General features: G+C 33.1%; 1 protein-coding gene and 1 non-coding gene across 2 annotated transcripts; both read right to left on the bottom strand.

The window, feature by feature from the left end:
• Positions 1-49,583: 49,583 nt before the first annotated feature.
• Positions 49,584-49,665, bottom strand: Trnas-uga (transfer RNA serine (anticodon UGA)). Its single transcript has one exon. It is a non-coding gene; the product is annotated as a tRNA-Ser (tRNA).
• A 10,011-nt stretch (positions 49,666-59,676) lies between these two features.
• Positions 59,677-60,909, bottom strand: LOC127872184 (G-protein coupled receptor daf-37-like). The gene has a single exon (XM_052415516.1). It carries the CDS (start codon positions 60,886-60,888, stop codon positions 59,677-59,679), a length of 1,212 nt encoding a protein of 403 aa, XP_052271476.1. The 5' UTR covers positions 60,889-60,909.
• Between the last annotated feature and the right edge of the window lie 11,180 nt (positions 60,910-72,089).

Genomic DNA, 72,089 nt, shown 5'->3' with positions numbered 1-72,089 from the left:
AAATATGCTGTAAAGTTCTTCTTTTTCATAACTTGTATATCATGCCACATGCAAAATGTCTTACTTGATTATGTATGTAATAGCATCAACATTGGCTTGATTAACAGCCTGTAGTAATGATAGTTTACTCCATATGAATAATACTAATTGACCCATTATAAAATATTTTGACTAAAATAAGTAAATTGAGAATGTTCGTATATAATTAAACGCTATTAAATTGTAATGATAATTATAATTTAAGATGTCATGTACATGGCGAAGAGAAGGCATTCATGTGTATCAAGTGCTGTAAGCCATTTCCTACAAATGCTGACCTGCAGAAGCACATGCGGCGGGAAAATGGGCAGACAATTTGTAGAAGTGCGGTTTATACAGTTTAAAAAAATAAATAAAATTATTGCTCAAAACGTAGATCACTTGTTGATAGTCACTTAGTGGCATATATATTTCAATCATTATACAAAGTAGTCCATGGGATATTTTAGCGACTGTGGCAACATTGTAGTAGCTTATAGTAATATAATGTACATGGCAATACCTCCAAGCACACTGTAGATACCGGACTTGTAAATTTGCTTATTGTATACTTCGATGTGATGCTATCAGATTCCATAAGACGTGAGTTTTAATCAAACAGAGGACGTGTTGGTTAAACAATATTTCAGCTATTATATTTATTAACTATTCCATCAACATAGTATTGCTTTTTGTGGTATATACCATACAATCATTGTATTTTATATATGTATATATAGAAAGGTAAACCATCGATATGTTCATTTATTGAGAGAAATGCTCCATGAAACTAGGCGACTAATTCGAATATCTACGTCTAACACCTTATCATTGTGTGTGATCAATGTAGTCGGAACACAATTTTGACCTAGTGACCTGCAAATCAATAGGGGTCATCTGCCAGTCATGGTCAATGTTCCTATGAAGTTTCATGATCCTAGGCCTAAGCGTTCTTGCGTTATCATCCGGAAACCATCTGGTGGACGGACCGACCGACCGACCGACATGTGCAAAACAATATGCCCCCACTTCTTCGAAGGGGGGCATAAATATACTGATTGAGCTTATAATAAATATACTGATTGAGCTTATAATAATCTGAGAACTATAGCCAGATCAATTAAGGACTTAAAATAAAAAAAAATGTCCTGATATCTTGAAGACTTGACCGCGCATGTCCTAAGAATTCAGTTTCGAGGCCCTGGTCTGACACATTGGTAACACTAACGTTAAACTGTTACCAGGCTTTTGAAATTAGTTTTTAGAGTGAGCGTTACAGAGCAAATTTTGCAAATCAGTATGCGCCCAACTGCTTAACTACGCTATGGAAAGACAACCACTGCCTGTTGCAGACGACAAAAGCTATAATCGTCTGATAGGAAAGATAACCACCACATGCAGTGGGTGTATACAGGGTCCCTGGTGTATATGACTTATGGTGTTTAACAGCTTGTAAGACGACATTGGCCAGTCTAGTGTTTATCATTGAAATCTGTACATATTGGCTGCTTTCAGGGAAAACGGGACTTAATGCATGTCAAATAAGATTAGCCTGTGCACACTGAATAGCCTGTGCAATGCGCACATGCTAATCAGGGACGACATTTCTGATTTTACAATGTTTTTCGTTTAATGAGAGTCTGTGGTACTGGGATGACAATTAATGCATATGCAATAAGCCCTTTTTTCCCAAAATGTATCTTAAATTATTTTTTTATATTAAAGATTAAAAAAAACGCATATTGACCTGTGCTTTTAGACACACTCTTTATAAATTTGAATGGGTTGTGTTCATTTTAAACTTGCAAAATAAAAAGCTATAACATATTTTTTTTAAACTGAGTTGCGTCTAAACTTATACAACAGCGAACACCTACAGTGTCTTCAGCATTTTGATTATTGAACTATGTAAGGACATCTAAATCAGGCACTGATTATCCTAGTTTTAAGACAGTCATAGATCAGTTGTGGCCTCTCGCTAATGACCATTTTTTGCTTACTTGTCACACCCTTAAAGTGTCCAAACTTCTATAATAGCAAATCTGGATTTAGGTGATCTTCAATGGTACATATAAACTTTAGCTCTGTTACAAGACTGCTGGTAAAGTCACGTCACATATTTAAATCTAGGCCATGTCAAAATCAAAGTGTTAAAGACAAATGAAAGATGCGTCCATTAATTATTGTCCAATTGTTTACTACTGCTGTGAGTTTTTATATCATATAACTGATGACCATCATGTGAGAGAAAATTCACATTATCTTAGTATATCAGGTTTAGCAGCCTTTTAGATAACAAAGTTGGCTAGTTTTCAATGTCGCTTCTGGGGATCAAACCCGCATCGCAACCTCCTGCATTCAAAGTCGACGCTATGCCACTAGGCTTTCAGGAAGATTCTGAAATTTGTCGATCCATCGAGAGCAACCAAACCAAAAATTAAGTCAAATATTGCCGACTCGGTTTTATTGAGTAGGTTAATGATAGATAATGGAGCTCGATTGGTCATTGTCGGCTCGGGTAATACTTACATGTACCGCGGGTACTCTTAAGTATACTTACATGTACCCCGGGTACGGTAAATATACGTAATCGTACTCGGTCGATATAAGACTGTTCACGAGTTGTATTTCTGCCAAAATTCCGATGTCGTAAAACGCGCAAACGATTATCTTAAACAAACTTCTCTTTAAAAAAAATTGCATCAACAATGCTTTTTGAGTTTATGTTCCGATCATATAGAGGCCATTTTACAGGAAATTGACATACATGTGAATATATAATTAATAAAAAAATAGCCGACAACGACCGATTTAGCGTTAAATTTCCCGGGTACGTTTTAGTATATTTACCGTACCCGGGGTACATGTAAGTATACTTAAGAGTACCCGGTGTACATGTTAGTAGTACCCGAGCCGACAATGAACAATCGAGCTATAATTGAAGGTGCAACATTTCCCACTCTCCCTAACATCGCCTAAAGCAGTATTCAATTATCAACAGGAAAGTGCTGGAGTCATTGATCCCGAGGGACAAGAAAAAAAAAAGATTAACGTTCGAAATATATCAAATGATAAATGAAAATTCGTTTATTTGAGCCATGTCACAGGAAAAGCGCAGTCCAATCAGTATCCAATTAAACTATTTGTTATTGTCAGAAAACTGCTTTCTAGCAAACAGCTTTCAAGCGACCGCAGGCTGATCTGGATCCATACTGGCCACAATCGCCTTAATGTCTCTTTTACTGTGACACAGTTCATTTAACTTTAAAATGATATAAAGTACTAAAATAGAAAGAAGAGAAAGTGCAATTTACAAACCAGTAAAGAGTTTGTAATCAATGTTGAATTTCAGGACAGCTTGGTGATCTGCAAATCCCCTATGATATGTTGATATCGGGTATCATAGTCATTCAATAAGTCGCACAATGCTCGAATACAATTTATAAAGCAAAATGTGACTTAAATTGATAACTAAAAATACCAGTATGCCAGTTTTGCCGTGTCAAGCTGTCAAGATCCAGAAAGTCCTTAACTCACATCGAATATATCCTTCGAATTCCATCCATTGTTGTTATAAGCGGATATTTATTGAATAAATAACTAAAATATCCTAAATGACAGTTTCTAAATAGCCAAACAAGTTAATTATTGCTGTAAGAAAGTTTTGACACGAATGTCAACATTCTCTCATGGGCGCGGCCATTTTTGTATGTTAGGGCACGAACGACAACTCTGCTAGGAGAGAATGTTATCAATTATAATCTGCGAGATTACGTCACGTGATATAGGTGTGAGTGGTCGCAAAATTTTAGCGGGATAAAAAGTTATAGTTTTTAGCAAATTACAGTGTTGAATTAATATTTTGATTTGGATTTTATGTGAAAAATGTGATTATATTGGGTTAGTTATGTGTTAGTATGAATCATAATGCCGAAATCGAAAAGAAACCAAAGAAACAGTAGTGACAATGACCATAACGCTAGCATGCTACATAAACAAAGAGGCCCGTCCGCGGATGCCGAAATCGGTAATGTGCATGTTAATGACATAATAAATACGGCAAACTCTGTGTTATATGGTGTGGACAATCTAGAAAACAGTGTATTTGTTCAGAGTCCAAGTTGCATTGGAAGTAGCGGCGGAAGTTTAATAAGTGAAATCGGTAGTGCAGGTGATAACAACAAGATGGCGGTAAGCAGTGATGAGCCGACAATCCGTGATGTGATGGTGCTACTCAAGGCCGTCTCGTGTCGTTTAGAATGTCTGGAGACGAAAATGAGTATAATGGACTCCATCGAGAAGCGAATGGAGAGTTTTGAAAAGGATATGAGACGGCAGTGGCTGGTACACGATGAGAGGGCTAAGAAAGTAGACGAGCGGGTATCACGCCTGGAGGATAAATTGGAAGGTTCCGATATTCATGTTGCAGGGCTCGCGGAGAAGATTCAGGGGTTAGTGAAGGAGCGTGATACCCTGCGTGAGGATGTTAGCTATCTCCAATCGCAGTCAATGCGCAACAACCTGATCTTCACATCAGTACCGGAGGCCATCGAAAACGGAGTCGAGACGCCGGAGAAGACGGAGGAGAAGCTACGCCAGCATTTGGTAAGCGCTTTTAAGCTCTCACAAGATATGGTAACCTCTATCAGGTTCGAACGAGTTCATCGGTCCCCGGGGTCGCCAACACATGGAAAGATCAGAAATATTGTAGCCAAGTTCACATACTTCAAAGACAGAGAAATGGTTAGAAAATTGTGGAAGGAACTTGACGGCACGGCGTTCAACGTTTTCGAACAATTTCCACCGGATGTTATCATGAAAAGGCGTCAATTGGTGCCGTAAATGAAGGAGGCGAGGCGGCTAGGTAAACGGGCTTACCTAGCCTACGATACGCTCTATATCGACGGCACCCCGGTGCGCGCTTAGGATCACGGCGGTGGTGAAGTCTCAATCCTGTCGTGTAACATTAATGGACTTACCGATAGTAAGAAGTCATCGTCCAATTTTGTTAATATTTTAAGTTCATATGATATATGTTTTTTATATGAATCTTGGGCGAAAAGTAGTAGTGTCATTAATTTAAGTGGTAATTTGTCATTTAATTTCTTCAGAAAATTTCAGAATAGAAAAGCACGCAGAAATAGCGGTGGAATTGTTGTCCTTATTAAAGAAGAATTAAATAATGGTATTGAGATTGTAAGAAATCATTATGATTCTATTATCTGGTTGACACTCGATCACACATTTTTTTAATATTTCAGAAGATTTTTATATCTGTGCAACTTATATATGGCCTAATGAGTCCCCAGCATATAACACATTTAATATTGACCTGTATGAAATTTTAGAAAACGATATTACTTATTTTTCTGAATTTTGTAAGATTTTTGTAACTGGTGATCTCAATAGTAGAGTTGGAAATAAATGCGATTTTATTGTACAGGATAGTATTAATACTGAATATGACGACCCTGATTACTCTCCAGATAACACCTCTGTCAGGGCCTCTGTTGATTGTTTATTAAATAGTCACGGTGTAAAATTATTAGACCTATGTAAATCAACGTGTTTACGCATTGTTAATGGTAGAGTTGGAAATAGCTGTAAACATACTTTTTATTCTTATAACGGTTCGTCTGTAATTGACTATTTGTTAGCAAACGAATACAGCTTTCCAATTATATCGGATTTTACCGTGCATGATTTTAACGAATTTAGCGATCACGCCCCGTTACATTTTTCACTACTATGTAATAATGTCCCCTCTGATTACCAACCATACACCGATGTCAAGTATAAATGGGACGATGCATTACGTGGGCAATTTCGCTCAGGAATTATTTCTTTGTTACCTGTATTTAATTCCATTGTACAACATATAGATTATTCAAGTAGAACATCAATTTATAACATGTTAAATAGTTTTACTGAAACCATTCGCAGTGTTGCTGATCCGTTATTTTCCAAAACATGTGTTTATAAAACAAACCCTAGTTTCAATGTAAATAGTTGCATAAAGAATGCACAATGGTTTGATAACGAGTGCAATAACACACGAAATTTATACCACGAAGCTCTACGTACTTTTAACTCGTGCAAAACAGATATTAACAGAGAACGTTTATGTACAAGTAAAAAGCATTATAAGGACTTAATCCGTAAGAAGAAAGCATATTGTTATAGGCAAAAAATGTTAGAGATTGAAAATTTAAGAAAACGCAAACCAAGGGACTTCTGGCGATTTTTCAAATCGAAAAATAACGTTATTAAAAACAAAATTCCCTTAGAAGAATTTACAAAGTTTTTCGAAAACATTAGTAACACTATGTCTGATTTTTGCAATACTGAAGCAGAAGATTTTTGTTTAAACAATGACTTTAATTTAGAAAATTCTGCATTTCCAGAACTTGATGTACCTATATCTGTTGAGGAAGTTAATTCTGCAATTAAACATTTAAAACGACATAAATCATCGGGAAGTGATTGTATTTTGAACGAATATTTTATTGAATGCAGTGATATTTTATCAAATCATTTGTGTGATGTGTTTAACGGTATTTTTGTATCGGGATTTTTCCCCGATAAGTGGACAGAAGGGGTAATAATCCCTTTGCATAAAAAGGTGCTATTAGTGATGTTAATAATTATAGAGGGATTACTTTAGTTAGTTGCTTTTTAAAATTATTTACCACGATTTTAAACAAGCGCATTGAAACGTTCTGCAATGAAAACACTATTACTTCGGATGCGCAGTTCGGATTTAGGAAAGGTTATTCAACTGTTGATGCCATTTATATATTGATGTCGATTGTACAAAATTATTTAAATGAAAATAAACGCCTGTATGTTGTATATGTCGATATGTTTTGATAGTATATACCGCAATGCATTATATTTGAAAATGTTAAAGTCTGGTATACAAGGAAAATTGCTTAGAATAGTTAAGGATATGTATGCAAATGTTAAGTCACGTGTTAAATCATGTTCTTCTTATTCAGATTATTTTAGTTATGCGGTTGGACTGAGGCAAGGGGAGGTAATGTCGCCAATTTTGTTTTCTTTATTTGTTGAGGATCTTGAACTTAGCCTACAAGACAACATTAAGTCTGGTTTGCATATAGATGATATTGTGTTGATGGTACTATTATTTGCTGATGACATGGCTATTTTAGGCAAGTCACTGGCTGAAGTCCAATCACATTTAGACAACTTATATGTATATTGCAATTCTTGGGGGCTAAATGTTAACACTGCAAAAACGAAGATTATGGTATTTCGGAAGAGGGGAGGGTTAAAAGATAACGAAAAATGGACATACAATGGTAATGAAATTGAAGTGGTTGATAACTTTAACTACTTAGGAACGGTTTTGAATTATACAGGAAATTTTAAATTAAACCAGGAACATTTGGTTGGTAAGGCCCAAAAGGCAATGAATGCATTATTGTTTAAATGCAATGATTATGACAAAAAACCGAAAATATTCTGTCAGTTGTTTGACTCTTTTGTTGGCTCCATATTAAGTTATGCTTCAGAAGTATGGGGATTCACAAAGTCAGATGACATTGAACGCATACATTTAAAATTTTGTAAACGATTGTTACAGGTTAAAATTAATACATGTAATGTAGCTGTTTATGGAGAATTAGGGAGATATCCATGGTATGTAAACAGGTTCGTTAAAATTATCAAACACTGGTTTAAAATTATTAACAATGAAAATATCATAATGCAAACAAGCTATAAATGATTGTAATAAAGGTTATACAAATTGGGTCTCAAATGTCAAGAACATGTTAAATAATTTTGGATTTGGTTATGTATTTGAAAATCCAAACGTTGTTAACGTTAATAGTTTTATTAGCGAGTTCAAATGTAGACTTGTTGATAATTTTAAACAGGAGTGGTATGGTAAAATGAATAACAGTTCTGTATTAGATATATATAAAGTCTTTAAAACCTCTTTTGAATATGAACAATATTTGGTCTTACTTCCTAGACGTTTGCGCCTATTTTTTGTTAGATTAAGAGTGTCTGCAAACCCGTTGCGAATCCAAACTGGCAGATACGCTCAGAATAACATACCACGAAACGAACGTTATTGTTTATGTTGTAATGAATCTGATTTAGAAGATGAATACCATTTTATATGTATATGCCGCTGCTTCACTGATTTAAGAAAAAGATATATAAGCCGTATATTTTATATCAACCCATCTGTGTATAAATTCCACAGTTTATTATTTTCTTGTGACAAAACAGTTATTTCTAATGTATGTAAATATATCAAAGAAGCTTTTGTTTTAAGAAATACCTTGCTTAATAATGTTGTTTAATAAATTTCAGTACCGCCTTGACAGAACCTTAGCGTTCTTTCGATTGATTGTGTTTATTTGTATTTGTATTCTTACATGACTATTTCTATGTTTTGTAATGTTATGTTGTTACACCTATTTACGTGACAGAAAGCATGTGTATATATAAGTATGAAGACGATGTACTTTTGTATAAGTCTGAATAAACTGTCTGTCTGTCTGTCTGTCTATGCCGATTAGAAAAATCGGGCTATCTCAATCGGACTGGCTCGGTCTTTTACATAGGTCGTCATTGTGAAGATTTTTTTTTCATCGTATGATAACTTAGACGAGCTGCTGAAGCAGCATCGTCAAAAAGTCTCCCGCCTCGACCACTCGACCATCCATGCTCATGCTTACAGCGGATGTATTTTTTACATATATAAGTAATCCTCGTAGTATCCCAAAATAAAACGACAACAACAGAACTTTCCAAATTATTCAATCGTTTCGCGTCGCACGACGCTTTATAATTTTCAGGTTTTCAAAAGATGCATATAATAGATATTTAAGACCATGGTAAATAACTATTTCCTCAAAAATATCATAGCTAAAACGAAAATTTACGAATCTGAAACAACTTTTTAATTTTGTCATTTTACCAAAACGTTGGACGGTCCCTTTAAATCAATACGCCCTTTGGGCTCTTTTGATTTTATGCTTGTCTTTTGTTGTTTTTTGTTTCAAGGTCGCAAACGTCGAAATAAAAAAAAAATTTTGAAAGAAGCCCATTCACAATTTACTTGACCTTCGAGATTTGGTATACATGGATATGATTTTATCTGATATGTAACCATATTTTTGCATTTCTGCATTAAAGTATAAAAAAAATCACGATTATTTTAATTTCCCGACGTTTGTTTTATCTTTAATAATTAACATATTGAATATATAGTGCTTTAATCCCCCTTTATGGAATTGACTTTGTTTAAGCACATTTTGTGATCTAACTTTCAAACGACAAAAACTGCTCATACTTATGTTAGATGGTTTGACACGAAATAACTGTTGTGAAAGAATTCCGCTTTTATACGATTGTATTGGAGATCATTTTGTAATAAAAAGTTAAAAGAGATAACTTTTTTTATTGCGTTGCAGTTTACGCAGTATGTAATATTTGATGAATTGTCTGTTTTAAGTCATTAGCACTAAGGTGACATACCCTGATGCGATTGTTTCCTCACATATTTAACACTAACATCTGGTATGCGTAATGTAAAGCATTTGACGGTATCATTTACACATTGTAATTTGTACATGTGTATTTAAAATACGTATCAACATACTTATGTTAGAATATGCCTAAAACGGAATAATATGCATTATATTTCCAGGTAACACACCGATAGTTAAAGGTTAAAAAGAAAGCGTTACTAAGTGAGTGCCGCTCTAGAATGCGAAAGGTACATGAAAATCCACCTATCAAACAAAATATAAAACAACGTTTAAAGGGGCCTTTTCACAGATTTTGGCATTTTTTAACTTATTCATTAAATGCTTTATATTGATAAATGTAAACATTGGATCGTAAAAGCTCCAGTAAAAAATCAAGAATAAAATTAAAAAAAGGAAAAGAACATTGCCCGGAGCAGGTTTCGAACCAGTGACCCCTGGAGTCCTGCCAGAGTCCTGAAGTAAAAACGCTTTAGCCTACTGAGCTATTCCGCCAAGTACACATGCTTAGCGTATTTTATACGTTATATAAGCAATCTTCGTAGTTTCACAAAATTTAACGACAAAAACAGAACTCTCCAAATTATTTAATCGTTTCGCGTTGCAACGCTTTATAATTTTTAGGTTTTCAAATCGTCAAAAGATGCATATAATGGCTATATAAGAGCATGGTAAATGTTCAGTATTACTGTTTCCTCACAAATATCATACCTAAAACGAAAATTTGCGAATCTGAAACAACTTTTTTCAATTTTGTCAATTTACCAAAGCGTGAAAAGATCCCTTTAAGTGCCAACGCCAGTTTAAACACAATACAATCAAGTTGACGTGCACTATAAGTGGAATGAAAAACTAAAAATTGTTAAGCCATTTCAATTCTATTACAAGGTTCATGAGACAAAAATACGGTATCGTCCCAATTGTCCCCCATTTAGAAATCCAATACGCCGTTCGTGTAGGTGTGAAGAGGGCTAAGAAGGAAAAGTTTTAGGTCGGTTCATGCAGAAGCTTGATGCCGGCCTTCCGGAAAGCACGTGCTGATGGCAAGAAGGCATGGTTAAGCTACGACAAACTGTACATAGATGGTGTTCCGGTGCGTCCTGACAGTTCCACAAGCAACAACAGCAGCGGTAGCAGAAAGTAGGGACTTCCGGAGGCTGAAATAAAAGTTCTCTCTTGGAACGTTCAAGGACTTTCAAATGTAAAAATTAACGATGAAGACTTCTTAAACTACATTCGTAAATTTGATATTATTTTGTTCTATGAAACATGGGCTAATAACTCAGCTTGTTATGACATTGATGGCTATAAATGTTACCTTTTTAACAGGAAAATTCAGAACAAAAAATCAAAACTCTCTAGTGGCGGAATAGCAATTTATATTAAGCAATCTATTGCGAAGGGAATTTCTATTGTTAAAAATCATCAGGATGCAATTGTGTGGCTTAAATTAGATAAGCTTTATTTTAATCTAACGGAAGACTTTTTTCTGGCTAGTGTTTATATCTGGCCTGAGAATTCCCCTATGTATAATATTTTGAATGTTAATTTATTTGATATCTTACAAAATGAAATTAATCATTTTCAAACAAATGGTAAAGTTTTTTTAGCTGGTGATTTGAACGCTCGAGTAGGAAATAAGCGAGACTTTATTGTATGTGATCGCACAGTTAATCTGTTAAATGACAAATCTTACATAAGTGATTCTCAACTTCCACGAAATTCAATGGATTCGCAAAGTAACTGTTTTGGTACGAAGCTTCTTGACATGTGCAAATCGCTCTCATTGAGAATAGCTAACGGTAGACTTAGCCATGATAGTTTCGGCGCTTTTACGTTCATGAATTCACGTGGTTCAAGTGTTATTGATTACTTGTTACTACGCGAAGAAAATTTTAAGCTTATAAAATATTTTAATGTTGAATCTCACTCAGAATGGTCAGATCATTGCCCGTTGGCATTCAATATCATGTGTAATACTTTAATATCGAGAGGTAATAATGAATCGACTACAACACGTCTTATCTGGTTAGATCAGCATCGAGACGAATTTCGACAAAAATTAATCGCAAATGCACATGTATTTAACAGTATTAGCGATGATCTTGATTGTAATAACGTTGACAGTATTGATTATTGCGTGGACAGATTTTCGAAAATATTAAGTGAAGCTGGTGAGGCTTTATTTTCTAAGACTTTAAAAAGTGAGAAATCTTACTCTAAAAATACACTATTTAAGAAAGCAGAGTGGTTCGATAACGACTGCCGTCTAGCAAAATCTGCATATTTCAAAGCTCTAATGGAATACAATAAAAGCAGATCAGATATCGATAGAGCGCTTATGATAAATAACAAATCATTGTACAAACGTACTGTTAAATCGAAACGTCAGCAACATAAAAGCAAAAAATTAAAAGAAATCGTTAGTCTTAGACACTCAAAGCCTAGAAATTTTTTGGAAGCTTTTTAGTAAAAATAAAACTAGCATAAGTGATTCTTTGTCCATTGATGATTTTTATAATTATTTTTACTCTCTCCAGAACGATTTAAAACACGTAGATCATACCCAAGCAGAACAATTTTGCAGTTCTTATAATTTTAACATTAATAACGGCAGATTTGAAGAATTAGATGGTCCAATTACCACTGACGAAATCGATAAGGCAGTTAATCGGCTTAAACGTAATAAATCGTGTGGCTGTGACTATTTGTTAAACGAATATTTCATCGAAAGTTTAGATATATTATCACCACATCTATTAAAGATATTTAATGCTATACTGAATTCAGGTCATTTTCCTCCAGAATGGTCAAAGGGGTTCATTGTGCCTGTTTTTAAAAAGAATGACCATGACGATGTACGTAATTATAGGGGGATTACTCTGGTAAGCTGCATGTCCAAACTTTTTACGAGCATTCTAAACAGTCGTTTAAATAACTGGATTGAAAATAATAACATTTTAAGTGACGCTCAATTCGGCTTCCGAAAGGGCCGATCGACTACTGACGCTATTTTTGTACTTAATGCTATTATTCAAAATGTCGTGAATTCTAACGGACGTTTGTACTGTTGTTTTATCGATATGAAACGTGCATTTGATTCGGTCTATTTAATGGACTATGGTATAAGCTTTACAACGCAGGTATTAATGGTAACTTACTAACGCTCATCAAAGACATGTATCATCAAGTTAAATGCTGTGTAAAAAAGTGTAATTCATACTCGGATTTCTTTAATTGTGCGATTGGACTCAAACAGGGAGAGGTACTCTCGCCGGTGCTGTTTTCTCTATTCTTAGATGACCTTGAACTATTTTTAGAAAAAGACGTCAATTCTGGACTTTCATATGATGATTTGATATTTATACTTATGCTTTTTGCTGATGATACGGTAATATTCGGCAAGTCTGTAACTGACCTCCAACAAAGTATTAACAACCTTAGCGAATATTGCGATCTTTGGGGTCTAGAAGTTAATATTAGCAAAACTAAGGTAATGGTATTTAGAAAAAGGTGACCGACTTTTCACAATGAAAAATGGTCCTTTAAATGTGAAAAGTTAGATATAGTTGATGACTTCAATTACTTAGGAACAGTTTTTAATTACACGGGTTCGTTTTTACTAAACGCTGAATCTCTTTCTGGGAAAGGACTTAAAGCCCTAAATGTTTTAATGATTAATTAAAAAAACCTTGATATCAAAACTAGTATTGCTTTTCAACTTTTTGACGCATTCGTGGGTGCGACTTTAAATTATGGTTGCGAGATATGGGGATTTGATAAGTTTAGCGAAATAGAACGTATACATCTTAAGTTTTGTAAAAGGCTCCTAGGTATCAAAGCATCTAGCAGCAGCATGGGAGTATATGGGGAACTAGGAAGGTATCCACTTTGCATTAACAGAAATGTTCGTATAATAAAATACTGGTGTAAACTTATCCATTCAAATAACATAATCATATCAAAATTGTATGAACGCTTCAAAAGTATGAAACTATGTAAAGGCAATTGGGCTTTAAATGTGAAGAAGTTATTGGATACCTACGGATTTTCATACGTATGGGACAATCCCTCTTCGGTCAATCTCGATACCTTCCATATTGTATTTAAGTCAACTGTTTTAGACGTTTTTAAGCAATCCTGGTACAATTCGATTAATAATAGCAACTCATTTATGACATATAAATTATTTAAATGCACCTTTGAGTTTGAACCATATCTTGATTATTTGCCAAACAAATTGCGTATATGTGTTTCCAAATTACGATTATCGTCGCTCAAACTAGCAATTGAAACAGGTAGACATAACAATATAGAGAGATCACAGCGAGTATGCGCAAAATGTCAAGTCAGAGATATTGAAGACGAGTACCATTTTATCAGGATATGCCCAGCCTTCAATTCACTTAGAAAAGAACTAATCAAAGCCTACTATTATAAAAGACCAAGTATGTTTAAATTTGTTGAATTAATGGGTACTTCAAACAAAACACAAGTAAGGAACCTGAGCAAGTTCATATGTAGAGCCATAATGCAGCCCCACCCAGCTAACTAACCCTGGCTATTCAAATATTAACTAATAAATTTCCCTTTATCTAGTAGTTGGGTAAATTAACTCGTCTTTTTAATGTTTGATGGTCGTACTATGTTCATCCTCAACATTCGTCTGTACAAGTTCTTAGTACATTCACCTTATTCATCATCTGAATATGTTAGCCTAGCACAACTTAAATATTATTGTTGCATATTTTGTAAAACGTACAAAAAGTAATCAAATTTTGTACAATTACCTTTTGTTTTTAAACTATATATGTTGTACAGTTTAGTATATTTCAAATACTTCACTTATAGCCTTAACGCATGATCAAATTTTACTTATCTTGAACAAATTTGTTAAAATACTAACTAACTAATTTTTCTTCATTTTTTTCGTATCAAGTTGTCTTGTATAACGTTTAAATAATTGAACTATATTTATGGTTTTCATCCTCCAATATTTCTATGAAAGTTAATAACAAATAATTGTTTTCATCATCTGTATATGTTAATCTAGAGAAACACGAATACTATTTTATTGTTTTTTTTTTGTTTCTTATTAGTATTTAAAACAAATCTTTATTATATACAACTTATTAATTAAAATCATGTATGTATGAATATGATCTTTACGCGATCAATATGATATTTAAATATTCTTATTTGTTATCACGTTGACATAATGCTTTGTATACATTTAACTATTTTGTAAATGACAAAAAACTGTAAAGTTTACGTCAATAAAACATTCTGTCTGTCTGTCTGTCATGAATCCCATTCCACAAGTATTGGACAAACTTGAATGCGTTATAAACATATTTACAAAGATCATAACTGGGCTTTATTTTGATTACCTTCGATCAAAGTATAAAGCGATAATTATCTATTATTTGTTTGTTACATAAATACAATATTTTTTTTTAAATCAAAAGAAAAAAACTGTTATTTTATTTAAATAAAGGTCGAAAATCGCAAGCACTAAAGAATTGTCAAGCATAAATATGTTAATATACAAGTATGTCCATATATGATTGATGCATGGAATCGAGATATTAGGATTAAATGGAGATTTCCGTATTTCCACAAATGGGAGAAAATAAAAATAAAATATTAATCGAGAAGCACGTTTGTGTTAATGTTATGTTAATTTAAATAAATAAATGCACGAAATAAATACACGAAACAATTAGAGAAAAACTCCGCAGTTAACCCCTTTTCGATCGAGACCGACTAAAGGTTACAGTATACTAAATACTTTTGGTGTGCTATACCCTCTAAAACATTGACATCATTTATTTGAAGACACGATTCTCTGTAGGGTCACTTGCCATGACTTTATTTTAGAATATTTATGTGTGCATGTGGTAGGGAAAACATTGTTGTTTAGTAGAAATTCACTCTTGCTTGAAGGTTCGAGACTACATAAGACTTTGACAGATGGCGGTTAACCCTCATCAACTGGAGAGAAGCCGGTAAATAGATGGCCGTAAAACACGTACCTTTGATTCGCGTCGAGTTCTTTCTTAAATATCGCGTGACCTATCTTTTTTATTGTTCAAATCAATTCGGCTTGGAATGCTGTTCGAGAAAAGGAATGGTTATGAGGGTCTCTATGCGCAAAAGTTTGTCTTTATTTTGTATTAAAGTTATTGCTTTTACATTGAATTTGTTAATGAAATCTTTTAGTATATTGTGAACTTTACTATGTATTGAAGAACGTGCACAACAATTTGAACCTAACTATAGCTGGATTTTAGCCCCAGGCATGCGACTTACCTGCATTTTTCGATAACGATTTTTATCCTTAAAATAAAAATATGGGACAATCGGGAGAAAAACCAAAAATACTACCATTATTGCGATTCGGAATTAGTTAAGCGATTCGGAATTTCTGACGGCCCCGAGAAGCATATCAGAGGATATGGTGTTAATTGTAGACTAACATATTATCTGTTTGTTGAATATACATGTAATGAAATGTAACTCGTTTTACATGTATGTAACTTCGATGTGACACATTTTGGAAGGCATTCTTTTAAACCAGTTCGGTAGTTGGTGAAAGTAGACTTGTAGTGGATATAAATATTTGTGCAAATGCAATACATGAGATGATTTTAAAAGAAGTGATTAATATATAAATGTATTTAATTTCTCTTTTATACTTATGTAAAAACATATTATTTGAGACTGTTGTTGTGACAAAATAACATATCAGTTAATCCAAACATTAGTTGTTCCAAACAGTACAGGCTTATCTTAGTATATTGCAAGTGCCGAACGAATTCTTTCCGAAATGATTTTTTTTATCATGTATGATAATACTGAGTACATTGTTTATGTATGCAGACGCATCGTGGTAAGAAATTACGTAACACTGATAATGTTTTATTTTAATATTTAAAAATAAACTTAAGAAACTTGCACCATGAATATAGACGGAAAATTGTCAGACTTTTCTATGTAGAGTTAATAAAAAACTACGAACATCAGCTGTACATATTTGTGTTTGGTTTATGTATCTTTATGCCTTTTTTAGTCCGTCTATGTAGAGATTTTTTCGGGCATATTCTACATTAAAACTCAAGAGGTCAATAAATGGTGAATTGTTTCTCAGTCGTTCTCTACTTTTCAATTCTTTATTACATAAACTGCAGAGAAAAGGTGCATTTATTATCGCCCTCTGAGACCTGCGTCAACTGAAAAGACGGTTAAAAGAAGAATTGGAAAACAAATGTTCATATCAGAATAAGATCGGCATGTCATAAAATGTCATAAATTTATTGAAATATAACTGACAAGATCTGAAAAGCCTTGTTTTATCTCGCACATCCATCCCCAAAAAAAACAAAAAACAAAAAACATTCTTCTAAACATATGTCAATTGATTCAGTTGGACGGCGAATTTTGGTACAGCTTTATTATACTTATAAGGTAAGCAACTTGATGAAGAAAACACTTATATTGCACCCTATACTATGCTATAAAACTATAAAATTGACATACACTCAATTAAAGATGGGTAGGTATTTCGTGTAAAAGACATAGGACAACTTGAGTAATCTCATACAGCATGCTTCCGACAAATTTCTCCCAGATTTTACGAGGATCGATGGGCATTTTGGACATGTCAGGCTGCAAACAAATGTATTACATGAGTGTGAAGCGACACACAATTCATAACATTTATGTCATATCTTAGAAATATTAGTTGAAATATCCAATAGCAAAATGCATTTATTTCAATCAGGCTACTCAAATAAAAAAAGTTTGTCGACAAGTGGATCAGAAAATTTCAAAAAAATAATTTGATTTAAAATACAAATTCATTCACTCTGGTTTAATGCGGAACACTTTATACATGCCAACTATTTTAAAATGGTGTTCCGTCGTCATAAAACGCAGCATAATGATTAGTTTTTAACCATAGATGTCAATTTATATTTAAAATAGCTAGTCCATCTTACAAAATATCAACATGCATCAGGTATTTTTTGTTCATATTTGTTATTTACCCCATCAACTTTTCTTGTATTATATATCAAAATTATTGATCATATTCACATGAAATATTATATATATTTTATTTGTAAGTCCCGTAGGTATGTATAAATGTAGTATGGACAATTATTGTATCTAAACTGCTTTTCATGTACAAATTGAAACATGTCATAACCAACATAAACAATTTTCTTTGGTACCCTTTTTTCATATTTCAATATATCATATATCAATTTCCTTAATTATAAAGCTAACACAAGTCGTAAGCGGCCAGCTTGGATTAAGACCCCGTGGGCATAAACTTGTTCTTAGAAACACAATTTTTATTTTACCCAAGACGATGTTTAACATCATCAGCATATTAAATAAAAGGCTCCAATCATGCACCGTTGACCTCCGTTCTTACTAGATTTGCAAGCTTGCTATTGACGACATTGTTTGAAAAATGACGAACCTACAATACAAACAAAAGAAAGTAGCAATCAACAAAATTATTTCTAAGTTTAAAACGAAACCGGACTCCGAAAACAAAGAAAACAATGAAGACAACTGTTACGAATGCACAAAACGTTAATCACCACACAATTTAACAACGCCTGGACAAAATAAGTGATACATTATATTACGTCCTGAAAAAAAGCACCTAAACATTCATACTATAAATTATTAAATAAACCGTGGAACGCTCAAAGACAAAACTTCTAGACAATGTCGTTCGCCGCATTGTATCATTGAAAGTGACGCTTTTTTTAGCAAAAACTTGAAATTTAAAGTCTTAAAAGGGAATATGCTTTCAAAAGTAAAATACTCGTGGATCTGAATTACAAAATGTTGCATTAGAACATAGAAAGGGCAGTGAGTGTTTAAACCACGACGAGATTGTGAACAACAACGATCAGTATAACCGACGGAATAACCAAGACCAGCAGGTGATCCAGAAGACAAGGACCGTCAATCCTCGGTGTTGGTGACAAAACAAATTGAAAAACTTGTAAATACGCGCATGGGCATCTCAATATTGCCGTATGATATAGACATTGCTGCTAACAGGATCGGAACATTCAAACCGAATTCGTCAACTTGTTATTGTACTTTTTAAGACGACAAACTGAAATTGACATTTTGCGCAGAGGGAAGTTATGTAAGTAATCAGTAATTTACATGATCGAGGACCTTACAAAACTGAATGAAGAGTTGCTGGCGTCCTTGCGCCTTTAGCAACCTAGCACTGTCGAAAAGTCGTCGTATTTGGAAGGAAACTTTGTGCGTTATTAAAGGGAAACCAACATGATACGCACAAAAACCCCTCAAAAATCACACTCGTTCAAGAAAAGATTTGACCGAATAAATCATATTCCAAATGTGTCGAGAATCCCACCGGTGCAAGAAGAAGAGCATCGCCTCACAAGTAACGCATAATATGTAAGAACGGTTTATCGACAAACATTGTTTATCATTTAACAAGCATTAACTGCATTATTGTATTGAGCAGGTATTTATACAAACTATGTGTGTATTGGGCATCCTATGTGTGATCCTCTGCCTACTATCCAAAGTAACCTTCCTAATGTATTACTGTTAAAATTAATATATATACTAATATACATATCATTACAAGCTAGACAACCGCATAGGTCACACTTGTTACGGGCGAGGCCCGTTAAGGGTCTCGCATGTATCTTGTTGATTATACCATTTTATGAACTTTGGAGAGCGTTTGTGTTGACATAGAATGTGTGATTGACAAACAACAATTTCTCGATACTTTACTAATAGAAACCAGGGCCGGTATTCATAAAGCACCAAAGGTTTAAGGAGGAAATTTTCTTAGGTATCAAACAATTTGCCTTAGATAAGGATTTCTATAACTTTCGTATTCAGAAAGAACCTTAGGTTATTACTTAGGTAAGATTTCGCCTTAAAAACTAAGGCAAAATTATCAAATTTCGTCAAATTTCGTCTGTGAGACGATTCGTACTATTTTAATAACCGCTTCTCCGAAATCTATAATTAGGTCGCAAAATGGCGGACAATTGTTTAGCGGAATACGTTGTATTCAAATTGAACAAGTTCTACTAGTGTTAATGGTGGGTAATTGATACAAAAAGGATATATAAGCGAGGTTTACGGATTCGGTATGCATCGAAACAGTTGCCACATCATTTCTGTATCGATAACATACTTTTCTAGTCGACCTTGTTTTCACCAACAATAAGCGTGTACACAATTGGAAAACCCGGAAGTAAACGCAGACGATGATCATGGCTGAGATGGCAAAGCAGAGATCGCCTAATTTTTCTATGCAAGAAAACTCTCTCCTTGCCCAGCTTATGGGCGAGGATTATAAAGACACGGGCCTTTCGTGTCACAAGTACAATATCCATAGGTTTACCAGCAGTGAGTAATTTATTAATATTATATTTTATATAAATACATTTTTAATAACTTAACTATTTAAACATGTTCATGATTTGTTTTAATCATAATTCTCATTTGTTCATATATACATATTGGGAAACAAATATGTAGGTCTATTCTTAAATATATTTGAAAATGTTTTAGAATTAAATTAAAATGGTAATTATTGTTTCATTGCCTTATTCTGTTAAAAAGAATTTGCTAAATATTAAAAAAAGTTAAACTATAAAATGAATACATGTTCCAACACGAATACATATTAAATCCATGCAAGTTGTATTTTCAAATGTGGATGTCAATTAAGAAGTGAAATACTATTTGTTACTACATTACTGAAAATATTGTCATGTTGACATAACAAGAAAACCGCATAACGGATGCCAACGCTCGGCTGCAGGTGCAGTTTTGAATAAATGAAAGATTGTCAGATTTTTTTTTTAAGAGGTCACAGTGACCTTTGACCTAGTGACCCAAATATGGGTGTGGCGTGTAGAAATCATCAAGGTGCAACTACATATGAAGTTTCAATGTTGTAGATGGAAGCACTGTCATTTTAGAACCAATGTTCAAAAGTTTAACAAAATTTTAAGGTTTTAGCACGACGCGGACGACACGACACAACAAGCTGGTTATGACAATACATTGGATTTTCTCCGAAAACAGCCGAGCTAAAAATACATGAGCACATTTATGTACTCTCAAAAAGTCATGTGGCATTTTACTTGGCTATAGCATTTTATTATTGTTTATGCAGAGATTTCCAGGGTAACCAAGAATGAGATGTGGGCTGAAGTTGCAGAAATGTTCTCTGCAAATACCACTGGTCCACATCGCACTGCAGACCAGCTTGAAAAAAATGGGAAAACAATGTCTCCAAGCACAGGGGGATATATAATGATCACCAGCGCCTGCTAAGTTTGACTGGTGAAACTTAATTGTTTTTTCCCCAATATGTTTGTAGTAACACCATTAATATTATTTATCCTTTTATAAAAACTTATATTTATACTATACACCCCACATGACATTTAAAATGCTTTCAAAAGTTATAAATTACCTGTCTATGATGTCAATGATGAAAATGGAAGTTCAGCAAGTAAATGAAAGTCCAAAAAGCTTCTCTCAAAGCAGCAATAATATATTTAATATAAAAATGTTAATGTTAGTAAACTGAAAAAAACAACTTAATTTTCCTGCCTGTACATAACCTACATTTATATTGACACATTGCAGGAAGTGCTCCCTTCCAGTCAAAATATGATATTATAACTGAGTCAGTCATGGCAGTTGTTGGAAAGGAGAGTGCGGCTGTGTAAGGCGTTGGCCCATTCACCCTGGATACAACCTTTATCCAGTTGACAGACACAAGGTAATTTAATATTCATTGTTATGGAATGCATTACAACCTTTTACACCATTCAGGTAAAAACCAATACACAAAACACAAAATTGGCATAAATCTATTCTTTTAAACACACATAAGGTACTTTGACAATTTTTTATAATTTAAAAATATCGCAAACTATGGAGTAAAATGCAATTAAAGGCCAATAGCATGAACACAACCAATATTGCAAAAGTATCTTAACAATATAATACAAGTATTAAAACACAAACTTACAATAATGCCCCATTCCAAAAGCTTGGCTTTCTATTTCAACAACTAGTAATGATTAATAATTAGAACCGTACAAGAAATTCAAATTGTGATTGCACAAATATAAAACACCAAAATTACAATTACTCTTTTGTTGTTCCATTTTGAAACATTTTTTGTATTTGTTGCATACAAACAATAAGTACAATATATTCATAATTCTATCTAATTTTGTACTTAGCGTAGTTCAAAAGAAAACGCAAGCATATAGAATGGTCATTGGCAAACAAAATACATATTACAGTCAAGCAAGAACAGTTGAACCACCATCACCTGCACCGCCACAACAATGTGACAACAGAGCTGTGAAAAGAAGGTATACTCTTGGACTGGATATACATGTATCAATGAGAATACAACTTAAATTTATTTAAATTTTCGTTAAGTGTGTTTCAAACACTAATTGAATATCACAAACTAATTAAAACAAAGCCTATTGACTTTTACAGACTCGATACAAATGGGGATAATGCTGTTTCTGCAGTCAAACCAGCTACAACATGGTATAATCCTTTCAAAGATACACGACTTATTACCATTGAACTGTAAATTGTCTTTATGTTTTCAATAGGTTAAAGTATTGTAATATACTGAATATAAGATAGTGTCTAACATTATAAACAGTTTTACGATGTCTACTCAACTAAATGAGACACAACATACATTATTTTTAAACAAAATCAGACAAAATAAATTAATTAGACACCCATTTTTATAAAGAAGTCCCTTTAATATCATGTTGACACATTAAATATGTCACTGAGGTAAAACCCATATACATTATTTACATTTCGGAGGACTCGGGCGTCATGCACTGAACCCAGCCATCTCGGAACCATGTCTCTTTTATAGTAGTTATTGATTTAAATGAATGTATTTTAAAATATAATAAATTATTCTACACATTGATCTAGATAACATATGCATGTGCAAAATATGAATGATTGAACATGTAGTGCTATCAATATTTACAATGTTTCATTATAATAAAAAAGAAGCCATTTACAAATATCAACTTTATTTTTGAGAATGAAATTAAAATTAAATAATTAAAATACCATATTTAAAATATAATGTGTCCTTTTAGTTGCAGTCATTGTAGTCTGAACGAACTGAATGTTCTGAAGAAGAGAAAGATGGAACTACAAATAAGACTGTACAAGGCCCAGCTGGCGCGAATTGGCGAAGAATTAAGCAAATAATATAATTATATTATGTGTATCTTATCAAAAATTACATTATTGTTTTGTTATGAAGATAAAGTATAGTTATATTTAAGGTTAGTTAATCTTAAATATAACTATACTTTATCTTCATAACAAAATTATAATTTAATTTTTGATAAAATACACATAATATAATTATATTATTTGTTTTATTCTTGTTCCTGAACTTCATCTACTTTATGTATTTTTATGATTTTTGGACAAATTGTAGGCAGTAAGTTTGAAATGTCATAAATGCTAAAATAATTATTTTAATTATGCAAGTTTGCTTTGTTGAAAAAAGTTAAACCTTTGTTTTCATGTATATTTACCACACTATTCACACTAGAGTATATGTATGAACAGTAACATTTATTATTTCATCAACAATTTATTGTTAATATATATCAATGATGATGAATTATGTATTGGAGAAACACAAAAACTTGTATATGGAAATGATAATCATTTCCATATACAAGTTTTTGTGTTTTATTGCAAACACATTTTTCTAAACTGTTGCTTTATGCCTCTAGTATGCCAGTATATTTATATTACAAATACTAAACATGCATCTGTAAGTTTATATAAAAGTATGTATTGGAGAAACACAAAAACTTATATATGAAAATGATTATCATTTCCATATACAAGTTGTTATGTTTCTCCAATACATACTTTTATATAAACTTACAGATGCATGTTTAGTATTTGTAATATATATATATATATATATATATATATATATATATATATATATATATATATATATATATATATATATATATATATATATATATATATATATATATATATATATATTTATATATATATATATATATATATATATATATATATATATTTATATATATATATATATATATACTGGCATACTAGAGGTATAAAAGCAACAGTTTAGAAAAATGTGTTTGCAATAACATTCATGTAGTGAAGACCATCTTCAAGCCCAGCATAATGTTCCGGTTGGTCTGGCAGTTCTTCAATGTTCACTTCATCCATTTGAATGTTCCTAGTTTTGCAGATATTGTGCAATACACCACAACACATAATGATCCTGAAATTTAATTAAAATTTTTAGTATGGAGCAAGTATTGTACATAATTTGTCAGGGTATATATTGTTCTAATTCATTTCATGTTAATGTTGTCTATTTTAACAATGTATATATTTGAAACATGAACATATGGTAACACACATTTTGTTTCTAAATCAACATATGGTGATATTACATGCATACAAAGGGATTACTAGGTAATTGTTGAATACAGAGAAGATTTTCTGAATTATTGTACTGTGTAACTTATAGTACCTGTATTTGTTAAAAACTATTGCAAATAATACTAATGCTACTACTTTTAATAATAATAACTGTAGTTCAGTTCAGAATCTGGTGTGTATGCATAGAGAAAGAGCAAAATAAATGTGTCAAAAAAGATGAAAGTGTTCTATTTAAACAAGCAGCTTCTACCTTTTTGTCAAATGGGTGCTATAAAACATGTAATTCTTTAAAAATCATGAAATGACATGCTTATAATTAATTATTTGAGATCAATTTACTGTGCATTTTTACTTCAATTCAATTAGTGATATTTCATACAATAAAGGGTGTTTAAAGTTGGTGGCACAGTTAGTTGTTAAAAACACCATGGATCTGACCGTTTCCAAACTGAACATACTTGCATGCTTTGAGTGGCTGCATTCTTATCTCCCCATGAAGCACACCCCATCTTCGTTTCAGCTGCCCTATCCCTCTCTCCACCCACAGACCTGGTTCGTTTATGAGCACTGAATTATAACAAGAAGTAACATAAAGTTTATATTACCAATAAGTACTACTGGGTTAAAAGTTAGTCATGTGCAGAACGTATAAACGTACACAAAGTAAATTGTCATTGAATAATAATTTTATTACTAAATATGTATATCAGTTATTACTATTGGCAGGGCGTTAATAAATAATGGAAAAATTGAAGTTTGAGGAGTTAAACCTTCCAATTAATTATTTTTATATGACCCAAACACCTATAAATGATATTTTTTAGTCGAGAATTTAAACTACACCAGCGATGAATGATTTTTCTAACAAATAAAAATATGTTTGTATTTTTTTAAGCTGAACATTTACAAAAAAATACATATCAATATTGAAGTCCAAGTGAAGTATGTTACTGTTACTGTAGTACATGTATGCACGTCAATGTAAACATTTTTATAAGCAACTACATACAATGACGCTCTATTGGTCCTTGTCGGCTTGGGTACTTCTCACATGTACCCGGGTACTCTTAAGTAAACTAACATAGTACCCCGGTATGGTAAATATACTAAAATGTACCCGGGAATTTTAACGCTAAATCGGTGGTTGTCGACTATTTTTTTAATTAATTGTGTTCGCATTTATGTCAATTTTCTGTTTAATGGCCTCTATATTATCGGAACAAATACTCAAAAGGCAGGTTTATGCAGTTTTTTTTTAAATAGAAGTTTGTTTAAGATAAACAATCGAATATCGTTTAACTGTAATCGATAGCACGTTTTACTACATCTTTTTTAGGCGGAAATACAACTCGGGTACATTATAATATCGACTGGGTACGTTTAAGTATATTTACTGTACCCAAGGTACATGTACGTATACTTAAGTGAGTACCCGAGGTACATGCAAGTTAATACTTACCGAGCCGACAACGACCAATCAAGCTACAATGACAAATAGATGTGATATATATAATAAGTGGTCCTCATGTAATGCAGCCAATGTGTGGACAGACTAAAGTAGAAAACACGCACGATGTAATGTATTATATTATACTGTAATATATACTGTTTATATGAAAGCCGTCTTTCTAGGAGCATGGCATATACAATTTACCTGTGTGTTAATGGAGTGGTACCCCATTCTATTGACATATTGGGGTTCATCAACTGTTGGTGCCTGTATCTGGATATGTGTTCCATCTACAACCCCAATAACGTTGGGAAAGCCAGCAACATTAAAAAAGTCCGTTTTCTGTTGTCTGACATGCCATACAGTTGTGGGCAGACAAATGTAATGCCTTACAATTTCAGGCAGTGTCAGGGCATCGATTACTGCAGTAATCGACAGGGAGACTGTTGGTTGACTTACGGCATGGATGTCACCGTCATTAAGTTGTATGCTTGATGAGGCAAAATATCGCAATGTTAATAATATTTTTTTCAATGCTGTTGAGACTGTGGTTTCTTTGAGTTGTGGGAGATATAATATGCTCAAGCTGCTGGTTTAAAAATAAAATTCCATCTCTGTCAAATCTATATCTTTCAATTAATTCAGTGTTATTTAATTTATCGAAGACAACTACACGTTCACGGAAGTTTCTTCTTGGCATTCTGCAATAAAATGGTTTACAATACAGCAGATGTTGTCATGTAAAACTAAACATAGATTACTATAGATAATCAGTACCTGTTTGATGAAACTAATATGAGGGCTGCCCAGTTGACACTAATCATCAAGGTTGACACAAGTAAGATTCATGCTTCCAGGACCATGGATCAATATATCGGACAGATGGGATTTCCACTGGATAATGATTTTTATTAATCCAGTTCCAACGCTGCCTAAACACAAAATTAAAAATTATCTCAATTCTTCGACGTCAATTTCTAGTTCGATTTTAAATGGTGAACAGTCCGGATGTACGAAAAGCATACCGAATGTTTTGATGACTTATTTCACAAACAAAAGAATGGTTCACGTTATCATACACCCAGACATCGTTTGAACCAAACAAACACAGACATTTGATCAAATAAGTTGGTGTATATTTTGATCCGCCATATTTGTTATGAAGCTCCGGTATGCGTAAATACCGATTGTGAGTGATATAATAGTAGTCTTATACACCGAACAACAAAAGTAAAAAATACATACCTTTTTATAAAAAATTAAACGCAGAAATGGTTGTAAAATGAAAATATCGTCTGTTATGTCGCCATATTTAAGGATGTTATCGAAAAGTTAAGGCAGCTATGTACAAACCTTAACTTCTAAGGAAAAAATAACAGTCCTAAGGATTTTTCTAAGGTTAAGATTTTGATGAATACAAACTTAGAAAATTTCGCCAAGTTAAGGGAAAAACGTAGAAAACTAAGGAAAATATTTGTAACCTTAGGTAATTTTCACCTTAGGTGCTTTATGAATACCGGTCCTGGAGCAAAGCAATATCATACAGTTGCTATTAAAGAAGTCTTCTAACAATAGTAAACAACAACTTAAACTTGAAATGCAAAAATTTAAGAAAACGCTCACATATGATAATGTTCAAAATATTTATGTTTATAAACTGAACTAAAAACTATTATATATGTTGAAATATAACAAGGGTTCTTTATAAGGTCTAGAGCTGAATGGGTACTAAATGGTGAAACAACACGAAACTCAAAACATTTTTGTAGCCTTGAAAAATGCAATTATACAATAAAAACTATTACCAATAAAATTATCGAAAATCGAAATGTCCTTGTAATAGATAAAAACATTATTTATAAGAAACCGCCTTATTATTGTTTTATACCAATCCAAAATTTAGACGTGAACGATGAATGTTTCAGAAGTAATGTTGAAGAAATAGAAACGTTCAAGTTCACAATTAAATAGTAGAGAAGGGTCAATCACACCAAAGGAGGCTTATTTTGTTTTGTTAGTTGTTTAAACATGGCAAATAATACTAGCAAATGTTCATCCGGTTTTTGGCCAAACGTGGGTACCTTTGTTTGCAGAGCTCCTAATCGTGCATGTATAAGTTCAAATGTAGATATCGCTAAATCACAAGATATAACTACCTGCAAATTGAAAAACTTTTACAGAATCGGCGACCATTAACCTTACTAAAAATGTATATAAAATCGGCTTTGAAATCATTGTTAAAAGGCTTTTTATATATATTTATATATACATTTACCTGTATGAGCTATGGCCAAACTGGTTAGTTCATATAAGAGAACACAAGACTCATTTAAGATATTGTAAATTACCCAGATGCAATTACATCCCGGGTCAGCTGTTTTTATATATTTTGGAAAAGCCTTTGATTTTGTGTCATGGATATATGCAAATTGGACTATTTCGTGGTTAAAGTTCGGTCCTGATATAATAAAATGATTAAATGTATTTTATAAACACCGGTTATCGGGCGGGTTTCCGGGTTGAAAATTGGTATGTATCCGATTTGTGTCTTATAAAATGTGATTGAAGACATGGGGATCCGCTAAGTTGATACAGATTCATACTTTGCGCTTAAATGCAATCTATTTAATTCAAATCAATTAATCAGATTAAGGGAATACAAATTTATGAAAAATGATAGAAATTGTCAAAATTTTGAAGACACTTGTGTACCTCTGAATTACTCAGCACCATCTCTCAAGGGAGACGGAAAACTACAACGGGCGAGGCATGGTATGGTATTGCGCAAGGGGGGTTAGAGGGTTAGGGTTAGGGTTTGGGTTAGTGTTAGGGGTCGGGTTAGGGTTTGGGTTAGCCTAAACCCAACCCTAACCCTAACCCGACCCCTAACCCTAACCCTTACCCTAACCCTTTTTTGGGGTTATCACCCCTGACCATGCCTCGCCCGTTGTAGTTTTCCGTCTCCCATCTATAAATGATGTATTGTCAAACTCCACACACTAATCAGGGTTAAAATACATATTTAAATAACGAAATTAGTCTAAATAGGCAACAAAGTTTATATCAGAAAGAATCAAAACAACAATGAAAACTTAATTGGAACCAACAGATATTTAACATTTCATATTGATTATAAAATATATTGAACTTAATTATTTTAACAAAACTGTAAAATAACAGCCGATAGGAAGAATTCAAATTATTAAATATTTAGCAGTATCTATGTACAATTATCTATGTGTGTCTTTCCTAATCGACCAAAGGATCTGTAAGCAGAGATCAATGAACTGTTTTTTTGTGATTTTTAGCTCACCTGTCACGAAGTGACATGGTGAGCTTATGTGACCGCGTGATGTCCGGCGTCCGTTGTGTGTACGTGCGTGTGTGCGTGCGTGTGTGCGGGAGTCCGTCAACAATTTGTTTGTGTAGACAGTTGAGGTCACAGTTTTCATCCAATCTTAATGAGATTTGGTCAGAATGTTTATCTCGATGAAATCTGGGTTGGAATTGTATTTGGGTCATCTGGGGTAAAAAAACTAGGTCATCAGGTCAAAAACTAGGTCAAATAATAGAAAAAACCTTGTTAGAGAAAAGAGGTCGCAGTTTTCATCCAATCTTTATCAAATTTTGTCAGAATGTTTATCTTGATGATATCTGGGTTGGGATTGTAATTGGGTCATCTGGGGTAAAGAAACTAGGTCACTAGGTCAAAAACTAGCTCAAATAATAGAAAAACCTTGTGTAGACAGTAGAGGTCACAGTTTTCATCCAATCTTTTTCAAATTTGGTTAGAATGTTTATCTTGATGATATCTGGGTTGAGATTGTATTTGGGTCATCTGGGGTCAAAAACTAGGTCACTAGGTCAAAAACTAGGTCAAATAATAGAAAAACCTTGTGTAGACAGTAGAGGTCACAATTTTCATCTAATCTTTATTAAATTTAGTCAGAATGTTTATTTTGATGAATTCTGGGTTGGGATTGTATTTGGGTTATCTGGGAATAAAAACTAGGTCACCAGGTCAAAAACTAGGTCAAATAATAGAAAAAACCTTGTGTAAACAAAAGAGGTCGCAGTTTTCATCCAATCTTTATCAAATTTGGTCAGAATGTTTATCTTGATAAAATCTGGGTTGAGATTGTATTTGGGTCATCTCGGGTAAAGAAGCTAGGTCACTAGGTCAAAAACTAGGTCAAATAATAGAAAAACCTTGTGTAGACAGTAGAGGTCACAGTTTTCATCCAATCTTTATCAAATTTGGTCAGAATGTTTATCTTGATCAAATCTGGGTTGGGATTGTATTTGGGTCATCTTGGGTTAAAAACTAGATCACTAGGTCAAAAACTAGGTCAAATAATAGAAAAACCTTGTGTAGACAGTAGAGGTCACAGTTTTCATCTAATCTTTATTAAATTTGGTCAGAATGCTTAGTTTGATGAAATCTGGGTTGGGATTGTATTTGGGTCATCTGGGGTTAAAAACTAGGTCAGTAGGTCGAAAACTAGGTCAAATAATAGAAAAACTTTGTGTAGACAATAGTGGTCGCAGTTTTCATCCAGTCTTTATGAAATTTAGTCAGAATGTATATCTTGATGATTTCTGGGTTAGGATTGTATTCGGGTCATCTGAGGTAAAAAACTAGGTCACTAGGTAAAATAATAGAAAAATTGTCAACAATTTGTTTGTGTAGACAGTAGAGGTCACAGTTTTCATCCAATCTTTATGAAATTTAGTTAGAATGTTTATCTTGATGAAATCTGGGTTGGGTTTGTATTTTGGTCATCTGGGGTAAAAAAACTAGGTCACAAGGTCAAAAACTAGGTCACTAGATCAAAAACTAGGTCACTAGGTCAAATAATAGAAAACCTTGTATAGACAATAGAGGTCACAGTTTTCATCCAATGTTTATGAAATTTGGTCAGAATGTTTATCTTGGTGACATCTGGGTTGGGATTGTACTTAGGTCATCTGGGGTCAAAAACTAGGTCACTAGGTCAAATAATAGAAAAGCCTTGTGTAGACAATGAAGGTCACAGTTTTCATCCAATCTTTATAAAACTTGATCAGAATGTTTATCTTGATGACATCTGGATTGGGATTGTATTTAGGTCACATGGGGTCAAAAACTAGGTCACTAGGTCAAATAATAGAAAAACCTTGTGTAGACAATAGAGGTAACAGTTTTCATCCAATCTTTATGAAATTTGGTCAGAATGTTTATCCTGATGACATCTGGGTTGGAATTGTATTTGGTTAGTCAGGTGAGCAATTCAGGGCCATCATGGCCCTCTTGTTTGTGGAATGGTAAACCACGAATTGTCAAAAATATTCATATTAAATAATATACAGAAGGAGATTCAATTATAATTTGTTTTCTTTTATCTCTCTGAAAGGCTAATGGATCTATAGAGTTGCCAATAGTAAATGAAAAAATGATGAATATTGTTAATACTGTGATTGACGTTTATTAATTATACAATTGTGGAATTCGCTGTCCATAAACATTAATTAAAGTCAAATGAATACTGAACATCAACGAATATTTCGTTAAGAATTTTGTTAGATAAAGTTTAACTAAAAATATCGGTTTTCCTCATAGCAATCGCAAACATTTTAACGCTAGATGTGGTATGGTAACTTAGATTTAACGAGATACATAATGTTCGTTTGTATTTTGTATTGCCGCAATATATTCCATGTGAAATTCCCGCGACGATATCCACAATTTACGAGCGAACGCGAGACTGGCTTCGGCAGCGTCTGATGGACGACGCAATTATGAGAACTGCATTTTCCTTTGCATTATTAACGCAATGACAAGGTACATAAACGTCAGAAATTCGTATGACAATAGATATATGAATTACTTTATCCCGACTAGCCTAGTATACACAAAGGGTACACAACTTGTGTATACAATACTTATAGAAGTATAGAGTATAGCTAAATGGTCAAACATTTTTAATTTTATTGAAAAAAAAAGAATTGTGTCGTATTTTAATATGCCTTTTCGTAATATATGAGGCACGAATTTCCAGTGGTTTCAATTTAGAATTGTACAAATAACTTAAGATAAAAACTCCTTATTTAAAATTGGACTTGCCATCAGTGAGCTGTTACTTTTATGAATCTGCATGTAAAACTACTCAACATATTATTTTGAAATGTAATTGCCATGTGCAGGTTATTTTAATTATTTGCGTTAAAGTAAAGAATGAGAACTGTTTTACCCCTTTTCCAGTAGTTGTGATAAGTGACCTTAATGAAATTATTTAACAATACGAATATTGCATACATTGCTGTGTAAAGTCGTTTGATCTTAAAATGTTATATAATTTGCTTTGCATATATTGTTTGCAAATTATGTACGATGTGGAGAGGGATGCCCGTGAGCCAAACACACCTTTTGACGACTAAAATAATATATACTCAGTGGAAAATAAATTATATTGTTTTGCGTTTGTAAAAGTTTACAATTGTATTTATTAAAAAGATGTTTGCTCATTAACGTAGTAACAAAACATAAGTATACCGTGTTTTAAATGTGCGACAAGAGGTTTGGAATTCGTCAGATATTAAATAACAATAAGTTAAATAAGTTACGAGCGTTTTTTTGTCTAAGAAATATTTTGTTGAGGTCGTTATTTTACTGGTTTTATAAAAGTGTATCTGTATATGTGATAACGGTGAACGGTTGGTTTATTATGAAAGAAAACAACGAAACTTTTAATCCCTTATTCTGAAAACTAAACAATTTGAGTTTTAAACATATAGTGCAACCATTTTGCACTATTTAGGAAACGGGCAGCGGCTCAATGAAGTATGCTAAAAATCTACCCATGTAACGTTTATATAATTTGCTGTGTTTTCTGAGTTGTGTTTTGAAATAATGTTTTTATTCCCACATGTGTCAGCAAGTTCCAACTTACCTCACCTTAACGAAGTCGGTCATCGTATACGCATGCCCCTACATCCTGTTTAGTTTTCTTTACGAAAAGTTTCGCAAACACATACAATGTCAAAATAATTGCATAAAATAAAATTACAAATTATTTCTTATTGATTCATGTTTTAAACATTAAATATTGCGCGAACTAATAGTACAGTCAATTTTTAGTTTATTTTTTCCAGAGGCCGCAAAATGAGTGGTCGTCTGAGTTTCCGCTGCGTAGACTGGCGCCGCTGCATCACCCAACCAATGTCTTAAATACGAAAATGTAGCTGCCATAGCTGTCACGTGCATGGTTAAAGTTTGTTCTTAATTATTTGTGACATTCTCTAGTGAATTTGGCACAGGATTGAGCCATAAACCCGTTAAAGGCATAATGTCTCCTGTGAACTCGCAGACGGTCCGTGCAGGTACGTTGCTTTTGTAGCTGCCGCTTAAGTCTAACTGCCGTCGCCAAAAAGCCACGGACTGTAAATTATTCAAGCTACAAGCTGCATTTCTGGTGGGTCAGACAGTTTTTTGTTTATGAAGAGCTCATCATGATCAAGCTCTGTCTGTTTTGTTAATGAAAGGTATTCGGCTACGACACCGTTTGTTCACTTTCAGTGGATCACATTGGGCGTATTGAAATCAGTTGTTTCCGCTTACGAGCTTTCGTGTATATATTTTGCGTGAATAACAACGGGATTTCAATTATCATGTCTAGTAGTAGTATTCAGTAATGTTGTTTTCTTAAGTGTTGTGTCTTCATGTTGACAAGAATAACTAACTAGCAAAGTAAAGTATAGATAAATAAGACTAGTGGTAAATACGTATATTTATTATAAAAGAATATAGGATAGCAAGATTTTAGTATCCTGAGCAGTATATAGATTAACCATAGTCTTCTAAAACTAAAACAATGTGGGTTGCCTATAAGTGAATATGTCATGGCATGCTTGTTAGGTTTGTCAATTAATTATAAATAATATATTATATGTAATTTTTTACAATCACCATTTGAATAAATGTTATTGTCACAATCTTCAACACATTACATGTAAGCCGTTCAAGTTATTATACTATTTACTCACTATTTAAGTACATCAAATAATATAAAAAGGCGTGCTTGCAGCATGTTCTATTTTACTCATTGAGGTTGTGTTCTAAACTTTCGATCAAATATGGCCGAACCCCGCTAACTTTGTAACACTTTCTCGACATTCTTTAAAGTTAATTTTATCTTCATTTTACAAATTTCAAATGTCTCATAATCCGTGAATATATTCATTTATTCAAACCTTGTAAGACTTGTTCTATATCATAGATATCCCTCACTGTAAATTCGTGAATGGCTCATGCCTACTATTTAACGAGTATCTACAAGTATGAAATAACGTCTCCAACTATTTCCGTTTATACAAAATTTAAAACAAGAAGTCATGTAACCGTTCTTTCCAATGTGTTTGTATAGTTGATATTATCATTTTATAAATAAGATACTTATTCGATATGGTATTATACATTTTATATTATATATTTATATTTTATTGTGTAATGAAACTGTCATTAAATCAATAATTGTCATTACGAGAGGGGATTCCATAATGTATCTTTAGAAATTTCATGCCTTGTTTATATGAACCAAAGTAGTTCTAATTACTGTCTTTGTGGGGAACACAAAACACTACTCGTGTTTCACTACATGTTAATTAGCTTGCGTGTGTCGTTTTAACACTCCATTTTACTAAGAAATGAACATATCACATTAACAATTAACATACCATGTGTGTACTTGAGTTATTCCGTATATAAAATTTGTTCATTGTTAATATTTAGAAATGTACTTTGAACAGCTCTCTGTCTTTTAGCAACGTTGTTTTACCAGTTTTCTGTTTTCAAACACCTATATTCAGCACGCATCACAAACTTACCAGTTAGTATGGGTCATTAAATATTCTAAAAGCGAATATATTTGACAATTATACAATACTATAACCAAATCAAGTTCACACTTGAAAAGATTTCTTCTTAATGCTTATACAACATGAAGCATATAAAAGTCACAACAATATCAGTTTACACCACTTACAAACATATAAACTAACACGTGTTTATCTTATTATATAATAACAGTGTTTTGTTCAGAGATATTCAGTCAGTTTGAATACAGGAATCGTGTTTTTTGGTAATGTAAATAGACAAACACATTAAGATTCATTTTTCAAAAAAAAAGTTACAGAAACAATATTTTTAGCAAACAAGTACATATTAATTTCGAATAACTAAAAATCTGAATCAACACACAATATGCGGAATGTCAGCTACAAAATGTAAACTTTAAAATCGCTCATGTTTAAAGATATAAAACTTCAACGTCAGATGACAGGTGTTCAATGTCCGTTGTAGTGGTCCGTGAACCAACTTTGTGATTGGCTTGCTTCAACACCGTTTTGGGATGCAGATGATTCGGACTAGTATTCTGGTATTGACGCACATCGTTATTTCTTCTACTTATAGCTGTGCTATTCTGCAAGTTCGGTGAATAACTAGGGCTTGCGGTCGGTGTGTGTGATTGATTGTTAAAGTCTGTCCTCAAGTAGTTGTTTTGCGCAAGGTTAAAATCGCTCATCGGAGAAACTTTTTTACGGGTTATTAAACGAATAAATTCACTTCTGAATTTGGTTCCACTGAGACAATACAGTAAGAAATTCAAGGAGTTGTTGGTATACATAAGCATATTAACAACTGCCCACCAGAAATCCAGTTTCGCCTTTGTAGCATCATCTGCGCCCTTGGTCCAGTATGCATAGCGGCCGATCAGATATATACTTACTGGCAAAGTGGTCACAAGAAAAACAATGTTTAGCGTGAACAGCATTGCTGTCATGGACGACTGTTTGGCATTGCGAATTGCCTGTTGCTGGTCACGCGCTCGATGTGAATTGGTAGGTGCAACCGTAACATTGGCTTTCTTATGACTGTTTAATACTTTGAACAATATCAAAACGTTTCCGATTACAATAACCACAAATGGGATAATGCAGAACACACACATGTCGATCCACGGCCAGACGTTTCGGAAAAAATACGTGTAGCTTTGATCGCTCGTACTGCATTTATCTTCAATTGGATTTATGTTTGTGTCGTTTTCAATGTGATACACCATACCGTATAACATATGCGCATTAATAGCTAATATGAACACGCCTACTGCCAAAAGAACAGCAACTGCAGTCTTTTTCGTACACACTGTCCTAACGCGATATGGCAGCCAAGCAGAGACCACTCGATCGAATGTCACAATGATCAGAGTCCAGGCGGAAAAATCCAGAGAACTATACACCATCCACATGTTTATTTTACATCCTGCCTCACTAATATTTCGAACGTCAGTGTTAAACAAGTATATCAACCACTGTCTCAGAAGGCCCGAATACAGAACAAGTAGGTCCGAGCACGCAAGAACTGTCAAGAAAAGTACCGTAGTGGAGACGCGAATGGAGCGACGAGTGAGGATCAGGATGAAGAGGCTGTTCCAGATGGTTCCAAGCAAGATAAGTATAGGTGGAACTATCTTCCAGATGAGGACACTCGCTCTGTAAAGACCGAGCTGCTTATAATAGTCGATATCCGTTTGGTTGCACATTTGGAATATCCAAGTTAGTGTACTGTTAGTAATGAAGTTAACTCCGCATAGGCATTATAAATTTCGATGTGTGTGTTCATATTGCGTTTTGAATGGGTTTAACAACGTTGTTAACTTCCTTTTAATAGTTTGTATAGTTCCGTTTGATAAATAATAATAACAAATGTATTGATTCAATTTATTGTGTAGTTTTTCCCATAAATGCTAACTTCCAGTCATTGTGATTCAAGTAAGTATTTTGTTTGAAGATCATCAACTGTGTAGCGCTGACAGTTGTAAGTTATCTTACTGAATGATGAATGATGAAACTGAGAACTCATATCTTTTATTTTTGTGTAAAATGCACGATCGTTAATACGCGTATGTAATACACAAGCTATATAAACCTCTGTAAATTGTATGATCAAATAGCAGTCTGGCATCTTAAAATTATCTGCAATGGATAAAACAAAATTTATGCACCAACAGTTTCATATACAATACCATTAAAGCTTAAATTGATTTCACATCTTATTGTCTTGGAATTGTGTTATAAAGTTGATATATTATATAGTCGGTCTATTTCATCGCTGGCGAGGGTTAATGACTTATAAGTATTCCACAGCATCGTGAACTATCGTACAGTGGATACCTCAAAAAAAGCCCTGCTGATAATTTCAAGTTGAATTTTTTCACAAGCAAATCTTATTAAGATACATAAGATGTCTGTTGAAAGAGGATATTTTTCTAAATGATAATGCTATAAATGCACATACGATAAGTCAAAAGTGATTCCAGTATTCATAAATAGTCATGAATATATGAGTATAAACCAAATTGTAATGTGAATGGGCAGGCATTTCACATCCATTTTTATAGTATAATTTTTAGTGTTTGACATTCGACGTACATCCGGTAGTGGTTTTCCGGAGCAACGTCGTAAACTGGAATAAAAAATAATTGCTACCGATCAATACATAATCTTACAGAGATATATCTGCCGGACAGTAGTCTAAAAGGTATAATAAACTAATCCAAAATGAAAATACATAAATGCTTTTAAAACATGCTTACGTAAATTTGGATTGCAATAACTCAGTAAGTAAACTTGATAACTTGGTGATTGGTTATTAACATGTATTTCTGTTAATTAGGCATCCTACATCAAAATATGTTCATTTTGCATAACCTTTCGCGTTTTGTCTACCATACATACAATGATTATACGGACACTTTGATACGTGCATGGCGTTTTCTCTGAACCTTTGAAACACAACACATCATCTGACCTCACTTTAAATTGCCATTGACCTACTGTTGTACTAATCCAGAAGATTCAAATTTTTGGTTAAGTAAAAGTGACGCGCTTCGTTGAATATTAATACTGCTATTAAGACACTCACATCACATGACGTAATGTTTATATCACCATACATCTGGATAAATTTATCATATTAAAATTATGTCTGAAACCAAAATGACGCGTTTCGCTTAATATATATACCGTTTGATATCTTTTGCATGGGTCAACATGTTGTCCATAAAATAAAGAGTAACATCCATTAAATCGGGTAATTAATCGTTGAGGCGGGTTATTGCTTAAGGAAATTTAAACGCATGATCTAATATGTTAATCTTAATCGTTATAAAAAGTTTAACATTAATTTTAGATGTTTAAACAATTACACTTTCTGAACACTATCTTTCCTTCCGTAGTTTTCTCTTTTCAAATGTACATGTAGATAAGTTAGACTATTAGTAGAAATAGTAACATGTATGTCTAATGTTTACTCATCTTCTGTATTTGTCCATAAATATATTGCTACTACAACAGCAACACTTATTGATGATTTTACCTAATAGGAATTATGCAACACAATAAACAGGCTGGTCAAATGTCTGCTTTGGTCTGTTTACATAATTCTGGTTTAACTACAATATAAAATTAAGCTATGTTCTTATATTTTACAAGTAATTCAACCGTGCAAACAATGTTTGCGTAAGGGTCTTTAATTAAATAAAACATTTGCTGTCGTTGTGTATGATAGTGGTATACTTATCTGTTATCAAACGTCTTCTTTCGTATGCTTTCCTGATTTAATATATATTACCTATTCAAAACTGTCAGCCTCTAAATAACATCTGCTGTTGTATATTTATTTTTGCAAGGCTTTTAAACATAGCAATATAAGAAAAGAATGTAAGAATTTCATAAAAAAATGTCCTAGAGTGCCGGGACAATCACAACATTTGCATTTAGAATCTGGTATGAATCCCCAACGGCAAATATTTGCTGGGGATGGTATGAGGTCATGGACTGACCTAAGTATGAGAAAAAGTCTGATGAATCTAGTGTGTTCCATGTTGACCGCGCTCCCTGTGTTTTCATGTCTACCGCTCTAGCATCTCTCTTGTTTCTTTCTGCCCTCCTGTCGTTAGCCTGTATGTATTTTGCATGGATGATGGCGCGGCTCTCTTTCTTGTCTGTTAGCCTCCTAAAAATTGTTTTGTCGCTCAAACTCCACTGACGTCCGACATCAGTCAATCATATATTGTCCCTGTGCTTGAGCGATATCTCAGCTTGACTGACAGTATCTGTAGATGATACCATTACCTGCCGGTGTTGGTAACAATGCCTGCTTCTCGGATCTGATAATCTGGGGAGTCTTTTTGGGTGAATAACAATTCCGTCTTGACTGTCTTGAATTTTTCCAGTGAGGACAGTGGAAAAAGACTTACAGTACAGTCGTGCGCTGGAAAAAAACTGGAGGGGTATTGTTTTTTTGTGTGCATACATTTTATTTTTGCCGTATAGTAATTCATACATTCAAATACAATTCATGAAAAATCGTGCAACATACATAGCAAATAATAAACACGTATATGTAGGGTGTGTATAGCCATAGGGGTAGTAATCCAAAATGTATATACAACACATGTTTTAATTTCAAATTCGGAAAAAGGAAAGAAAAGAAAAATACTGTTTAATTATACTTCATAGATTGAAGATTCACATTAATAGATATAATCATAGTTTCGATCATATCCCATTCCTGTTTAACTATTAACTTATACTTATCTTTCATTTTTAGCAACAAAAAAAACAAAGAAAAATCAACAATATTGGTTTTCTTATTAAAGTAAAAGTAACAACATCGGTTTACTTATAAAAGTAAAGTAACATGTCATAAAAGTAGAGTAACACATGTATGTGTATATAATTTTTTTCTTTTTATAAAATAATATGCACATTAGGAAGATGAATTATTTAATTGCTGAGTTGCATTATGTGTATTAAATTTAAAGTGCAGATTTAACAAAATGCAGATGTGATGAACTATACATATATTAGGTGTTATGATTAAGAAGGTAGTTGCAGGGGATATCTGAAAAAGTTTCGACTAATGACCAGTTTTTCGAATCTTCTTCTGTTTTATTGTAGTTTTGCATATTTCAATTGTTTGTTTCATGCTATTTACAAGGGGTATTCTTAGCCACTTCCTTAGGTGCGGCTGGTGATCCTCTCTAAGGCTTTTATTACTGAGCTTGAAACGTGTCCCATACGCGTGTCTCTCCGAGGGCCGCATTGATCAGACGATTCATTCCCATGATACAAAGTACCACTTAAATTGTGAATCGGGTGACAATGCATTTCTCCAACTTCTGCCAGTCCGGCAGCTGGTCACCAACGGTGAAACGGAGTTTGATACTGTTCAGGTAGTTCCTGATGATTTTCTTGGTACTGGCTGGAACATGGTGGTGATGAAGGGCAGTGTAAATAGGAGGGAAGGAACCATATGCATCGTCGAGGTCAAGTCGGACGACTGTGATGTCCTTATTACCTGCCTTTACTTCTCGTATGAGTAAGGTGATCACACTGGTGTGTTCTACACAGCCTTTGGAATCGAAAAGTCTCCTTTCTGAACAGATGTGTTGATGTACTTGTTGCGTTTTAGGTATGGCGTACGTCTTCTGGCGACGATAGCGAAGAAAGTCTTCTCTTGCACATTTACAGCGAAATGGTCCGGAACAGGTCGATTTTCTTGGCGTTCTTAATCTTGGGTGTAAAAATTACTTCTGCATTCTACCAGGTAGCTGGTACTGCGCCTTTCCTCCATTCCACCTTCAGGATTATTCATAATCGGTTTTGTAGACCAGGGCTCACCTTGTGCACTTTTTCGAACAAACACTTGCCTTTTCGATGACGCCCTTTACTTCCCCCCAGTGTAAGCTCTGATTTTATGAGTTTAACCTCTTGAGGTGCTGCTGGTACTATGCGAACACCACAGCTTCATAGAGTGTCGTTTCTACTGGTGTTGGGATGCGTCACGTTATGGTATTGTTCTATTCCACTGGAGAACTCATGACCACTCTTTTCTAGTAAATAACGAGCAAACTTGTATTGGTAAGCATTGAATGCCGCTCCGTTGCCTTCCTCGTCGTATTTTCCGCTTTCAAAAGAGATTTCAGCTGCGTTCGCGCTGTATTCGTTAGTTCAGAGACGATACAGCGATGAACTCTCTCTGTACCGTCGCTTAACCTGTCGGAGTTATCGTATCAGGTTCTCAATGCGGGTTTTCCGCCTGATTTGTCTCGGAGGCTTCTTGTGGTTTTGCTTCCTCTAGCCAAAACCGTTATGCTAAATTACTTATGTTTACTTGTGTAGTAGCCGGGTATGGACGTGTTCTTTCAAGAACAGCTTCATGTCGTGTTTCTTGACGGCGGACGAATTCAAGTAGTTCCATGAAGGGGCCCTATTCATCAACCTCTGGTTCCCGGAGGACATCGTGTGCTGTCTCGAAGCAAACGAGTTTCTCAGTAGTGGGTTGACTCCTTGACTGTGGTATTCCGGCGTCTCACATACTGTTATATTTGTTCAGTTTAAAATACCATTAATTAGAAAAACACATTTAAGCAATAAAACACATTACAAAAATATTCTAAGTTAGCCGAGCTGATGTAATTCATATTTCTTTTCTCTTTTATATGTTGTTATTATTTAAACCTTGTTGTTGTATTTTTTCTTTATACGCGGGTCCTGCTTATTTCATCTTAATTGACGCAATTGCTTTTACATTGAATTACCCTTTAAATTCTTTTTGTTAACATGTCTCCTTTACATACCTTCTTTAACTGGGAAAAAGAAAGTATAAAACGTGTTTCAATCTTTAGATAAACAATTTGTGAACTATTCTGTATTCAATATACACATTTTGTTTGTGAGCAATATAATATAAGAGTAGGATAACCAACGAAACTTAATTCTGCTGGACTTATATCTGGGAGAAACCAGGTTGACACACTAACTACCTATGGGTAGAACTCTGATGGAATGAACAATTATATCACAATTTTCCCTAAAATTGACACGATATGTAACGCGTCGTTCTTTTTTGTTTGGACTTTAACTGAGTATCAGACCCAACTACAGAATACAGTTACTATAAAACTGTGAATTGAACAATGCTAGACGAACAGTTCAAAATCATATTGAAGAACGCAATCAACTTTTTGAAGCGGAACAAATACAACACACACTCATGCAATGAAAAATAACAAGGGTCCGCCTTACGGTCGAGAGATGAATTGGTTCAATATGGTAAACAAAACGCTGCAATATTTTCAATCTAAATAAGGTTATATCCTGAAATGAAGAGACTTACAGCTAATGACATCGAATACTTATTGTTACAATCGGAAGACGACAGTTTTCAATACTCCTGGATGGCTTTACAGCTTGTCTTAATGATGCTTTAGATGTATTGTAACACTTAATTCAGTACTCAGGGTTAAACATTAATTTCGACAAAACAGAAGTCGGCTGAATAGGTCAAAATAAGTTTAGCTCCGATAGCATTAAAACAAAATGGTAATAAAATTGGAACCAACGCGCATTTGACATGCTTGGCTTAATATTTCACATTTGATCTAAACAAACATAGAACTGAATTTTATTGAAACAAAGGTTAAATAAAAGCCTTATTAAAACTGATTTACATTTGTTTCATCAACGATCGTAAGATTTCAAATTATTGAAACTTATGCATGACCATAATTAACTATCTTTTTTTCTTGCGAAATCCAACACATAATTTATAAACAGAGGAATATTAAACCATGAACTAGCAAAACTAAAAATATAAAAATAAGCTTCAAATATAAGTATCTTTTTTCTTTCGTCAGTCCTTTTACGTGCTCGTAGATGCTCAAAATTTTGTGACTGGAAATTGAAAATGGATAAATAGTGTTAATACAATTTTTGATTTCCATAAATTATATAACAGTCACTATCCTAAAAACTGAATAAACAGGATAACACATAAATTTTGGAACCATGTAATCATTTGTTGAACTGTGTAGATAAGATCCATTTAAAAATAGCTTTTGCTTCAAACCCTATCAATCTATAAACCAGACAAAACAATTCGCAACAACAGCGTTTTACAAGGTTTGAGAAGGCGTTCATTTTGTCGGGGGCGTGATTCAAAATTTTGAACGTTTAACCATTTTCTTTAATGATGATTTTTGCAAAGTAAATAATTTCAATCAAAACCACTTATTTTTGTCTAGAAATTATAAAGGCAATTACAAAAAAACATGACGTTTTGAAGCTCTTCTGATGCATTCTTTACGAAGCCGCGCATTCCCACTAGCTTACGGCCCATCTTATCGAATACAAAGGGTTTACGCTCTATGTATGACGAAATTACTGTCTTTGCCGAGGTGTATAGAAATATATTATATTTAATTATTTTGAAACAGAAGCATTGCAACATATCAAGATATGCCTCTTCGTATCACTCGGGATACCAATTTACTGTGGTTTCCATGAAGAATTGTTTATAAAATCATAGGTACAAAACCCTTGATTACTTATAATTAGATAGGCAACGTTAGCCAACTGTAATTTCTGTCAAACTTAATTTGAAACTATCCAAAATACATTAAGAGAATGTACGCATGACACTCAGGTTATTATTCTTTGTTCTAAATATGCCTTCCTCTATACTGGGACATTCAACTTCAAATAATCAATTACATTTCACTTTGGTTTTAATTAAAATGTGTATTTATAATTATTACGCGCAAAACTAGACTCAATTTAAAAGCAGAATACTCGTAAATATCCTTGCATTTCAATGTGTTTCAGGAAATGCATGTACATAATTTTGTTGATTTTTGTCAAATCAAAAATGGAAACTATTGTTTCCATAATTCCAGAAGTAGTTATAAGATGTTTTGTTTGGTCAATTACTGTTATAACAAATGTTGCTTATATCGTCATGTAAAAACTGTTGATGTTGTATTTATTATAATGTATTGTGTCTTTAACTCTGTACTGTTGTGGGTTGTGATGCCCTAGAGCCCAACATAGATATTTACCAGGAAAATAGAAACTGTTAACACAAAATAAATTATTTTTACGCTTACACTTGTAACAATTTATTATGATTTAAATATTTCAAAATTAATACGGAAAACTATAATACACTTACATATATATGACTGTATCATATACATGATGCATAATGCATTTAAAGCGTAACTTGTCATTTAGAAAATGTAATTATATATTCAAATATATGTATATATACAGTCCTCAAAACAAAACAAAGCTATTTGGCTCAGATGACAAGATAAATATTTACAGCAAAAAACAGTATGAAAAAACAAAATGTGTCTTTAACATTTTTATGTAAACACCTGACGAGCACTATACTCAGGAAACGTTTCATGTCGCAAAATCATATTTTAGAATAAACTTAGCTAACACACTATTTTCAACTTATGTTTTGTAAATAGCGATAGAAGACATAGTCAATATATAAATGAACACCAAAAACAACAATGCTTTACCGTTTTACAGTTTATCCGAAGTAGTTTACGCTGCTGTTTATATCGCATCCAATAATGTAACTGTTTTGTCGTATACAATGCCCAATAACGAAGGACATCATAGACACGTCATCCTAACATTTACATATGTTGTACAAATATATACAATATATGTGAGTGTGTGTGCGCGAGCGTGTGTGTGTGTGTGTGCCTACGCGGTTGCGTGCATGTGTGTGTGTGTATCAAACTGTTGACAATTGACATTTCTTTTTCCATAAGTGTATTATTGACAATATCCCACAAGTTGCTTTTCGTTTGAACAAGTCAACTGAACTGGAATCGCAACCTGTAAATAAGATTATACAAAATCTCTATTTACGTAATAACTATTAACGCTGACTGTATTGATAGTACAACAACATGCGCTATTCCTTTATTGGCATTAAAGCTCCTTTCATTTTAAAATGTAATTCATTGCACTATTATATAATTAGTAATGCTCCGCGAAAAACTATATGTTCCCAGCATAGCTTCAATATATCTCTGACACAATAACAGACAAGATTTGTCGACATTACAATTTAATATAAAGGATTATCATTATTGTTCCATTTTTCTTTCAGGAAATGAACCTAGCGGACTTAAAATAAGGCTTGGACGTTTGTTAGAAATCCGTGTACGATTGTTTCGTCAACGTTTCCTCAAAGCGAATATTATTTACTACCAAACATTACTAAAGGATGATGATAATGTTGCTGCTGCTGCTGCTGATGATGATGATGATGATCATGATGATAGTCGTGTTGGCAGTGGTGTTTATTAAACACATCTATTTATTAAGCTTTTTTTCTAAGCTGAATGTTATTCTATTAAATACCTATACCGAGGGTATAACACAATTGATAGTGTATCTTATATATAAAATAATTGCGTACACATTAATACCTTGAAATATCGTCATGTATATCAAGTATCAAGTGTATTAGAGAGTCAAGTTACGTTTGACATTATTAACTGTTGCTTTGGCAACCTTGTTTCTGGGGAGTTATACTCGGTTTTATGCTCGGTGTACGCGACGTTGTATTTATTCGATATTTTATCTCTTGCATTGCTACAATTTATCAACAGAGATGAGGCTTCTGTTTCTTCTCCGAACATACATTTCACTTGGGAAAAAATTTCATTTTGAACTATAATGATTCACTATTGTAAACAACGATATTTTATATGCAAAAAGTATGTTTAGATAATGCAGTCACATGACTGGCTATAAATTGAACAAAGCACAAAGAACACATATTTGTTGAACAAAATACATATGGTTGACTGTGTTTAGATGTATTAACATCAAACATTGACCACGTAAAGCAATTTTTGAGGCCATTTAATATTCTCCACTTTTTGCAGACATAACAATTAAAGTTTGATATATAAGATGGACATTAAAATTAAGAATATATACCATTACACGTTTGAACATGTAAGTGGATTTGAAACACTTTTCTCATTAGACTAATAACGTCCTCAAAGTACAATATAGTCGTTAGTGGAATGTACATATACAAAAATCGCACATTTGTTGTAGTATTGGTGCAACAAATTATAACAACAGTATTCCCTAAATTAGTAATATATTATCTTACTTTTAAAATATGACATATCCTCATACATTCACCGATATATTTATTAAAAAATACAGTCGGAATAAAACCACAATGCAAACGAAATTATGAACGTATATTCCCTAAGCTTGGTATAATCTTTTTTAGTAATTGACATGATTTAACTTACATTAAATTGTATGACTTACTGTCTACGGCCATAGTTGTGGTTATTACCGGATTCATTCGTATTGAGTGCAAAGCCTCTCGGTCATACACCCAAGGCTGTTTGGAATACAATGCCTTTAGAGAAACGCCAATGAAATGTATAGCTATTAATAAACGTTAGTACATTAATATGAAGAACGAGCGACTTCCATTGTTAGATTCGTTGTATACTTTTAAGTTGTATACTTTTGTATTTAAATTTGTTACATACTCGAATAAAATAGTAAAAACACAACTATTTTCCTTATCATAACAAACCGTGTTAGGTTACATAGTTGTGTACTGACAGTTTAACAAAGACAATGCTTTGTATAATTCCGTTGCGTCAAAGATTTGTTTGAATGCTTTCAACAATGAAAATACGAACATTGATTATTTCACATCTTTACAAATATCGTTTCCAGTTGAAATGCGAACTGTTATTACGATACTCTTGGGGACGATGATTTCTTTGAGGGCTTTTTATTGCATAAACATTAAATGATACTTAATCCATTAATCGTTTTAAGATGAACATAATGCAGATATTCTTGCCTTGGTTTAATTCTTCTGCGCTTCCATTGGATATAAAGTATTATGTTGTTCCGTTTATATGGTCATAACATAAATAGTTTTAACTTTGTTGCTGTTTTTTGTATTGTTAAATATCATGGTTGTATTGTTGCGTTGCAATAACCTTGATTATTGTTAATGAATAAATAGCGACACTTTTTAAGCCGGTCTGACATTCTTTGCATTGGTATTTCCAATGCAGTAAAAAAACATATTTGTGTTTGAGTTTTTGTTTGTGCTTTGTATGGCGAATCGCCGATTGTTTAATATCAGTAAAAGATCGTGGTGACTAGAAATATATTTGTGATGCAATTCGTGACAAAAGCCCACGCCTGCGTCATAAATATGATTTTCTGCAAATCCCGTATATCTACGGATGCAGCGATAAGTATTTACCTTAGTTTGTAACATAATGATAAAAAATAAAAAGCTCATAAGGGACTCCCTCATGCTTTCTACTATGGAATGTTCAGAAACCATACTTTTGTTCAATGTCTTAAAAACATGACAAATAGTTATAGTTACTTGTTATAATATGGATGCGATAATTGCATCAACAATAGATAAGCTGTTTTCCATTACCTAAGAGCCTGGTGCCCTTCCTGGACATCCCTCTGTACTTTACATCCGTTTACTTGAGAAACATACGATTAAAATCAGTTATTTGACATTTTATCGATCTCAGACACATGACTACCAAAACGTCCCACACACAAGATCTGATGTTCACCAATTTCCACCCACCTGAAAGAAAATATCGGACTGGAGACTGCCACGGTGGTGTCTTAGTCTACATTTAAAGAAATTTATCTTGCAAAGACGCACTGATCTCGAAGTCAGCCAGAACTTTAATATCAATGGCCAGGATCCTTACAACAAACAAAAACAGTATTGAAACCAATGCGGCCTCTACCAAAACATTAACAAACATTCACATTCAACTGTGCGTTTCTCTTCAAAAATTGACATAGTACTTACATCTGATCCTTACCTTATTCACTCATCGGGGATGGTACCCTGTCTTGAACAAAATATAAGATACAACGCGGCCTCTACCAAACCATTAACAACCAATCACATTAAACTGGGCGTTTCTCTTAGATACTTGACATCGTATTTACATCTGATCTTAACCTTATTCACTCATCGGGGATGGTATACACCTGTCTTAAATAAAATATAAGATAGTACTGCCCTATATTTCGTCTTACTAACCATCAGAAGGCACATGCACGCACATTTAAGCGCCATTTATGGCTTTTCGATCAGGGCAACTACGAAACGCTTAGCGAAGTTATTGCTAACATAGACTGGGACGCAAAGAAGCATAACGACCTTAATATCTATTCAACAATTTGACCGAGTACAAAATATCTACGGCGAAAAAAAATATTTCAAACAGACTTATAACAATTCGCCCTATTGAATCTCCCTGGATAACAACTCGCATAAAAAATCGCATTCGATTTCGTCGACGGTCGTTTCGCAAAGCCAAATACACAACCCTTGAACGAAACTTGTGTAAATTCAGGACTATGCGAAGTTGTTGCCGAACTGAGACGCACAAAATAATCAACCAAGAGAAGTTGGTTCAAAAGCTTCAATCAAAGCCAAATTCTAGACCATAGTGATCATGTTTGAAAATCTTTATTCGACCTAACACGAAATCATCTATACCATCACTTATCCATCAAAATTTAATTACTGAAGAAAACATGCTAAAGGCTACTGCCCTAAATAACTTCTTTACAGCACAGATCAAACGCTCCTTGACAAAACAGAAGCACCTAACGTAAGCTAGTTATCTACGTATCAACAATACGAAACTCGTAGTTCTCTCGGGGTTACCTTTAAACAAAGGTTCTGTCCCAGATTCAGTTAACATGTACAACCGCATCCTGAGAGAAATTTCAACCGAACTCTCTGTTCCTCTAAGTGATATTTTCAATACTTTCAAAACAAACATTATTAAAGTCAGTAGACTCATCTTACCCAGCCATTTATCATCATATCTCTTTGCTAAACCTACTTGGAAAGGTATTATAAAGGTTTAAAAGAATAGTATTTAAACGTACATTAAATTTGCTTAACAATCATCGGATCCTCTCCCCTTTACACTCTGGATATTCCCTGGTGACTCAACAATACAACTACTCATATTTATTTATAACTTCTTTACCGAGCCCATCGATTCTGGAAAAGAGATATGAGCTATATTGTGCGATATTAGCAAAGCATTCGACCGTGTATGGTATAAGGGATGGTTGTTTACGCTTACCAATATATGCAGAAGAGGCAGTCTTTTATCCTGGTTCAGATCTTACCTTATAAACCGCAAACAGAAGGACGTTCTCCCGAACGCAAATTTTAATTGGTCATTTATCAACGCTGTAGTACCCCTGGGCTCAATTCTAGGGCTTATTCTGTTTTTAATCTTCATAAATTATATTGTATATGATGGTAAAGCAAACATCAGGTTACTTTCCGACAACACTAGCCTTCATGTTGTATTCCACAATCCAGGCAACGCTGCAGACACACTTAAACCCGATCTCGAAATAATTAACAAATTAATTAAAACATGGCCGTCTGCTTTAAGGTAGCGCGCCCATAATGGGAACCTATCCAAATATAATCTAATGTATTAGTTTCTTAATCAGCATCATTGCACTAAACTACATGCACATTTTAAGTAGGCTTTCCGTGCTATAAAAAATTATACTGATTTTCTTTTCAAAACCACCCCCACATTCCATAATTCATCCAGATTTCCAAATATTGGCATGCAGTTGGTGTGTACAGATGCAGTAAAGATGTTTAAAGATTAAACAACATGAAATAAGTATTCTTTTACAGACATTTACTTTTTATAACTTGTTATCTATGGAAGAGCGCCATGAAATGGAAGTGGTTTCAGCCAAGTAGAAATTGGGTTTGTTAAACACAAAGTGTCATAAAATTGAAAATAGCATCATTTAAGTTATATTTTGAACTTAGTTTTTATAGATACACTTTATACTGCCAAAACACCAAGAAATAGACAGATTTACCGTTTACTTTTTGAAATAAAAAGAAAAATGCAACATGCATGATTCGTATTTTCAGCAGTAAATCACCAAATTTAGCCATAACGTTGTTTTAATTTTTAAAATTGAAGAGTGTGCATAACACTTGCAACATATTTAACAATAAACATAGCTTATATGCTATATTAAATCAAATTACGTTAGAAAAGAAATAAAACGCATCGCAAAAAAGTATGCGTTGTCGGCAGGATTCGAACCTGCGCGGGAAAATCCCAAGAAATTTCAGGTCTATCGCCTTAACCACACGGCCACGGCAACTTTATACAGGCTCTTTAATCTTCGAAGAAATCGCGGGAAATCATTATGGGTGCGCTTCTTTAATCCTAAGAAAACAGAGTCAATTATTATTTGTCGCAAGAAAAGCCCAACTCAACATTATTCTGTATGTATGAATAACGTCGCCTTTAGCGCAGTCACAAAACATAAACACCTACGGCACAACTTTACAAATGATCTTATATGGGACACCCATAATAAGTGCATTGTTTATAAGGCCTACACAAGAATAAACGTAATGATACGTTAAAATTTAATTCAGACCGTTCCTAATATGAAACCAAATACTTATCATGTGTACGTCCCTTGCTCGAATACGGAGATGTCATTTATGACAACTGCTAATTACAATAAAAAAGTGTGACTCTTTAATGTGAAATACTGTAATAAATTACTTAAGTGGTGTATTGCTGAAGGGCAATGGAAAGAAGAGTAATTACTCGTAATATATCTACAAGTAGACGCAAAATGAGGCCTGCGGATAACTTGAAATGAAATCTCAAGATTATGCCCAACCAATTAGCTCGCCTGCAATATATTTGAAGCTAAATTTACATCATAGTTAGTCATATGTACCATTTAAAAACATAACACAAACGTGATTTTTGTTCTTATAAAACATAATACTTTGAACATAAAACAATTAATAATCATTATTCGTCTAATAAAGCAATTAAATTCCAAATAATTAAAAATGTTTCCAAATTACAATTAAATACCTTTATGTTAAACGCATAAATAGTTTTACTTGAAACAATGCATAGTAAACATTATTATAACGAAGTGTAGTTATTAAGAAATAAATTCAGCGCGGATAGCGTAAATGTTTTTAAATAAATGTGTGTAATTGTATATGTGAATATATTTATAAAAAATGTGATATATGTTAGCATTTTAAATATATTCCAAATACAGTTTAAAAATACTGTAGTTTAAATAAATAATAGTGAGACGAAATTAAGAAATTAGCTACCTGAAATAAAATTCAATATGTAAAACCAACGTCTTTCAGAGTAAGCAATACGACGGCGTTACAACTACAACTAACCTGATTACCCAAATCTAACTCCAAATTAATTACGCACGAAAGGATTCGTTAATGAAGAAACACTACAAATATCAGAATATCTTGAAAATCTTGTTGTTTTGTCGCAGTTGTTCATGATATAATATGCGCAAATATGCAATGCGCACTAACATAGAACCATTGTAATACAACTTACAATATAACGCTCCGTTCCATTTCAAGAGTTTATTAATATTTATCACAGTTAAGTATAAATCTTCCGAGCTGTTATTCCGTTTCACACTGATTGAAGTCATGTACATTAAGCATTAAATTGTCGATAATATTATGCGAGGAGAATATCTACTGAGTTTCGCAAGCAAGTAACATGTTTTATTCAACTCCGCATTGAAAACAATACAAAGGACCTGTCAGATAACTAGTGTGATTTCAAGCAGCAAACAACTTGATAAATGAGATCTCGTTCAATTGAAAAAACACATAGATGATATATAATTTTCTTTTGCGCCGTACCATTAGGTTTTGCAAAACAGTATTAAAGTAACAATATGTTCGATTCCTGCATTTAAATGCGTTATATGCCTTATGGTCGACCGTGAGCCAAGAACATTTTGCACCCGCCCGGGGGAATTTTGTAGACCCTATTTTTTAAATCCTCTATTTCCCCCCGAGTCTAATGACACAGTCATTGCAAATGGCTAACAGGACGTTGCTGAGAAATTTGACTTTAAAATACATGCGTGCACAACGTTTTTTTTATTATATATTTTTGTTTAGGTTACCTTACATACACAATGCAAACATGTAAAGAAAACAGCTTATCTTAGTATCCCTTAATTAAAAAACGTGTTACATATCAAAACCTTCCTCTTATGTTATATAATGATATTTTCGAGCAAACATTTGAGTGACACATATATATAGGATCTGGCACGAGTTGTCATATCATACCATATTTTATTAAACGAGTTCAGGAATTGTGTTAGAAAGCGAGCCTTTGTCTGGAACAACCTCAGTTATCAGTCCTTCATGGCTTGTAAGCAGACAGCATCGTGTATCAGGACAAAATAAAATTTTCGATCCTAAAGTTGTTCTGCATATTTGTAAATGCTCCATTGTTCAAATAATAATTTTAGAAGCTGTATTTGTTAAACTCGTGTGAAAAAAACTTGTCCAGTCCTTGCGCGTTTTCGGTTTTTGCACCTGACAATAGAAATGTTGGTGATGTAGCTCGACGTTTTCTTTCAAATGAGTTGACTGTAGTTTCATGATAAGTATCTGTGATAGAATCACAACCACACTTTGGAAGATGACCAAAAACCATCTTGGCTTTTTCTTCAAAGATATCAGGGACTGAAACTAGGTTGTATAGTACTGCGTTGCCATCAATGGCACTGGCAACATCAACAGCTGTTTCCAAAGACCAAGGTACTGGAGACAGTGGATAAGAAAGTGTCCGTTCAAGATCAATTTCATTCTGAATCAAAAGAAGGATCAATTGTGCAAATAGGTGGCGTTCAGCTTTAACTTAAACCAGATTGTTACTTGATCTTCTAATTGTCTTACTCACTTCTGATGTAGCAAATGTCTTAAGTTTGTTTTGCCTAATAGGATCATGAAATAATACATGTGTTTCATTGAGACAACCAGTGATAAAGGCTTCGATAGCAGAACGACCATTATCTACTGCCTTAAGAATGTTGGCAGCTGATTCAGGTTCAGCAGGAACACCAGATGAAAAACAATACAACTCAACTATTCCATTCTCCACATGAAATGGGTTAGGAAAATGTTTTGACAGTTAATCTTTTAGTTTATAGGCATTATATGTTTCATTGTATACAGAAGGGTGGTGTCGAGAATGTAGCTACGGTATCTTGCCTTCATCATTGTGGGCCGTTACTCATTATGTCCTAGTATAATAAGTATAATATGCTCTTCAACATAATAACATATGTCCTTGAAAGCTTCAGTGTGAAATGGTTAATTTTTGCTTCTGATGCAGGCATTATGGTACATTGCTTCACGGGCAATAACGTCTTGAACCTGAACTTAACAAGTTATCCGTTTATCAGACGTTTGAATCGATGCTAGCTTAATTGATTCTCCAGCAAATTTTCTAACACGTTTTGTTAAATTTTGCTTGCAGCCCTTTAACCTTGATAACAATTTTGTCACAATAAATGCAACCATCAACTGCAAACAAAACAGAGCTACTGGTAGCCTCTAATCACGCCCGTAATTTGATGTAGAGGTCTGATTTTCATCATCATCAGGTAAAAATGTACCCGCAATGGAGGATGCCTTAGATTGGTGAGCAACTGGTAACATCGTGTGTGTATTCAATGTTTTTCAAAATCCAATTGTTCGGGCAGATTACTTGTAAAGTGTCCTGGTCTATGTTTTGAGGATTTATATGTCGACCTTGTTTTTGCAACATCTATGTTTTTAGACACTATAATCTGAATGAAACTCTTCCTTTCATGAACTTTGAAAATAAAAACAATACATATTTCCCCTTAAGTATCTTTTGGCTAGATTTAAAGTTCTATGATTGTTCTAGGTTAATAGGCTTTTCGATTATTAGTTTCTGAAAATTGACAATTTAGGTATTTCTAACACTTTACATGCATTATTACTATTCAAATACTATTACATTTCATTTTTAAAAGAAGCAATATTCCTAGAAACATAGATTTCTTTTATTTTAAAAATGTCTGAATTGAAAGTCATAATAAAGAATAAAATAATAGCAAGGATTTCATTTATTCTAGTAGAATTACTCTTCTGATTGTATATAATTCGCTCGCAAGATTAATTATATATATAACACCACTCTTTAATATTGTTCTTGTACATTTGTAATAGTATATTATTTTAATATTTTCACAAAAGACTCACATTATTGTCAAAATAAAGCGGTGTTTCATATTGTACATAATATTTTGCTCGTCTCTTATTCTAAGCTTAAATGAAAGTTTCTATGAAATCTGTACTATTTAAAAGAGAAACAGCAATGACATTTTCTTGGATAAAAAACCTGAGCTATATAAATGTAAACATAATAATAACCCTTTTAACAAATTGATCCAATTGAACAAATAGATCAACACCAGCCTGAGGTGTGCTCAAATTACTTGCAGTCCAAGCAGTACAAACCCTGCAGCATGAACACCTTACTTGATAGAACATCATATCGCGGCTTAATAATAACTCATTTTTGAAACAAACATTTAGATGTATTTGTCACTTACCAAAACAGATCAAATAATGTAGAAATAAATTCCACTTACCTTGTCATGACATTTTAAAAGTCAAAACTTTGGTTTCGTCTGTAGAAATGCAATACAATGACTGGATCAAAACAAAGGGTCGTAACTGTTCATAAAAAAAGTTGATATTTACAATTTGTGTGTATCAAATATACACTATGTAGGTAGATTTAGCATTCACAATCTTTTAATTCGATAGAATAGCATGGGGCAACAGTTATTTAGCAACACTATTGCTTTAAAATAATAACTAGCAGCAGTATTGCAAATTGGAAAGAGTAAAAACGCAATATAAGGGATATGTGTTTCAAAGTCCCATAACTCTGTTTAGCCCCAACAGAATTGTGCAAACGTTTGTCAGGGAATTTAAACTAAGTAGAGGGGTAGGCAAACATAACCTTGAACATTCAGCCTAGTGGGGAGCAGGGTCATATGCACCTCAAGGTCTATGTTCAGATGGGTTGCTAATAAACAATTTTGATTTTGCTTAACACTTGGCAGAAAGGTTTAAGAGTGTATGCAATTTATTATGTAGAAGCTCATGTAGTTTTAAATTATGATGCATGTAATAAAATATTATTGCATATGATCGTTGCTATTACATCAACACATGAACGTAAAAGAAACATAATCACTTTCCGATAATGTAACACATTCACAACGCATTAGCTGAAACATATAACAAAGCATGCAACGCCATATAATTATCATTCGGTAAAGAATATGACACACGACGAGAAAGCAAACAAGAAACATTTTTAAAAAGATATACGGCGTTGATCGTGGTCGGTGTTTATGAATGATCAAAAGTTATATCTATGACATCAAAAATAGCGAATGCCTTTTTTCTGTGCAGTTCTTAGCTGCACCACACAAACATAAGTTACTGGGTGTTGCGCCAGATTTCGTGTCTTATTTCGCTTTATTAGATATTATTACTCAGATATTTATATTTACAAAATAAAAAAAAACATTTACCGTCTGTGTCATCTTAGCACTAATCTCAGCTCCCCATGAACCGTGCCTCATGTTTCATGTGCCTGGACAAATGTGTTAATTCATGTATGTAATACGATTGTATTTAATCTGATATAATGGTATGTCACTGTATTGTTGCTTTGCTTTTCAACAAATCTATTTTTTAACATGGACATTCTAACTAAATGGGTTTAATACTAACAAAGGTAAATTGAACGAAACAATCAAACAGTATTTACATTACACTTGGAATTAGATGCGTAGTGAATGAATTGTGTATACCCTTTGTCAATGTGGAATGCTGTTATGCACATTATTTCAACAAAAAATCTTTTTCGTGTCAAGAGTAAGCATGCATACGTGATTAATCTTTGAGATTAATTAATGTTCAGCACTTAAAGACGTATGCCTGATAGCGACCTTGAATGACATTTTTATTCAATCAGAATAGGCTTTATAAAGATATTCATACTTGGTAGTTATAATTATATCACATAACATTCAAATTACTTACTGAATGTTCAAGTTGCTGTCGTGCATGTATTATAAAATATGTTCTTAAAATTCAATACTGTATATTATGTTGATGGTTGGTGTACTATACTATTTTTTAATATATGTCAATATAAAGAAGTGGAACTCCAGCTGCTGCAGCAGTATTACATTCTCATTATAAACACTTAGTTGGTCCTTTATTTCAGGCAAGTGGCCAATGGCCAAAACAGTACGAAACAGCACAATACTAAACAACATACACACATAGAAGAATATGTCATCGCCTTGGAAACGTTTTTAAATTGAATTACCATTAAATTACTCAACGGTAGGAAGCAAACCAGAGCAACAGAGTAACTACTTTTTGAGGAACGATGAAATGAAATTACGAACAAGTGTGAACTACATGCCTTCTTTTTAGAAAAAGTTGAAAGAATATAGCATCATATAGTTAATATTTCAGATCATCATTGTGCAACCAAGTTCTTTGATAATACATGTTTGCTTCAGGCAAACTTTTCCAGTTAAATACCCTTATAACTGAAATGTGTATTACCAATTCCGATTAAAGTTATTTACAATGTTTAGAAAATCATTAAGACTGCCGTTATAGGAGAAACACGCGCGTCACAGTCGCGCTATGGTTATATCAACAAATGAACTTTTGTTCAACCTTATCTGTGCATTGTTTAAAAAAAGTATTGAAAAAATATCCCCCCCCAAGTCTGCAATATATTTTCATGGTTGTTGTGTCATGTTTAACATGATAGTAGTACTTTTCGGAATAAGTAAACTGTATTGTGTTAGAAATGTAAGGAAGATTTAATTTTAAAGTTTTGGAATGGCCCTTGCTGTTTTCGACAGTTGTCAAAATAGAACGTATATACAGTTTTCCTCGCTTTCGTGTAGAAAAAGGTATAGAACATTTTAAAAAGATATTTCATGAGAAAAGGAAGAAGCAAAACCAAATACTCCCATGTATACGGCTTCGCGAGGGTAAGTTCCAGTTTGTATATCAGTACTATTAAAGTGAAAGAAACCGTACTCGTATCCGTTAAAGTCTCTCATATGAAAACAAACTGCAGTAAACAGATACTTATGAAGTTGGATTATCTGAAAATAAAGGGTTTAACGTAAGTAATGAATCAATATATTATAATTAACCGAGATTGCATTGCCTATCAAATAAATAGAGTCGATTTTTAAATTTTATTTATGCACAAAATATAACATAGAGGCAAAACAATACACGCCATTTAATGATAAGTATTACGAAAGTTTACAAAAAAAGTATTAACTCACTAGAAATCTAATCAAAACAATATTCAACAGAATTGAGAATGCCTGAGGCTTATGATGTCTCTCTTTCTCTCCCTCTATCTCTGTCTGCTGTCAGATACATGCGTTGTTACGGTGAAAACTAATAACACTTACAATATGATTGTCAAATGAAAATAATAAACTACTGAAAATATAATAATAATACAAAACAAAACGATTTGAAACGATATGATACAGACTATTAATTAATGTACATAGTAATACAAAACAATCAATTATTAGAAAGTTTACAGCAAAAGGAACTTATAAAATTGAACAAACAGAACTCTTAAGCTATTGCATAGGTTCGGCACATTTTGCAAGGTATAAAGATGTTATAATGTATTCATAAGTTTAGTGGGTGCAAAACAATAAACTGTTGCGGAAAGGAAACCTCGGCGGTTGTAGTATATTCCTATAGGTAAGGTAAAATTAGATTTGGCAGACCGAAGGGAAGCTGATTCAAAACGATTGGTTGGCAATCGGACAAAGTTTCTTAAAGTATGACTCTTATATAAATAAAAGTAGGGAGAGTACAATAAAATATGTAAATTCGATTTCTCCACCATCACAGTACGAATTTTCTATGTTTTGTGCATTCATTTTAATTTACCATTTTAAGCAGTTAAAAGACAATTGTTTGAAAGCAGGAAGAGGATATACCGCTCCAACTGAATTTGGTAAAATTTTTTATGTTAAAGAGGACATGGCAAAGAAAGGACCAAGAAGAGAACTGCATCAAAACAAGTATGTTCGATAAATTAACCAGAACCTAACAGAGTAGTTTTTTTTTACCTTAACATATCCAGTTCATCGTCTTTTACATACAAAAACAATATAAAAATGCGTTTAATCTACATAAAAACCGTATATCATATTGAAGATTATCATTTTAAATTGACATGAAATGCACATGTTAATGCGAGAATGACATATGAGTGAGGTTTACATATGCATAGTGGCGACACAATGCAAAACGTATTTTTACAAAAATATATTATTCTATACTTTTTTTCTCTGTGAAAAATATACTGAATATATACATCTTAATTCCTTGTATGTTAAAGCTTTTAAAAACAATATAGCCAGTATTTTAATTTTTTAAACTTGCTTTGAAATTGTAAGAACATTTATAAACTTGGCCATATTTTGAGGGCCGTTATAATAATTATAAATTAATATTAATAGTCTCTTATATTAGCAAAGTATGGGCATCTAAAAACAAAGTGATTCTCATCCTTGTGTTTATTTAGTTTTCATAAGGGACATTTTCGTTGATATTGCACATATTCTGATTTGCTGGTGTAATTTTTATCAATACAATTACACTGATAATGTTTGGTCAAAATATATGTAATTAAATACCGGTTTAATTGATCAGACGAGTGTTCACTGAGTCGGAGAATAGATCTGTTTAAGTGTACAAGTTAAGAATGGTTAGGAATGAGCCGCGATTTTGATGCTCTATTGAACGCGTTTTGCTTTTAATCTATCTCCATAATAACACGATGCGTTTAAGAATACAATTTCTTTGTTTACGGTAAATATTAAACTGTCCTAAGATATACATGTATGTCTTTATTTTTACGGGGAATCGGATTATAGCGAGAATGAATTTGCTGACATGTGTATAGGTAATAGTCTTTACGAAATTAACGATGGACTATCTCTATCTTATCCTCTTTGATCAAGATTGAAAAGTACTAAGTCACATTAATTAAAAAAGTTTCTTTTATGTCACAGCTTTATTTAACTTTTATCCCCATATATATTGTTCTTTAAATTATATTTTTATTCGTGCGATGTACACACAGTGACAAGATGCGTTAATGGTATACTTTTGTCGGAATGCATTTTTTCTACAATTGACCCCTCACCTGAATGAAATTGCACCGCTTTTTTAAAATGTTTATATACTCACTTAATAGACATCGCAATGTCGCTTTAATCTACTAGTTCGTTGTTTACGTTTATCGCGCTGTACATACTGCATACATACAAAACTGACTTAATACATTCATCTTAACGAGATGTCTTCAGACGTTCATTTGTAGCGCTCAGAATCATTATGCTTTATGGTAATGCCAGTATAGATCTGAAGTAATGGATATCCGGAATATACGTATCAAACAGTTTGTTTCGTGCTATATTAGCTTGTTATTGTCATTGTTACAGGTGCAATGACAGAGGAGCATATGTTCGTTATATTCTTATAAGTTTTTCCATTCTTTCACACAATTTGTAAACGAGAGATGACTATATTCATTTCGCCAATAGTATGCATTGTTGCCATTTAACAAAGCTTATTATCAATATTGATGGAACGCAAGACACTAACATAAATATTTTGAATATCTATTAAGATATACTAACTCTTATGCTTATATGACGATGGTTTTGCGACTCTAATGTCGCACAGCTAAAGTTTTGTTTTTGCTGTTCATTAGGGTTTGTAAAATTTGAGTCGCTGTCAACTGCTGTCGTTTCTGAACGAAAAATAAGCAATTTACTGTCAATATGTTTTCAATGCACATGCATAAGGTACAGAACATATGTTTTTTAAAAAGGATCGAATATTAATTAACATAAATTATAATGAACATACCAAAATATGTAATAAGGTGTGCATGCTTACATACAATATACATATTCAATATGAATATAAGACGTTTGCAGGTTGGTTATGAAAAAACATATACGTTTTACATATATCGAGCTTAAACTGGTTATATTTAAATAATTGTATATGGAGAAATTGTTTTTAGTTTTGCATTAATTAAATTAAAGAAAAACAAACCATGTATCAGCAATTATTTTACTTTTTTACAATAAAAATAATCATATTCATTTTAATAACATTTGAAATTCAGATGCAAATGCCAGTTGTAGTTGTCCTGGAATCTACATGTTGTCCAGCTGAAACGCTGTATTCGGGTGCAGATGATTGGGACTGGTATTCCCGTTGTGACGTAATTCGAGATTTGTTCTATTTCCAGCGTTTCCGTGCTGTATTTTTTGCGAATGACAAGGGGTTTCTTCCGGGTTTTGTGATGGATTGTCGAATCGAGTTCTCGTGTAATTGCTTTGTGCCCGATTTGAGTCGTTCACTCGGGAACTTTTACAACAAATAACCAGACGAATAACTTCCTTTCTGAATTTGGTTCCACTGAGACAATATAGAAAGAAGTTTATGGAATTGTTAGTATACATAAACATATTAACAACTGCCCACCAGAATTCAAGGCCCGCCAGTGTAGCATTATCTGCGCCCTCGATCCAGTCCGCATACCCGATGTTATATATACTTACTGGCGAAGTGCTCACAAGGAAAACGGTATTTAGCGTGAAGAGCATTGCTGTCATAGAGGATTGTTTTCCATTACGAGTTCCCTGTTGCGGGTCACGTGATCGCGATGGCTGCGCAGGTGCAACAGTCGATTTACTTTTCTTCTTACTTTGTAATACTTTGAACGCTATCAACGCGTTTCCTATCACTATTACTGAAAAGGGGATCGCGCAGAACATGCATAAGTCAATCCACGGCCAAACCTTGTTAAAAAAATCCTTGTAGCTTTGATCGATTTCTATGCACATAACAATTTTATTCGTGTTTTCGTCGATTTTGAACACCATGCCGTATAACATATGCGAATTTATAGCCAATATGAACACGCCTACTGCTATTAGAAAGACAACGGCATTTCTTTGTGTACATACGGTCTTAGCACGATGCGGCAGCCAAGCAGAAACCATTCGTTCCAACGTCACAATGATAAGAATCCAGGCGGAAAAATCCAGAGAACTATACACCAGCCACATGTTAATCTTACATCCCGCTTCGCTGACATGTCGAACATCTGTTTTGAACAAAAATACCAACCACTGCCTTAGGGGACCTGAATACAATACTAATAAGTCCGAACACGCCAGGACTGTCAACACAAGTGCCGTAGTGGAGACGCGGATGGAGCGACGAGTGAGGACCAGGATCGAGAGACTGTTTCCGATGGTTCCCAGCAAGATGAGTATAGGTGGCACTATCTTCCAGATGAGGATACTCGCCTTGTAAAGACCGAGCTGCTCATAAGTGTCACCCTCGCTTTGGTTCGACATTTGGGGTATCTTAGATATATTACTAGGACTAAACAAGTTGCTATATTAAATGTATTCTCTACTTCGATGTGTGCGTTCCATTATTGTTTGTAATGCCGTTAACACCAGTTTACAATTCCGGTTAAGAGTATGTCGATCCGTTCGACCAATGTTAACAATATTCTATTCATTAAATGTATTGTGTTGGTTTTCTTATACAGACAAGCATCTTGTAAATTGAATATTATTCACGAAGTGCATATATCTCCATCACCACATCGGTGAAAACAATGAGAGACGTTCGTAATCGAACTGATGCTTAAACAGAGCATTCAAGTAATGTAATTGTCTGGAAAATGCACAATCGTTTATGTAACTCTATTTAAACCGTTTGAACTGTCTCCGTCGAATATTGTAAAAATTACAATATGTCGTTTGCGGCAATTATCTGCAATTGAGAGCACATTATAATTTGTAATTATGTCTTGCAAAACGAATAAAAGTTTCCGTCTGCAATTTATTGTACAATATAAAAATCTGGACATTTAACATAATGTTTCATATTTAAATGTTTTGTCCACTTAATTACTAGGCAGCATTTTTAACTAATAGTGCACAGTTTCGTGTAATAAGAAGTAGAAATCACATAAAAATAATCATTTCCAAAATCTTTATTTAATAGAAATTATATTTCGAAAAATAAGATTGCATGCGGTAAAATATAATTACTATTTTAACTGATAGACTGTTTATGCAGTTGCAAAACTGTTCATAAAACGTTGATGGAATAATGATAAATAACTGTAATATACTTCAATACATTGATTAATTATAAACCAAAGTGCGATGTGCTTAAAATCGTTAATATCAATTTCTCATACTACCTCATATTACTTATTGACAGTATTGTATTGATAAATGGCGTCTTGGACAGTTAGCATGGTTTTAAGTGTGACTATCACTTCGCAATATTGCTTACTGAGTATATGTATATAAGGCTAAAACATATACCCTTACCAGATTATATATAAATTAACACAATATCAATGCTTGCGCCAATGGTCTGCGAACGGTAAAATGTTATCAAAGTCTTGCATTTGCAGCATTTTATTTTTGTCTTAAATATTCGGCCTTAACACACATTAATATATAGGGGCCTAAAATAACGTAATTGCAAACGCAGCCATGGCGTATGAATTTACGTCACGTAGATAACGTCATTCGCAAATGTCAGCGCTGATTTAAAGTAGTATTGGCAATTCGACCTTATGGCTTTGGCCAATTACAAATTAACACAGACCAATTGTAAAGACAGGTAATTATACACAATCATACAATATAAAGATTTTAAGTTGAACAACTATGGCAATTAAAACAAATAAAAATTTTGACAAGGAAATCATATAATATGATCTAGAAGACAAACATATTTGACCACCACTGTGGTCAAAAATCAGTTTTAGCCGCGCTCGTTCGCACAGGCTAATCAGGGACGACACCTTTAGCCTAAACTTGATTTTTGCTATGAAGAGAATTTTTAACAAAAACATACCATAACAGCGGAAAGCGTCGTCCATGGTTAGTCTGTGCGGACTGCACAGGCTAATATAGGACGACGCTGTATACACATGCATTAAACCCCCTTTTCACAGAGCACGACTAATATAAAATAATACATATATAGGAATATGTTATATTTTCCATTATCTTATTACCGATATCATTATGGGAAAACTGATCCAACCCATAGTTTGGTTGGATATATTGTATGCTATTGACATAGAGAATACTAGGTTAGCGTTGAATACAGAGAAGTTTATGTTGCGAGGCTTAGAACGCCGGAAGCGCGAGCCTTGGCGAGCGCTTTCGGTGTTCGAGCCGAGCAACATAAACTTCTCTGTATTCAACGCTAATCCTAGTATTCTATTTATCCCATTTGAATTTTTCAACGTGACGATTAACATAAATAGATCTAATAACCTTAGCAATAATTTTAATTCAGTCATAAAAGCGCTTAAAATCTAACAAATGTAACCATGCGTAGTGATATACATGTATTTGTTCTGGTACGCAAAATAGTCTTTAAAAAATTCACACACAAACTGTAAAACAAGTAAAAATATCACCATATGCCTACATTCAATTTTACGCAGTATGCGAATTTTAACACATTACGACCGCGAAAAGAAGATTTTACTTTACTATAATTCATTTTATTTTCGAAAGAAAATGATCACAATCCAATATGGCGGCGATTGCTCCTGACAAAATGCTGTCGATGTCAACATACATGTACACCATCGACGACCTAGTTCTGGCTACCATAACTTTAAATATCGCTTTTTATGATTTTTGACTGGCGCGACTTTGTACAGCTCTGACAATACTAAATAAACTGTACGCTGAAGTTTCTTTAGCTATCGACGACCTTGACAATTTTGACGAGTAAACAGACCATTGCAGCGACTGACACTTTATTTGACAAAATATACAGGGCAATACGTTTTCCGACTTCGGACGACAAATTTAAGGACGCGCAGAACGTGTTTTTTATATAATGTTATGGGTATGCCGTGTGTGATCCGATGGATCAATGGCGCCCATGTTAAAATCATTTCCCCGAGAACAGGAAACGACACAAGTACAAACAAAAATCAAAACACGTAAGAACTAGTATCTTACCTTTAATTATCCTTTAAAATCCATCTATTATCCATTTAACTCAATAATTGACGATTTTGCATCTAGGGTCTTTAATAATTATTTTAGCATACTTAAATAAAGACCCCTATACCATTCTATCACTTTATAAATTCAAATGAGTTTATGAACGCGATAAACTTTCTTCTTCGTCACACGCTACGTCATGTACTCTACATTACTGCTGTTCAAATGAACCGGAGCAGTTTATCTAATAATAGCCGTTGGTAAACTCGGTTGCATTTGCAGATTTCTGCATACAAACATAATTATGTTTAAACTTGCACAATGTTTTATTTATCTATGGTAAATGCCCTTATTGTACGAAAAAATAATTTAATATATAAATAAGCAAAGAATGGAAAACATTCCAGTGCACAACAGATAAATGAGTAGAAAATACCCGTGTACAAAATGGGACGTTCCCAATTCCAGTGTGGTGCTATTTTTACCATCTTATACTTTACACAGCTCTATGCTTAACTTGAATTAAATAGGAAAGCAAACATAGCAGATTATTCATGAACTGTGCGATATGTGTATGGCTTGTTGTACATTCTTAATATTTAAGTTAAATGTCAAAAGTAGATCTATATGCTTGGTTATAAACAATGCACATTACACGAAATTAGTCAAATGTGATCAATTGACAATTCAGATATGTCGACATACAGTACATGTAGAAAACATGTGAAATAAGTCGCGTTTATAATGAATCGTCAAAAAATGGGGAAAATGACGCAATAAGTATGTCATTTTATGACGCCATCAATCAGCTGATTCATTAAACGGATGGCGAAAAATTATAACATATGACTAGATTTAAAGGTTGAAGGTCGTATAATTTTGAAGCTTAAGTTTTGTCGACTTTGTTTCTTATGAAAAATCATTCAGTGGTAAAGTAAATATAAATAAAAAAATTAACAAAACAAAAATCGTGTAATTTGTTATTTTATTTCAACATTTCTTTTGGTGAATGTGTCATATATATTTTTTTTCTGCAAAATATGCACATTTTCTTCTAATGGGTGACCTTAAAATTCGATCAATGAACCAAACAATAGCGACCTAATTTTAGCGCATATCGCATGACGTCATTTAAAAAGTAGTCCGTGCACGCGACAGGTATATTCCACAGTGTTGAATACAAGCAAGTATATTCCACAACGTGTTATACCGTCAATGTCGCGGTGAAAATGGGATAAAAGTTAATCATTGGCTTGGTGCACTATTATTGAATTTGTATTTTTGACGAAGGGTTAATACTTACATTAATGTTTTTGCCGTTTTTCTTCTAGACACCAGATTTGGAATAGAGCCTGGAAAAACAATTAGGGCAAAAATTAATATATCATTCGACCGAGATAAAAGGACTGACCTAAAACGCTTTAAAAAATAACAACGCACAAGTTCGAATTGGATAATGAAAATAAACACGGGGATACTATAGCAAACATAATTAAGGTGCGCATCGATAAAGCTCAGTTTATAAAGTATATGCCTGTTTGATTATTTTAATATATATTTTTTGTTTATTGGACTTGTGTTTTAATTCCGAATTGATAAAGTATATTTTGCGTAATAAATAATTATGCGCAATTCTTCTGTATATTTTTCTTATGAATTTATTTTTATTTTGTTTATTTCGTTTAATAATAGATTAATTGTTCATGGTATGTACTTTTAGCTTTATATTTATTAGGATGCGTATCAGCATATCAAATTTTTTTATAATATTTTATTATTTTTCAAAAAACAACAAATTTTGGCCGATGGTCTGTTTCCTTAAAGGTATCTCTTCTAGCATTGCCAGTACAAACACCAGTCTAATAAACCCAATCGCCTTTGTCAGTCGCCTTATGGTCGCATGTCAAACAGTTTTCTGTGTGGTGTTCCAGACGTTCTCATTAATTATTGACAAACACATATTGAAAATATAACAGTTGTTTATAATTGCTCAATTATTTGACGCTGGATTCGAACCTTCTACTTTAAAAAAGGTGCTCGTTACTCGTAGCCCGATTATGTACCACGGCATAAGCAATATCATTTGATTGAATGTAAAATCTTTATGAACAATTCGTTTGGAATCGATATGTCACATAATCAATTGTGCTTTATGCGTTACCGAGAGAAATCGCCCATGAAGTTTATATTTTATTTAAATGTTACTGTGAAAACATGTATTGTAGGCGATAACCTTCGTTAGATTTGCACATATATGTTATGCTTCTGTATTTAATTCGTTAGGAACTCGAAGACGGAACAGATAAGTGACAACATACGATATATAAATACAACAGCTGTAAAGATTTTGTTGCATGCTTATTATGTATTTGCTTAAAACTGTTATATATGTCATCATACTTTTACTATAAGGTAACGCGTTGACTATTTAAATGCTGTTTGTGTACATGTATCATGGGCGTTTGATTTAAAAGTATTATCATTTATTGGAGGTGATATATTGATAAATACAAACATTGGATCTAATAAGCTCCAGTAAAAAAATTAAATTAAAGAAAGAAAAAAAGTAACCCTCAATTGGGCTCGAACCACTGACCTCTTGAGTAAATGTCTAACGCGTATACAACTCGGCCATCCGTGCTCATACAATGAGTGGTGTATTTTATACATTATATAAGCAATCCTCGTTGTGTCATAAAATATAAAGACAACAACAGAACTGTCCAAATTATTCAACTGTTTCGCGTTGTAACGCTTTATAATTTTCAGGTTTTTAAATCATCAAAAGATGCATTATAATGGATATTTTAGAGAATGGTAAATGCTCAGTATTACTGTTTCCTCACAAATATCATAACTACAACGGAAATTTGCGAATCTGAAACAATTGTTTTTTAATTTTGTCAATTTACCAAAAAGAGAAAAGGTCCCTTTAACACTAGGCTGTATATGTTGCTAATAGACACCTATTCTGTCTTATGCTTGAGCACAAACATGTTAATTTGATTACTTAATGGCCTCTGCAAATGTGTGATTTGTGTTATACTTCATAACCCAAAACGAAATGACTTATATATAAGGAGTAGATGGATTTATTCAGGCACCTTATATTGCCTTTCGAAAAATACATGCAAGTGTTTATATGTATGATGTAACGTTTGTATATATATTTATGACGGGAAAGCAATCAACATGTACATGAAGTAACCATAAATTAATGCGCGTGTGTCAGTACCCAAAGTTTGAAACGATCAAAAGAATTAAAGTTATTTTTGTAACACATATAATCTTATTAGGTCCACCTTAAAAACGTTTAACACTGCCATTAATTCCAAGCATAAGTCGAGACATAAGTATAATCTTTAATTAGTAATGTAATCCCTTGTTATTTTATCGCAGACCAACGAAACATATTTTATATTTAATTGATTAATGAACTATTGCTTGCATGTCACAATGTTGCGTATAAGATACAGAGTTGCGTACGATTTTAACTATTGTAATTAATCGTTGATGCGCGTTATTACTTAGGAAAAGTATAATTGATACATCTGTTTATCAAACTTAACACATACGAGGTCTGAGTTTTGCTTGAAAGTTTGTCTCGTGTCTATACTTGCTGAAGTTTAATCCCAGCTAAATTTTGTATTAAGCTTTGTTATTTTTGTAATATTTTGTTACATGAAACAAGCCTGGTTAAGAGCTCATATAACTTAAACAGCAAAATATAAATATTATAAATAAAACATAGATAAACAATATATACATATTTTTATATGCTCACCAGGGTCTTTATACTTAAACCATTAAAGAAAATGTTATAGTATTATTAAAAAAACGTAATTTATATTCTATTGCATAACACAAACAAATGAAAAAATACATCACGCTTTAAGTATGTAAAATTGTATTGGTTGTAAAAGAAACATAACGATATATATAAATGAATCATTTCGAGAACATTTTAATTAAAAGACAAACATATCATTGTATATTCTTATATGTGTATCAATAAACTCATTATAAATAAGTATAATTTGTACACAATAACTAATAAAGTTCCCATTTGAAGTATATGTTCTTAATAAATAATGATACGAAATAGAAATACAAAAATTGATATATTAGCTTGGATGACAACATTAATTTTGAAAACAATGAACACAATAAAACATTCAAACATCGTTATTTGTTAAAAGCCTTTTTATATTTTGCTGTAAACAAATTACCTGATGTTTAGTCATAGCATCATATTCAGGAAAGTATCGTGTCGCATGAAAATATTAGGTAAACAACCAATAAACAAAAAAATAAACTAACTTTATGGTTTGCACGTAATATAGAAATTGTAATACGTGAAAAGTACAAATATATAACCAGACAACAATGCTGTACCATTAAAAACTGTATCCGATGAGATTGAAGCACCTTATGATAGCACAACCACAAATTTAGTTGCATGCGCATATAAAATGCGCAATATATTAAATGACTTCTATACACGTATTCATTATAGTTATAATCAACAATTAACACAACTTGCTCCGTTTCACAACTGAACAAAACGGTATAGGATAGATACTTATTTATTTTCTCAGATTTTATGTCGTTTTGCGTATGCGTCTATACCTCTGTAAATGAAGCTGTAAATTGCGAAAGTATTGTCATACAAGAATAATGTATTGACAATCCGCCGCAAGTTGCTTTACTTGTGAACAAGGCCGTCGCTGAAATGGAAAAATATACATTTGCAGATAATTAGTGTGATATAAAGTTACGTGGAGATGTACTAAAGCTGGCTGGATTAATAGTATAAACAAATGTGCTGATCTGTTAATGGTATAGGCGCTATTTATTTTTTAACTCAACCTAAAGGTCACAGCACTATAGAACAACCTCAAGACATGTTTTAAATAATGTTAAATTGACTTGTTTTTCCAGTTTTGTGTATTTTAGACATTGTATGTACATTCCATAATTGGATATATTTCAACATGGTAACTAGAGAGCTCAAGTATAGCACGAACATAATGTGAGAAACACGAGCTCGTGTTAAGTCTTGCAAGAAGGCCTTAATAATAAATGACATATATGTGATTATATTGCGCGATGCATTTTATTCTTTATATGAACGATATATGAGCGATCATCAAGATTAAAAATGGTTAACCAAAACAACAAGCAGTGTACCTTATTCCGTCGTTTTGGATTAGTAACTCGGTATACCTGCATCAATAATAATACTAATTAATAGTACTGTTATATATATTATAATCATATGTAATACGTAGCATAAGGCTATGTTTGACGAGTTGTTTGATCACTCCACGTTAGCGAACAATATTACAGCAATATAAACTTACATGTTTATTCCATACGAAAAATTACGAGTTAGTTTAAGGAAACAAATGGATAACATTACAGCGCCAAATGGTAACACAAACATGATGACAAATTACAAAAAAGTATGGACTGTTTCCTGTTGGTTTTGATTTGTAAAACATCTGTTGGGCTTTAAAATGGCCAATACTCAAATATTTCATGCACACATTTTGAACATAAATATTTTCTGTTGATGCAATTTAAACATTTCTACAACAAAACAGTGTAATGTTTGAAGAAAAATATTATTATAACGATATGTTTTTCAAAGATTTGTAAGATGATATAACAGTTTAAATATTGTTTGTAATTAACAATAAGCCGCGTGTATGTCCACAAAGCTTGATTTAATGGATTTGCTGTGGCACTAAATATTATTTGTCGAGTGAAATAAATCCATTATTATGTTGGGAGAAAATTATTGGAAGTAATCTGAATGATTGCATCAAAGTGATAAGTCTTTTACGGCTGAGGTAATGAACTTCTTTTTAAAACATCAATTAATTATTATCAATGCGAATGTTTTGTTTGTTCACTCTAGTTGAGAACGACATAGAACATGAATATTCTTTTCCGATGTTTTTTTCAAAATTAATATATTATGTCGATTTTTGCAAAGTCGCTTAATATTTATTGATATTGTATGACGCTGAAACAAATATTATGTATGTTCTTTCGAATGTTCCGCTTTAAGACTCGCGACGGAAGTTAGTTTATTCCATATATAGATAGGCGTATTGATATGTACTCAAACAAACAAAACAACGCAATTAGAAACAGAGCTGTTTTGTATTGCATTTCCAAACCATAGAAAACTGATATCCCTAACAATGCTCGCAACGGTTTGCAGAGTCTTCATTGATTGTAATTTTAACTAAATCGGGTCGGACAATCCTCGCTAAGGCTTGGAATTCTGTAACTGACTGGGGCGATATCAATTATCTAGGGATGATGAGCGAGACGATGGGGTGATTATTAGTGGTTTCTCTGACGGTTCAATATCATACCGTAAATTGCGTTAGCGTAACATAAATATAATTCAATACGTTAACGAGAAAACTCAATTATATTACCTTTGTTTAAAGACAAGAGTCCTGCCAACTTGGCATTGACTCGCAATGTATGCAGCCTTAAGAAATTAATAAGCTACAGTTTCAACAATGTAATAAAACTTAGCACATCTATATGAGTTAACAAATATATAAACATAAAAAAATGCCATGGATGTAGGTCATGTGATATTAGAAGAAGTGCAAACATATGTCACAACGTGAAACAAATGCACAGGTTCAAATTCATGTTGATAATATATAATATATGCACATTTAAAGGGACTGTCAACCACGAATGACGAAAAAAGAAAAGTTCTAAAATATCGTATTTTTTACAATTGTTAGTTTATATTGATTAAAATATCACGACTGGTATATTACATTACTTGAAAAAAGTTCAAATTTTCAATATATTCGGTAATACAATTTTGCGATGTGAAATCGAAAGTACGTCGCGAAATAACGATTTACACACTAGAAATAACGCAAGAAGATGGATCAATTTATATATAAAATATACACAATTTACAATTCGTCATTCGTGGTTGACGGTCCCTTTATTATCAAAGGAATATTATTAGTAGAATAAAGTGTTAGCTAGATCGATGGAAAGTATTGATCTCAATAATTATTTATGTTAAAAGCTAGTTTTATGAAAAAAGATCAAAGAAGTTAAATTGTCAACAAATTATCTCTTCTTTTAATAAAGGAACACAATTGGGTCGTACACATATAGAGAATTGTTTTTTCAATACGCAGCCCCTAAACTAAGTTTACACTATTGATGCGTTTAAGAACAGTAATGTATCGAATATGTGATATTAACATATATAATGCTTGTATAATAGTGTTTTTCGTGCAATTTTGTCAATAAAAAGGTAACCCTAAATGCTACAGACGTTAACGCAGATTAATGCATATAGTGAGTATAAGCATAACGAATATTCATACATTCCCACAAAAGTCCTTCCATTCCCATGTTCAACATTACAATATAATGTATGGAATTTCACTAGTATTAAATGGCATCAATTCAAACGTAACAGAAACAAGTATTTACTGGTATCTAGTAAAAGAAATAACATGTACATTGGGATTATGTCTCCTTAGTTAAATATGTCAATTGCATAGGTTTTGCCTTAGCTCGTACAATATATACATTAGCTTAAAAACATTTATGTCAGTATTTGGTAATTTTTGAATAAAAAATTAATATGATTATAGGTGCTACCTAGTTTACGGGCAAAAGCTTTTTAAGTTTTTTTGATAACCATGTATTTTTAATAAATATATGGACATGATTGTGTTTAAAATATTATAATTGTTGCAATAATTAAGTAATGCATCCACAAAAATCAATCTTAAAACGAGTTACATGTTCCTAGCTTAAAGATCTAGCATCATATATTTTTTTCTAGCCACAGGAATTTAAAGCTGATTCAGTGGCTGCGGTATAGTGGATGGGGTGTCTGCTAACTGGCTTAGTCACTGGGAGGTCTCTGTATTGATCCCTTAAGTGGGAGCATTCTTAAGATAACCCTAAAGACATACTATGGCCTACCATTTGGGTTGAAAGTCAAGAAGACCTACAAGGTAAAAAGATAAATGTACGTCGAAGTACAATAATTGTACGTCGACATACACATATAAAATACACTTCGAAGTATATATTTGTACGTCAAAGTACAATTTGTACTTCGACATACATATTTGTACTTCGACATACACATTTTCTGAACAGCCAATCAAAAAACTTGTCTCTTGAGCCGCTTTTCCTTCAGATTTATTCATTATAAATGTTTAAAATCTCTATTTTAATTGAGGACAAAATGAATAAATATATCAGAATGGCAAAAAAACCCACATAGAAGTTTCAAGTATTTAATGCATTGAAATAAATTATATACAAATTTGAAGAAGATTCAATTGTTACCTTTTTAAAATTAAAATTATTCAGCATATTGTGAGTATTAATTGATCATGCGGGGCGGAGTATCACGACCGTCCAGCGCATTACTGTGTAGGAAATTCCCAACGGTAACCAAACAGTTACCAAAAATTAAATGGATAAATAATGTATAATAACCTCCCCGTTGGTCGTTTTTTTGTGATAACCATAAC

Source organism: Dreissena polymorpha, chromosome 3 (assembly GCF_020536995.1).
Source record: "Dreissena polymorpha isolate Duluth1 chromosome 3, UMN_Dpol_1.0, whole genome shotgun sequence".
Classification (NCBI taxonomy): Eukaryota; Metazoa; Mollusca; class Bivalvia; order Myida; family Dreissenidae; genus Dreissena; species Dreissena polymorpha.
Note: the sequence above shows the minus strand (reverse complement) of the source record. Positions and strands in the feature narration are given on the sequence as shown.

Excerpts from the sequence above, each read along its gene's own strand:
- LOC127872184 (XM_052415516.1), bottom strand. The coding sequence starts at position 60,888 with ATGTCGAACCAAAGCGAGGGTGACACTTATGAGCAGCTCGGTCTTTAC.